The 72,089-nt window shown below is 40.1% G+C and overlaps 2 protein-coding genes and 1 non-coding gene across 3 annotated transcripts; 1 reads left to right on the forward strand and 2 right to left on the reverse strand.

Annotated features, from left to right (window-relative positions):
• Positions 1-233: 233 nt before the first annotated feature.
• On the reverse strand, positions 234-635 carry LOC145045426 (uncharacterized). Its single transcript, XM_078993754.1, has one exon. The coding sequence runs from the start codon at positions 633-635 to the stop codon at positions 234-236; it is 402 nt and encodes a 133-aa protein (XP_078849880.1).
• A 29,655-nt stretch (positions 636-30,290) lies between these two features.
• Positions 30,291-32,082, forward strand: LOC144997946 (putative serine/threonine-protein kinase PBL28). Its single transcript, XM_078957803.1, has 2 exons — positions 30,291-31,385; positions 31,471-32,082. Exons 1-2 carry the CDS (start codon positions 30,477-30,479, stop codon positions 31,993-31,995), a joined length of 1,434 nt encoding a protein of 477 aa, XP_078813929.1. The 5' UTR covers positions 30,291-30,476; the 3' UTR covers positions 31,996-32,082.
• A 10,809-nt stretch (positions 32,083-42,891) lies between these two features.
• Positions 42,892-42,998, reverse strand: LOC144999128 (small nucleolar RNA R71). The gene has a single exon (XR_013660649.1). It is a non-coding gene; the product is annotated as a small nucleolar RNA R71 (small nucleolar RNA).
• Between the last annotated feature and the right edge of the window lie 29,091 nt (positions 42,999-72,089).

The raw sequence follows: 72,089 nt of genomic DNA on the forward strand, positions 1-72,089 counted from the left end.
GTCCAAATGGACTTAAACCGGGATTTATAATGTTTCCAACCTTTACTTCACTATTAACAGTGTTTTTATAGAGTATTTGATGAAACTTTGGTTGTTATTAAATAAGCATCATACATGCTTTCGCATTTTTGGTTCACAAATGTTATCATTGTCATTCTTACAAAGCATAGAATTTCTAGTTGTGACATCATCCCCCCATTAGAGGGAATTTCGTCCCGAAATTCTTTTTGAAGCTAGATTTGAGAAGAAGAGAATAAGTAAGGGTACTCCTTTTTCATCTGGTCTTTGCATTCCCATGTAAATTTCGGTCCACGCCTAGCGTTCCATCGAACCTTTACAATCAGAATGGGACTTTGTTTCGTAAGCTTCACTTCTTTGTCCATGATTTCAACTGGTTCCTCAATGAATATGAGATTCTCGTTGATTTCGATTTCTTCTAAGGGAATGACGATGGTTTCGTCGGATAAGCACTTCTTCAAATTGGAATGATGGAACACAGGGTGTACACTGCTGAGCACGGCAGGTAGCCGCAGTATATTAGCCACTGCTCCCAATTCGAGATCATGGGTGGTATAATTCACCTCAGGTGTCTTTATTTGTCGGGATACATAAGCTATCACCTTCCCACGCTGCATGAGTACACAACCTAAACCTTGAGTTGAAGCATTGCAGTAAACTACGAAGTCCACTATTCCCTCTAGTAGTGATAGTACTGGTGCACTGCAGAGTGCTTGCTTCAGAGTTCAGAATGCAGCTTTTTGCTTATCTGTCCATTCAAAGGGTACACCCTTTTGTGTAAGCATGGTAAGTGGCTTGGCTGATTTGGAGAAGTTCTGGATGAACCTCCTGTAGTATCCTGCGAGACCTAAAAATTGACAAATCTCTGTGGGTTTCATTGGAATCGCCCATCCTTCAATGACTTTGACCTTAGAAGGATCCACATGTATCCCTTCTTGACTAACAACAAGACCCAAAAAGTTCACGCTACGGAGCCAAAACTCACAGTTAGAGAGTTTTATGTATAACTTTTTGGTTTGTAGGGTTTCCAAGATTTGCCGGAGATATTGGCCATGGTCCTCTTCGCTTTGAGAATAGACTAGGATATAGTCGATGAAAACAATAACAAAATTGTCGAGGAATGGTCGGCAGATTCGATTCATCAGGTCCATGAATGCAACAGGGGCATTTGTTAGACCGAAGGACATTACAACAAATTTGTAATGTTCGTAACGAGTTTGGAAAGTGGCTTTGGGGATATCCTCTTCCTGGACCTTGAGTTGGTGGTATCCGGATCACAGATCTATCTTAGAGAAATAACTTGCTCCTTGGAGTTTGTCAAATAGATCGTCAATTCGAGGAAGTGGATAACGATTTTTGATGGCGAGCTTATTTAATTCCCTGTAGTCAATACACATCGTAAAGGAACCGTCATTTTTCTTGACAAAGAGAACCGGAGCATCCCAATGTGAGAAGCTGGTCGGATAAATCCTTTGTTCAAAAGCTCACTGAGTTGGTTGGACAGTTCTTGTATCTCTGCAGGAGCCAGCCTATAGGGTGATTTGGCGATGGGTGTATCTCATGGCACAAGGTCAATTCGGAACTTGACTTGTCTTTCTGGGGGTATCCCCGAAAGATCTTCGGGAAAGACATCCGGAAAATCGCAAGCCATGTCTTTCTTTCGTAGATACTTATGTGCCTTAATGCTCGAGATAAGACGAAGGTTCGCACTGGATTTGTCTCCGTATATAATTAGGGTTTTGCAATTTGGGAGGTGTAGGTGAACGGCCTTCTCGTGACACATAATTTCAGCATGGTGGGGGCTTAACCGGTCCATGCCGATAATCACATCAAAACTCTTAATATTGACAATCATCAAGTTTATTTGGAAGACGTGATGATTTAAGGTTAGGGTACATCCTACGTAGATTTCCCCAGTTGATTCTGTTTTCCCATTAGCCATTCCCACCGTAAAGGTTTCATTAAGCTTCTAGGGTTGTTGTTTTAGCAAGTGCTTGAATTCATTACTCACAAAGCTTCGTTCTGCCCCGATATTAAATAGGATGCATGCATATGTGTGGTTTAGGAGAAATGTACCAGTGACAACAGCAGGATCCTGAACCGCTTCTCCTTGACCCATGGTCATCACTCTCCCTGCTTATCCATTCCCAGGGTTGTTGACGTTGGGGCAGCTTCAATGGAAATGCCCAGTCTTTCCACATCATTAACAGGTGCGGCTTGCACCAGCGTTGTTGCTGCTGTTGTGGTGTTGATGTTGTAGTTGCGGTTATTGTTGTTATTGTTTCCCTGCTGCTAGTTCTGGGGAGGATAGGTCCTACAGTATTTTGCCGTGTGACCCTTTCGATCGCAACTTGTAAAATGCATCTTTCTACATATTCCATGATGATGTAAACTACATTTTTCGCATTTTGGAAGACTTCCATCATATGTTCTCCCTAGTGTTGGTGTAGTCATTGTCATGGAATCATTGACAGCAATAACATGTTGTTTCTTCGAGGATCCTTGAGTTGGTTGTCCCTTTTTCTTACTCGTAGACTTTCGCTTCCTGCTCTTGGGCTTGGGGTTTGGAGTGCCTAGATAGGATTTCACTTGTTGGTTTACGTGGTTGTTACTTCGATTGTAGTTGTCGATGTTATTTCCACCTTTGCTGGTGTTGTTTGCATTAAGTTGTGTCATAGCAGCGATCACGACAACAGTTACAACAGCTTGGAATGTAGCATAGTCTATCTTCAGGATTGGTGTCTCACGGGTGGGCTTATTATTTATGCGGGATGACATCTTCTGCTGCATGATGATAAGCAGGATCAGAAGTGTGACAACCCAAGTTGTTCCATTACATTACCCCGTTACTGTTAACAGAATTTTTCCACTGTATACAAGTTCCGTTAATTAGAGGTCGCCGATTAAATAAATATTTCAAATATATATGTCGTTAAGTCGTGATAAAAGGAAATAAAAACACATAACTTACATAGTCCATTATTCAGAAAAAGTTAGTTTTTATTATCACGACCACTAAATCGGGTGCGACCAAAAGCCCCGTCAAACGACAGTATCGGGTAGAATATCACTGAGCTCCAACTCCCAGCCATATATATATAGGGGAGTAAACTCCATTTGGAGACTTTTCCACCCTCTCTCTCTATACTCTCTCTCTAGGCTCATTTTCGACTCTAAAACCGCGATTTCCGACTCCTAAACGTAAGACTATCAACCCTAACTTGTTCTATGCGTACAATATTGTCTTTTGAGCCTAAAACTCACAAGATTGAGACATGAAAAAGGAGTTTACGGCCTAAGTGCCTCCTTAGGCTGTAAACCCCCAAAGTGGTGGCCTAGTGCTGTGTAAAAAGAACTTTCTCCGTAGCCATATCGGCAAATAAAGATTCTTCCAAACCTAAACATAATACGAATAATCAAACCTAATGCGATCCGTCGGTCGTCCCTCTTACCTCAAACCTTCCGAAGTACCCAAGAGGAGGGTACCGCGCGCTGTTAACTAACCCTCCTTGGACAGATAGAAAACCGAAGCGAAGGACACTGCAGGCATTTTAGAAGACGATAACCACCCGAAGCATACCTAGTAAATTCTATAGGAAGACCCTTCCTCCTATCCCATGGAACGGGAGCTAGAGTCAAGAGAACTCTACGGATTGAGCTACTATAATGACCACAAATCCGAAGTTGTTGTCATTCTGCTCGAACCAACCTAGTAGCTAACACCCTCGGTTAATAAAGAAACCTGAGTCGTAAGAGTCGAGGACATTGACTACGACCATCTAGTCACGCTTGATTCCCCGAATTAAGCATCGCGGCGAATATCCCGGAAATCCGAGAGCTATGATAAAGTAAACTCTAAGAGGAGTGGATGAAAAGATTAAAATTCCGAGTTATGGGAACCTATAATCACTAGATTTGACCTAGACCGAGAAAACTCAGAAACTTCGGAAGAGTAGTGGCAGTAGGAGCTCGCACTACTCAGGCACTTCGTCCATCCTGTTATAGACAAGTAGTGCCTATCATCCTCCGCCCTCTCGCATGGAGGAAATCATCATCGCATTGTAGACGATAGACAACATTCTTCGAAGTGAACACTAGAATACCGAGAACCACAGGATAGCCTACGCAGTTAAGAATACTCGATCAAAGTGTGAACGTAGTTGCGTTAAGCCTCATGACCCAGATCCCGAAGAGATTATAGACTCGACACCAGCCTTGGTGTTAGTCAAGGGGTTATGCAGGAGCATGTGCTTTCCGCCCTAGAATAAATCAAAGTCTCACAAGATTCATTAGGCTATCAGGTGTTCCACGAACACTATCTAGCCCAGAAATAGTAGAACCACCTCCCGAGATAGTCCAACACTTGTCCGGTGAAACCCTATCTCCCCGACCCTAAGGGTTTCCGTACCTCAAGATTTGTTGCGCAGGTTCATTGTACACGAGCTTGAGATAGACACTCTACAGCAGACAGATAACCGTAGATACGCAACCCATCTGATGACCTAGAAAGTCTCTATCAGCCAGTTGACAGGAAACACGAAACCAAGGACAACCTGAGATTCCTAAGAACCAACCTGAAGGACTACACACCCAGTATGAGTGAGAACGTTAGGAACTTCGGAATGGCGATCACACCAGTGATGATCTTTCCATAGAAGTACACTATGTTCGAAGTACTGAAAAGCTCTACCCTTCTCAGAGCTTAGGACCATCCGAGAATCCCCACAGAGATTTGGTCCAACCCTTGTCAGACCACTACTACTTTCGGATATTCCACAAGCTTCACACCCGATCGATCCACTCCTTAGACTTGATATGTGTTCACCCGAAATCACTCTTCGTATCCCACTCACCCCTGTAGAAACCATTAAGAACCCTAACCTCGTAGATACACCAGTCGGAACCCACTAACTACATGAGACGGAATCCGCATCCCGTACGTGAAGATCTGTTGGAATGACAAACACAGGCCAGAGTTCACTAGGGGACGCGAGGACAAACCGTATGGGAAGTACTCTCTTACCTCTACTTGGCCATTCATACCTACTTCCTTACCTAGATCTGAATTTCGGGACGAAATTCCCTCTAACGGGGGGATGATGTGACAACCCAAGTTGTTCCATTACATTACCCCGTTACAGTTAACAAAATTTTTCCACTGTATACAAGTTCCATTAATTATAGGTCGCCAATTAAATAAATATTTCAAATATATATTTCGTTAAGTCGTGATAAAAGGAAATAAAAACACATAACACACATAGTCCATTATTCGGAGAAAGTTAGTTTTTATTATCACGACCACTAAATCGGGTGCGACCAAAAGCCCCGTTAAACGACAGTATCGGGTAGAATATCACTGAGCTCCAACTCCCAGCCATATATATAGGGGAGTAAACTCCATTTGGAGACTTTTCCACCCTCTCTCTCTCTCTATACTCTCTCTCTAGGCTCATTTTCGACTACAAAACCGCAATTTCCGACTCCTAAACGTAAGACTATCAACCCTAACTTGTTCTATGCGTACATTATTGTCTTTTTAGCCTAAAAATCACAAGATTGAGACATGAAAAAGGAGTTTACGGCCTAAGTGCCTCCTTAGGCCGTAAACCCCCAAATGGTGGCCAAAATGACTAAAAAATGTCCCTAAAAGCTTAGAAACTAAATGGGGATTTAGCTTAGGAGTGTTTAAACATCAAATCACAAGATTCTAGGGCATAAAAGATAGTTTACGGCCCAAGCACAAGCTTAGGCCGTCAACACCTCTAAACTTTGTCTAAATGTCCCATAAACTCTCCCAAACCACCCTTAGGCTTCATACATAATTTAGGGACTTAGTATTTGGGGTTTTGATCACTTAAACACATCAAAATGAAGGGGAAAAAGGATTTTACGGCCCAGGTATGTACCAAGGCCGTAAACTCCCCAAAACATGCCCAAATGTTGGTTTTTGCCCCCTAAATGGCCATAGACTATTTCTATAAAATGCTAGGAAGGTATTAAGGGCTTAAAATCAAAGAATGATGGGTGTATGAGAGTTCACGGCCAAGCCATAGAGCTTACGGCCGTAAACTCGCAAGGATTGGTCTTTTGGACCATAAACTCTAAAGGAGTGCCCTTTTGGAACCCCAAACACCCCCTATACCCTTGAATAATTACTAGAAGTGAGTTAAGGTCTTGAAACTTCACAAAACTCAAGGAATGAGAGTTTACGACCATAAACTCCCTTAGGAGTGGTCCCTAGGCCGTAAACTCCCCTAAAATGCCCTTAGAGGCCTTAAACCCACTCATGCCTTTTTGGAAAAAGTACTTAGAAAAATCCCATGAACAAGCTTGAAGCCTTAAACACCCTAGAACCCTTCACCATGAGTTTATGGCCGTAAACTCATGGTGAGTAGTCCCTGGGCCATAAACATCATATTAAGGGCTTACTCTTGGAGAGTAAACTCCATTCCTAAGCCACACACACCTTTAGACGCTACCCGGGACACCCAAACACTTATCCAAAGTGTTTTCCGCTTCTTTGAGCGCGTATATTTGTTTAATTAGTATTAAAATATACTAATTGTATGTGAACATATGTTATCATATGTTAAATAGGTCATTGTGTGTGTTCGAGTCCTTGCGTGACACCGAACGCCCAAGCAGCACCTTCGTCGGACCTACTTACACCAGGTAAGTTCATACCCCTGAATGAACCTTTTAAATGTTTTTACATGTTTTATAGGGGGAATACAAGTTAAACATGCTAGTTATCATATCAATCACATGTGATTGATAACCCGCATGCACGAGATTTTACCACTCTGTACACTGTTTTACCGAGTAGGATACTATAATGGTTTTCAGAAAGGTTTTCAATTGTTTCAAAACTCTTACTTGTACTGTTGTGTCTAAAATTATTTCAAATTGGTTTACAAAGGTTCCCGAGATTTGTACAGGTTTTCAAACTTATTTTACCAAAGAATACCAAATGTGATTTTCTTAAGTATAAAGGTTTTTCAAGGTTTTTCGTCAAATTTCTCTTTCACATCGTATACTTATACTTGTTAGTTACCGCTGCTTCGCTTTCACTTATTGTAAACTCCTACTTGATATCGCTTTCAATTCCTGATACGCTTATACCTGTTACTGTCTCTATTTTGCTTATACTTGTAGTCACTTATACTTGTTAGACGTTCTACTTCATCAATTGTCGATTCCACTTCGTGATACACTTATACTTCACGATTCGATTATTCCACACTATTCCCTCACACTGTATGATTCAGTTATTCGCTCATACTGTATGATTCAGTTATTCCACATTATTCACTCACACTTTACGATTCAGTTATTCCACACTATTCACTTACACTGTATGATTCCGTATTTCCACACTATTTGCTCACACTGTACGTTATACATCATGATTCGGTTATTCCACACTCAATCGTAGTTAGATGTATGTCTGTACTTGTATAGGTGCATATAAATAATGATTGAAGGACTTAGGAAGGTTTGTTCGCGCTATTTCCTTTTCTTCATTGAGATGTGGTCTGGTGGGATCAGATGGCCATCCAAAGGTCGTTTGATTCATTAGTTGTATGTTATGTATACGAGCATAGACATATAGGTTTACTCTAGTCAGTTCAGTTAAGAGTCTTTACCTCTTGTTCAACACTTACATTAGAAACACGCTATCCACTATTTGGAAGTCTCTACCCACTATTTGGGATGCATCTTTAGGACACGGCCTTCTCCGTTGTCTAGTTGGTAACCAGAGTCTCCTGTAGGGAGAGCGGACATTGTGTGTATAGATCTATATGGGATTGACACCCCCACACCCTGACTGCTAGCTACAGTCCACAGCCCACCAAGCCAAGGGGTGACAAATGTCATATTTTAAAGACGCTTGTAGGGCGTCAGGTACTCTAGTTTCTGTTAGTATGGTTACGAGTATCCCAGGTTTCCTTATAATTCATGGCCTTAAGGTAACGGTATTCGCCAGCAATTTACAATGTATGCTGGTAATTCATTTTCAAAGTCACACTGTTTTGACCTTACAAGACGTATCTTTCATTCGATACTGTCTGGGGTCTGTCTTCTCTGTTTTCGACCGTACAAGACGTATCTTTCATTTGATACTGTCTGGGGTCTGTATTCTCTGTTTTGACCTTACAAGACGTATCTTTCATTTGATATTATTTGGGGTCTGTATTCACTATTTTAGACCTTACCAGTTGTACCTTTCATTTGGTGCTTTCTGGGGTCTGTGTCTCCACTGGTTAGACTGAACCAGGCATGTCGTTTGTTCGATACTTTCCTGGAGTCTATGATTCCTTTGCCTTAGTCAGCAGTCCTCACTGCTGAGGCATATGTTTTTCCCTGACGTCTCTTGCTTTCTTTAATCAAATTTAGTATTTTGATAATGATAGCAATTAAGGGAAAAACTACTTTTTACCACATAACACTGACCAGTCTTGGTAGAAGGCTGCTTTATTAAATAAAATATAGGATTTTCTGGAAAGAACTCTAATACACAGAAAACACTTAAACTACTACTTATTAAAGTTATTTGATTGAGACATCACTAAATACTTATGAACTCACCAGCATTTGTAAAAATTCTGATACTCGCTTTTCAAATAACTTGTATTCTCAGGTTAGCATTAGACAGGTACACCCCCGGAGCTGTTGATGAAGACGGCTTAGTACCTTGTTGTACTTATTATATTTGTTTGTATACTTTGTTGTATTGTAACGTAACCATGTAAAACTATTACTATTAATGCAATGTTTTGTTGTACTTTAATTACTATAATGCATGTGTTGTGATACTTGACATGACGTCATCCACCCCAGAACATTTCCGCCGTTCCGGTTTTGGGGTGTGAAAGATTGGTATCAGAGCATTGTTTATAGTGAGCTAAGTATATCAATTCATAAAAGATATACAACCTATAAACACAAAGGGATAAAACACTCTGACCAAGAATTATACTTTAAAATATAACCATATTTTACCAAAGTATAATAACAACCAGAATCTAAACACTCAAACACAAGTATCACAAGAAGAACAAGAATAAAAGTCTTTGGATGTTGAGCATTACCGTCAAACCTGGGCAGTTATGTAATCGTAAGCTGGGATAAATGTAACCTTATCAACTACATTTATCCGAGATGCGATGAACATGTGCTTGGGAGTGATAGTGGTGTACAACAGGTCTGAAACTTACCAACTAGGAATGCTAGAGCCAAACATAAAGTTAAAATACTATAGGAGTATTTTGGAACAATAATAGATCCACACTAATCCCAGAATGAAAGTCAAAAGATAAGAAACAAACAAGAATTAAAATACCATAGGGGTATTTTAGGAACCATTAACAACCTTGCGTGAATAACTAAAAAGATCCTTATTGATAAACCTACAACTAGAGAGGGTGTACTCCCAAAGTTATATATAATAAGGATCCCATAGGCTAAGAATGTGTGGTTTCGCTCTACTTCCTTTTCCTTGTTTGGATGTGGATTCTGAGTAGTATCACATATTCGAAGGCCTATCGGATCTAAGTTATATATGATTTGTATACCCTGTGTAATCGTAGCAGGACTCGATATGGATCATACAGTGAAATGTTAATAATCTCTTAGGATTCTTTAGACATTTCAATTCTCGCACGAACCCTGTAGACAACCCTATCCACTTTAGTGCTTGACAGAAGAGTTGATGCAGACCCAGAAGAGGTTCATTGAGAAGATTTCCTATTCGGAAATAAATGAACTGCGTTGAGACTATTGAATTCACCAAGTGCTTATATCTTTTAGGGACATCGGTGAGAAACTCGCCTAAACTTCGGAGATTCCCAGTCATCCATCATGAAGTGATGACACCCAGAGTTGGAATCAGAAGGAAGGCGGAGTAGAAATTCAATATGTCCATACGAGAAGAGAAGCCTAGGAAACTACCCGAAGGAAACCAACGCCGATTCCAGTCAAAGATACGAGGAAGACCGAGGGAGCCAGTACATGGAACCCAAGAAGTGTCTTTTCCTCGTGTTCGTCACGCTAATACACCCATAAAATAATAAAGCTTAGTGACTTAGTGGTTACACTACTCACGCTATGTGTTAGGTAAAATCGTCGTTTCCCATTGCCAGATACACGATTAGGGCAGATCCCCGCATCTCTATTGAGAGAATTTAGTCATTTGCCCTTGTGAGCCTTTCTTTCCGCAGTTTCGTTCCGAACCGTTCTCAAATCTCTCCAGGCCGGAGAGTGAAACCTTTCCCAATATAAAGGTAACTTAGTAGGAGCGACTCGCATCTTGTGGCCTTTTTCTGATACTCATACACCCTCTTCGATTACCAGGACTACATCATAGGGATGTAGGTCGACACTCAGATAATCAGTACCCTAGGCACGGGAAAAATTTATGCCTAATACGTTCAGGACAGAAATGTCCAGGGTAACCATCATCTCTCATTACCTTGTATTCCTTTCTGTATAGGAAAACCATGCCACCGAAGAAGCGTAACCAATCCACAAGCAAGAAACCCGCTCTCTTATTCGATGAAGCTACACTCCAAGCTGCAGTCTCAGCAGCTGTAGCAGCTGTCATGGCTCACCTGAATGCTAACACTGCCAATGTTAGCAAGGGCCCTGTCGGGATTTCCAATCCTGGCGATGGACAGCAGCAACCAACACTTTCATACCCAGTCACCCAAGAACCTTCACTGAACCCACTAAAGAGAGAACTCAAGATTGAGGAGGGAAGTACCTCGACTCAAGGACCTTCTAAAAGGGCAACGAGCTGAGGCAGTCTATACCCCTGTTAATCCTTCCCTCCCGACTCCAAGAAGACCGTACCTAAGAGACCTTCCCCACTGCAACAAGTACAGCTATCATCATCATGGTGTCTGCCGGGAGATCTATTGTGCTAGGTGCCACATGTTGGGGCATACTGCTCGTGTCTGCAGAACCCCGGTTGAGTTCATTACATCAACCACCAATGTGACGACAAATCCCGTTTGTCACCTATGTGGTGAAATGGGACATTTCAAGAAGGACTGCCCAGCTGAAGGAAACAACAAGGACACAGGAGGAGCCTGACTCTACTGCTTAGGAAGAAGTGTCAAGGAACTCGTTAGATTTTGGTACGTTTCTCGATCTCGGGTAACTAAACGAAAAACAATAAAAGACTAACTCAAATGTAAATTCTTCTCCAATAAGGCGAAAGTTGCAACACTGTTATAAAATTTAAAAATTCATTAGGTAAAACTATAATGGCTAAACATATACGTTATAGCCATGTATATTTAAGATGGACAGACCTAGAGTGAGCGAATGCCGTCTCATTTCCTGTTCCTCGTTTGGTTGTCGATTTAGGGCGGGGTCGCTCAGTCAACAGTCCTCCCCACCTTAAATATACATGACTAGTATATGTGAGGCGATTATAGAAATGCCTCATGAGAATCCATTCATGAAAAGGTACTCTATTCGGAAACACTTAGAACTCTCTATAGTTCCACGTCGACTCTATCAGTCCAGGTATCCGCGGTAGTGATACATAGGACGAAACCTGAGATGCCTAGAGCTTGTTTGCTTGTTCGGTGCATGACTCTACCGACCCTCAAATTATATCATGTCGGAGTGTGCCAACTTCGACGACTCTATCGATCATGGTTTGACTTCATTCCACCATGTGTTCATCCCTAGTGATGTGTAAAAAGAACTTTCTCCATAGCCATATCGGCAAATAAAGATTCTTCCGAACCTAAACATAATACGAATAATCAAACCTAATGCGATCCGTCGGTCGTCCCTCTTACCTCAAACATTCCGAAGTACCCAAGAGGAGGGTACCGCGCGCTGTTAACTAACCCTCCTTGGACAGATAGAAAACCGAAGCGAAGGACACTGCAGGCATTTCAGAAGACGATAACCACCCGAAGCATACCTAGTAAATTCTATAGAAAGACCCTTCGTCCTATCCCATGGAACGGGAGCTAGAGTCAAGAGAACTCTACGGATTGAGCTACTATAATGACCACAAATCCGAAGTTGTTGTCATTCCGCTCGAGCCAACCTAGTAGCTAACACCCTCAGTTGATAAAGAAACCTGAGTCGTAAGAGTCGAGGACATTGACTACGACCATCTAGTCACGCTTGATTCCCCGAATTAAGCATCGCGGCGAATATCCCGGAAATCCGATAGCTATGATAAAGTAAACTCTAAGAGGAGTGGATGAAAAGATTAAAATTCCGAGTTATGGGAACCTATAATCACTAGATTTGACCTAGACCGAGAAAACTCAGAAACTTCGGAAGAGTAGTGGCAGTAGGAGCTCGCACTACTCAGGCACTTCGTCCATCCTGTTATAGACAAGTAGTGCCTATCATCCTCCGCTCTCTCGCATGGAGGAAATCATCGTCGCCTTGTAGACGATAGATAACATTCTTCGAAGTGAACACTAGAATACCGAGAACCACAGGATAGCCTACACAGCTAAGAATACTCGATCAAAGTGTGAACGTAGTTGCGTTAAGCCTCATGACCTAGATCCCGAAGAGATTATAGACTCGACACCAGCCTTGGTGTTAGTCAAGGGGTTATGCAGGAGCATGCGCTTTCTGCCCTAGAATAAACCAAAGTCTGACAAGATTCATTTGACTATCAGGTGTTCCACGAATACTATCTCGCCCAGAAATAGTAGAACCACCTCCTGAGATAGTCCAACACTTGTCCGGTGAAACCCTATCTCCCCGACCCTAAGGGTTTCCGTACCTCAAGATTTGTTGCGCAGGTTCATTGTACACGAGCTTGAGATAGACACTCTACAGCAGACAGATAACCGTAGATACGCAACCCATCTGATGACCTAGAAAGTCTCTATCATCCAGTTGACAGGAAACACGAAACCAAGGACAACCTGAGATTCCTAAGAACCAACCTGAAGGACTACACACCCAGCATGAGTGAGAACGTTAGGAACTTCGGAATGGCGATCACACCAGTGATGATCTTTCCATAGAAGTACACTATGTTCGAAGTACTGAAAAGCTCTACCCTTCTCAGAGCTTAGGACCATCCGAGAATCCCCACAGAGATTTGGTCCACCCCTTGTCAGACCGCTACTACTTTCGGATATTCCACAAGCTTCACACCCGATCGATCCACTCCTTAGACTTGATATGTGTTCACCCGAAATCACTCTTCGTATCCCACTCACCCCTGTAGAAACCATTAAGAACCCTAACCTCGTAGATACACCAGTCGGAACCCACTAACTACACGAGACGGAATCCGCATCCCGTACGTGAAGATCTGTTGGAATGACAAACACAGGCCAGAGTTCACTAGGGGACGCGAGGACAAACCGTATGGGAAGTACTCTCTTACCTCTACTTGGCCATTCATACCTACTTCCTTACCTAGATCTGAATTTCGGGACGAAATTCCCTCTAACGGGGGGATGATGTGACAACCCAAGTTGTTCCATTACATTACCCCGTTACAGTTAACAAAATTTTTCCACTGTATACAAGTTCCATTAATTATCGGTCGCCAATTAAATAAATATTTCAAATATATATTTCGTTAATTCGTGATAAAAGGAAATAAAAACACATAACACACATAGTCCATTATTCGGAAAAAGTTAGTTTTTATTATCACGACTTAGTTTTTATTATCATGACCACTAAATCAGGTGCGACCAAAAGCCCCGTTAAACGACAATATCGGGTAGAATATCACTGAGCTCCAACTCCCAGCCATATATATAGGGGAGTAAACTCCATTTGGAGACTTTTCCACCCTCTCTCTCTATACTCTCTCTCTAGGCTCATTTTCGACTCCAAAACCGCAATTTCCGACTCCTAAACATAAGACTATCAACCCTAACTTGTTCTATGCGTACATTATTGTCTTTTTAGCCTAAAAATCACAAGATTGAGACATGAAAAAGGAGTTTACGGCCTAAGTGCCTCCTTAGGCCGTAAACCCCCAAATGGTGGCCAAAATGACTAAAAAATGTCCCTAAAAGCTTAGAAACTAAATGGGGATTTAGCTTAGGAGTGTTTAAACATCAAATCACAAGATTCTAGGGCATAAAAGATAGTTTACGGCCCAAGCACAAGCTTAGGCCGTCAACACCTCTAAACTTTGTCTAAATGTCCCATAAACTCTCCCAAACCACCCTTAGGCTTCATACATAATTTAGGGACTTAGTATTTGGGGTTTTGATCACTTAAACACATCAAAATGAAGGGGAAAAAGGATTTTACGGCCCAGGTATGTACCAAGGCCGTAAACTCCCCAAAACATGCCCAAATGTTGGTTTTTGCCCCCTAAATGGCCATAGACTATTTCTATAAAATGCTAGGAAGGTATTAAGGGCTTAAAATCAAAGAATGATGGGTGTATGAGAGTTCACGGCCAAGCCATAGAGCTTACGGCCGTAAACTCGCAAGGATTGGTCTTTTGGACCATAAACTCTAAAGGAGTGCCCTTTTGGAACCCCAAACACCCCCTATACCCTTGAATAATTACTAGAAGTGAGTTAAGGGCTTGAAACTTCACAAAACTCAAGGAATGAGAGTTTACGGCCGTAAACTCCCTTAGGAGTGGTCCCTAGGCCGTAAACTCCCCTAAAATGCCCTTAGAGGCCTTAAACCCACTCATGCCTTTTTGGAAAAGTACTTAGAAAAATCCCATGAACAAGCTTGAAGCCTTAAACACCCTAGAACTCTTCACCATGAGTTTACGGCCGTAAACTCATGGTGAGTAGTCCCTGGGCCGTAAACATCATATTAAGGGCTTACTCTTGGAGAGTAAACTCCATTCCTAAGACACACACACCTTTAGACGCTACCCGGGACACCCAAACACTTATCCAAAGTGTTTTCCGCTCCTTTGAGCGCGTATATTTGTTTAATTAGTATTAAAATATACTAATTCTATGTGAACATATGTTAAATAGGTCATTGTGTGTGTTCGAGTCCTTGCGTGACACCGAACACCCAAGCAGCACCTTCGTCGGACCTACTTACACCAGGTGAGTTCATACCCAATAAGAACCTTTTAAATGTTTTTACATGTTTTATAGGGGGAATACAAGTTAAACATGCCAGTTATCATATCAATCACATGTGATTGATAACCCGCATGCACGAGATTTTACCACTCTGTACACTGTTTTACCGAGTAGGATACTATAATGGTTTTCAGAAAGGTTTTCAATTGTTTCAAAACTCTTACTTGTACTGTTGTATCTTAAATTATTTCAAATTGGTTTATAAAGGTTCCCGAGATTTGTACAGGTTTTCAAACTTATTTTACCAAAGAATACCAAATGTGATTTTCTTAAGTATAAAGGTTTTTCAAGGTTTTTCGTCAAATTTCTCTTTCACATCGTATACTTATACTTGTTAGTTACCGCTGCTTCGCTTTCACTTATTGTAAACTCCTACTTGATATCACTTTCCATTCTTGATACGTTTATATCTGTTATTGTCTCTATTTCTCTTATACTTGTAGTCACTTATACTTGTTAGACGTTCTACTTCATCAATTGTCGATTCCACTTCGTGATACACTTATACTTGGTGCACTTATACTTCACGATTCGATTATTCCACACTATTCCCTCACACTGTATGATTCAGTTATTCGCTCATACTGTATGATTCAGTTATTCCACACTATTCGCTCTCACTTTACGATTCAGTTATTCCACACTATTCGCTCACAGTGTATGATTCCGTATTTCCACACTATTCGCTCACCCTGTACGTTATACATCACGATTCGGTTATTCCACACTCAATCGTACTTAGATGTATGTCTGTACTTGTATAGGTGCATATAAATAATGATTGAAGGACTTAGGAAGGTTTCTCCGCCCTATTTCCTTTTCTTCGTTGAGATGTGGTCTGGTGGGATCGGATGGCCGTCCGAAGGTCGTTTGATTCATTAGTTGTATGTTATGTATACGAGCATAGACATATTGGTTTACTCTAGTCAGTTCAGTTAAGAGTCTCTACCTCTAGTTCAGAACTTACATTAGAAACACACTATCCACTATTTGGAAGTCTCTACCCACAATTTGGGATGCATCTTCAGGACACGGCCTTCTCCGTTGTCTAGTTGGTAACCAGAGTCTCCTGTAGGGAGAGCGGACATTGCGTGTATAGATCTATACGGGATTGACACCCCCGCACCCTGACTGCTAGCTACAGTCCACGGCCCACCAAGCCAAGGGGTGACAAATGTCATATTTTAAAGACGCTTGTAGGGCGTAAGGTACTCTAGTGTCGGTTAGTATGGTTACGAGTATCCCAGGTTGCCTTATAATTCATGGCCTTAAGGTAACGGTATTCGCCAGCAGTTTACATTGTATGCTGGTAATTCATTTTCAGAGTCACACTGTTTTGACCTTATAAGACGTATCTTTCATTCGATACTGTCTGGGGTCTGTCTTCTCTGTTTTTGACCGTACAAGACGTATCTTTCATTTGATACTGTCTGGGGTCTGTATTCTCTGTTTTGACCTTACAAGATGTATCTTTCATTTGATACTGTTTGGGGTCTGTATTCACTATTTTAGACCTTACCAGTTGTACCTTTCATTTGGTGCTTTCTGGGGTCTGTGTCTCCACTGGTTAGACTGAACCAGGCATGTCGTTTGTTCGATACTTTCCTGGAGTCTATGATTCCTTTGCCTTAGTCAGCAGTCCTCACTGCTGAGGCATATGTTTTTCCCTGATGTCTCTTGCTTTCTTTAATAATCAATTTCAGTATTTTGATAATGATAGCTATTAAGGGAAAACTACTTTTTACCACATAACACTGACCAGTCTTGGTAGAAGGCTGCTTTATTAAAGAAAATATAGGATTTTCTGGAAAGAACTCTAATACATAGAAAACACTTAAACTACTACTTATTAAAGTTATTTGATTGAAACGTCACTAAATACTTATGAACTCACCAGCATTTGTAAAAATGCTGATACTCTCTTTTCAAATAACTTGTATTCTCAGGTTAGCATTAGACAGGTACACCCCCGGAGCTGTTGATGAAGACGGCTTAGTACCTTGCTGTACTTATTATATTTGTTTGTATACTTTGTTGTATTGTAATGTAACCATGTAAAACTATTACTATTAATGCAATGTTTTGTTGTACTTTAATTACTATAATGCATGTGTTGTGATACTTGACATGACATCATCCACCCGAGAACGTTTCCACCGTTCCGGTTTTGGGGTGTGACAATAAGTAATGGTGGTCATTTTCGGTTGTACTCTATAAGCTTCGTGTTTTCGTTGTAGGATTCACAATGTTTCGCTCTACATCCCTATGATGTATTTATGATCGTAGGTAATTCGTAAATCTTTCACGAATATTAATTCCCATTATGGCCCAAAGTATTAAAATGAATGAAAGTTGTAACATCCCAAAATTTCGACCCAAAAATTTTTGTTTAATAATTAATGAAAACATCATGTCAATATCATAAAACAAAACCCATACGTCAATAACGCAAAATCATAGCAAAGTATCATGAGAAAAGTTTATCAAGACTGTATCAAATCACATCTATGAAGTACCTGAAACCAAAACTGAAACTATAAGCACAAAGCTTAGTGAGCTCCCCAAACTACCACATACCATACAATAACATATAACACATACTGGGCCTTGCCCACTGCATCGGACCGAAGTCCGGAAACTGCATCTGACCGAAGTCTGGAACTAACCAGGGCCTTTCCCTCTGCATCATATCGAAGTCCGGAACTAACTGCATCGGATCGAAGTCCGGAACTGAATGGGACCTTGTCCCCTGCATCGGATCGAAGTTCGGAACTAACTGCATCAGACCGAAGTCCGAAAACTAACTGAGCATAACATAGCATAGCATAAACATATCAAATAGCATGAACACATAAACTGCATACTGCATCGGGTCGTAGCCCGGAACGCATAACACATAAACACTATCTGAGCCACGAAGACATCAAACAAGCTAACTATTGCATCGGACTGAGATCCAGAAACTACTACTAATTAAACGGGTCGGCATTGTGGCCTTATACCCGTTTCTACTGGAAGGAAACTCACCTCGTGATGCTGACTGCTGAATTCCCGAATGAGAAATCCCTGACTGCTGCTTCGGCTGCTTCCCAGCTATAATGGGAAATAAAATACTAAATCAGAATAGGGATTCCTCCATGGGTAAAATGACCATTTTACCCCTACTATGGTGTGGGATACATGGTCCAAATCCTTAATTCCTTCTAAGTCCATCTATGGCCCCACCATAGGCCCACTAATGGCCCAATTTGCTATATTGGGCCTAGAACCCTTTTATTGGGTCCTACTCAAGCCCAATACTAATCCTTGGTCCTTAGCAACTGAATTCTGATGGGCCATAAAGGCACAAGGAACCTAAACTTGAAACCTAGCCGACATCGAGGCCCAACACTCGAAGCCCAAACTGGTAGTGTACGCGGGGTGTACACCAAGGTACGTTGAGCGTACCTGCTGTTGTCTTGTATGTGGCGCGTACTTCCTTGTACGCCCAACGTATAACTCTGTTAAGCCAACATCTCATTAATTGCTTAATAATCCGATCCAGAAGGTACAAATCCAGATCCTAAGCTTATTCCATGACTTAAGCTATAAAGTTGCTTACTTGATGGCTTACAAGTCTCATAAAGGCTCAAAATTCCACAAATAACATTCTACTTCCATAAAACTAACTAGATCTCATGCATGGTTCCATATAAGCCACTAAGATCGAAACTTTACTACTATAGGGACTCTTGAGCTTCAAGGATAGCAAACCCAAGCTCCAAAAATGAAGTTGCAATATAAAAGGTCCTTCATTTGGACCTAAAAGGTCCAAACTTCCAAAAACTCCTAGATGTAAACTTACAAGAGGAAAGTTGGAAGCTTTATACCTCTTTTAAATGCCAAATGAAGGAATAATCCCAGATCTATGAGCTCAAGGTGCTCAAGTTCTTCTTCTTCCACTTCTCTTCTTCTCCTTCTTCACAAAAATAAGCTCAAAGATCAAACACACACAAACAAGGAGCAAAAAGGGACGAACTAGGGTTTCTCTGGAGTGAATGATAAGTGAGGAGGCCAAATGGGAGGCTATAATGGGGTTTAAATATGCCTCAACCCCTAAAATTAGGGTTTACCACCTAGTTGCATACGTTGGGCATACCATAAGGTACGTTGCACGTACGCTCAGCCTCCCCGCACTTCATTTAATCAATACGCCCAGCGTACAAGGGGGTTACACCCCGCGTACGACTTATGGGCTGCTTACACTTCGACCCAAAAAGAGGTCCACTCTCAATAACAATTCAATTATAGCCCAATAAATAAACTGAAGAATTAAATAAATTTATACCTCGGAAACGATTGTTACAAAAGTGGGTCCAATTAGAGCCAATTTAAGAGTTATAAGCCCAAAATAGTCAAAATTGGAAGCATATTGGCCCATTAGGCCCAATAAGGAAATCCTTTCCCAAATGGACTTAAACCGGGATTTATAATGTTTCCAATCTTTACTTGACTATTAGCAGTGTTTGTAGAGAGTATTTGATGAAACTTTGGTGTTATTGAATAAGCATCATACATGTTTTCACATTTTTGGTTCACAAATGTTATCATTGTTGTTGTTACAAAGCATAGAATTTCTAGTTGTGACAATATGGTATGATGCGATTGACAATGATGGAGAAATACTAATTTGCAGCCATATAGTTAATTTAAAATTTAAAACACAAAATTTACTGCTTAATACACAAAATCACATGTAGAGGTGGCTCTTGTTATGAGGAAAAGGCCAACTGTGAAGCCCACTGGAAAACCTGGTGATGTGAACAACATGAAGCTGGGTCAAATCGACTCCACTAATCTTATTGTCATGTTTACAAGTGACGAAGGTGAAAAGTTCTTGTTCGCTCTTGTTGATAAGCATTTGATCTCTACAGCCTACTTGGAGCATATTCTTGATATTATTCACCACTGTAAGCATAACAGAGAGTCAGATAAGAAGAATTTCACAGACATGATTCGGTGGTATATCACTTTCCATCAAACTATGTTGGCCATTATACCAAACGTATTCAAGACTATGAAGAAATTTTCAGTTGCTCAACCGAACTGACCTCTCGGCTCCATTGACGCAAAGGGGGAGATTGTTGGGTATTTAGTGTTGCGTCATGGGCTCATTTTTGTATATCCGGATTGGGCCTGTCCATCCATGATTATAGATTAGGGTTATGTTATTTATAGTGCATGCATGTATGCCTTAGATACGATGATCATTATTATTATCATTATTACTTTATAGCCCTAAACACCTCTACAGTCGAAGTTCTTAATCGAGCTCTTCTGAGGTGTTAAATATTAATCATTCGACACCAGTTAAACCATTCCTATGTTCTTTATTGTGTTATCTATTATGTTTTCATTTATTATTCTGCTTGAATCTATCGATCTTTAAGGAATATCATTCCAACAGATGGATTTTTGAGTTCACAAATATGAGTTGGAAACTCGAGATGAACATAACCTGGAGGTTGAGACATAAAAACTTCTTCATGGAGAGTACCTTGCAAAAACGCATTTTTGATGTCTAGTTGTCTCAATGGCCAATTATGTGACAGAGCAATAGAAAGTATGGTATGAATGGTCATTGGTTTTGTGACTAGGCTGAAGGTATCAAAGTAATCCTGTTGTATTGTTGAAGAAAACCTTTTGCAACAAGGCGGGCTTTGTATTTGTCAATGCTACCATCAAGTTTGCGTTTGACCCAGAAGACCCATTTGCAACCAATAGGAGTATGGAAGGTGGGTGGTACAAGTTCCTATGTTTGGTTTCCTAAAAGGGCATTAAGTTCCATGTCCATGGCATTGCGCCATTTTGGATCCTTGAGAGCTTGGGTATGTGTGGACGGTTCAAGAGTGGAAGGAATTAGGTGAAGAGTGGTGGAATTAATGAGAAGATGATTAAAGTATTTGGGCTTTTGTTGCAATGGTGATGTGGCAGAAAAGGACTGGTTTGATGATGACTGGAGGTTGAGGGAGGGGGTGACGAAGGTGATTGAGGTGATGAGAGAAAAGATTAGGTAGGAGTGGAGGAAGGCTCATCAGTGAAGGATAAGTGTGAGTCCTCATTACTGGATGTGAGAGTCCTTGTAGGTATGATAGGTAAAGGTAGGGGTTGGACAGCGAGTTAGTGTCTGGTGGTGGTGGATCAGTAGGTGCTGGTTGCGAGGTAGTGGAAGTGGTAAGGAAATCATCTGTGGTAGGCAGAGATGAGATTGTAAGGGAAGTAGAGTATAAGGTAATGTGTTTTCAATGAACTCAACATGTCTTGAATGGTAAAGTTTATGAGATGTGAAATCATAAAATCTATAGGAAGATTTAGAGGGAGAATAGCCAAGGAAGATGCATTTGGTGGAGCGGGGTTGAAGTTTGGTGGATGCATATGGGTGTAGCCAAGGGTAGCATAGGCAACCAAAGGGTTTAAGCTTGTGGTAACTTGGGGCATGGTTGTATAGTTTTTGGTAATGTGATTTGAAATCAAGGATAGAGGTAGGTAAACGATTTATAAGGTGAACTGCAGTTTGGAAGGCATGTGACCTAAAAGTTAAAGGTAATTTTGCATGGTGTAGTAAAGAGAGACCGGTTTCAACAATGTGTCTGTGAGATCTTTCAACTATTCTGTTTTGTTCAGGAGTGTGAGGTGGAGTGGTGAAGTGAGAGATGCCTTGATTTTGTAGATACATTGTAAGTGCAATGTACTCACCACCATTATCTGTAAATAAAGATATTATAGGTGTTTGATGATATTTTTCTACGAAAGTTTTGAATTGAGGAAAGAGAGTAGAGACATCTGACTTTCGTTTCATGGGATAGAGCCATGTAAATCGGGAGTAATAATCAACAAAGATAACATAGTAACTGTATCCATCATTAGATTGTTGAAAAGGTCCCCAAACATCCGAATATATAAGTTGGAGAGGTTTGGAAATAGAGAAAGAGTTGACACCAAATGGTAGTCTATGACTTTTATTAATTGAACAAGCATCACAATAAAAAGATAATTTGGACATGTTTTTGAGAATCCAAATTAAGACTTCTAAGAAGTTGCTTGAAAACTTTGACAGGTGGATGCCCAAACTTGTGATGCCAGGAGAGAAGTGAATCTGTGGAAGTGGTAATAGAGTGGATTTGAGGAAGTCTTTGAAAGGAGTTGATAGTTGCATAGTAGATGTCATTAATGTTCACTACCCGCATTAGGCACGCCCCCGTACTCAGATCCTTAACCAAGAAATAAGAGGGGAAATTTTCAACAGAAACTCTGTTAGATTTACATAACTTGGCAACTGAAACAAGATTGTTGCGTAATTTCGGAATGTAAAGAACATCATGTAAGTTTCGTGAATGAGAAGAAGTAGGAATAGAAGAGTGACTAGTGTGAGAAATAGGAAGACCTTTACCATTTCCTAGGATTATATCATCGGGGCCACTGTATTCTGATAGAGTATGAAATGATACAGGGGTGCAAGTAACATGGTGAGAAGCACCACTATCAAACATCCATGGTGGTGTTGATGAAGTTGGTCTGGCAGATGAAGTATTCACTGACGGTGAAGCAAATGATTGCGTAGAGATGGTGATGTGATTTTCTTTTAGAAAACGAGCAAGTTTCCTACATTCTTTGGTGTCATGGCTAAAGATTTGACAAAACTGACAGCAAATATGAGTGTCACATGAATTGAAGTTATTTCCATTCGCTGGACCTTGAAATCGTGACTGTGTGGGTCCAGAATTCTGAAATCGGTTGGAGTGACGATTATCATTGGTGGGTGGCTTAGAATTGTGTCGAGATTTACTCCTTTGGGTATTGTTGACTTTAGCTATAAGTGGTGCAGATGAACTATCCTTGAGTGTTCTTTCATGGTCAACAAGTTTATCAAATAGATCAGGGAAAGTAATTGTTGTATCACGAACTTTAAGAGCTGCTGCAATGTGTACATAATCTTCACCAAGTTGACTCAAGATGTGAACAACAAGATCTTCTTCATTCACGAGGCTCTGAGCAAGAGCCAATTCACGTGCGATGTTTTTCATCTCATGGAGAAATTCTGCTATAAGGCAAGTTCCATTAGGGTTATTAGCTAGATCAGATTTGAGGGAGATAATTCTGGATCGAGAGATGCTAGCATAGCTGTCAGTCAAACACTTAAAGGCTTGATAAGAGGACTCAACAGAGGAGATGATGGGTTGGATTGTATCGGAGCAGCTGCCTAGTAGAGCGCCAAGTATGATCTGATCTTGGTGGAACCATGGGTGATACGCTGGATTAGGTTTCGTGGGTCAGTGGTTAGAACCTTTGACGACACCTCACCTAATCCATCGACATAATCGTCTAAGCCAAGACCGATTAGGGTTTCCATGACTTTTTTCGCCATACAAAGAAATTGGTGGCAGTGAGCTTGATAGGAAAATGAGTGTGTGTGGTGACTTCAATAATTGTCGACATGTTGATTATGATAGAGAGGTATTTGGATCGAAATAGAACTCAGAGGAGTTATGAATGCTCTGATACCATGTAAAGATATAAAGTATGATTGAAAGGATATCTCAATTTAATGAATACGTGCCTTTAAATAGGCTAAATACACAGTTAGATGAAGCCTCGTATACAGGAAAAATAATAGGATCTACACTATAAATACAACAGAGATACTTGACTAAGTATTTACATGTGATTGTAATCACTTAAGGTGACCCAATGGATCCGGGTGATCCATTCTCCTTGATAAAAACATCATAAATGGTCCCTGTGGTTTCTCCAGATCCTAAGTTTAGTCCCCTTGGTTTAAAAATATCATAGATGGTCCTTGTGCGTTCCAAACTTTTGACGATTGGTCCTTATTGCTAACTTTGTTAAGTTTTTTCCGTTAATTGAAAAGAATTTTCATCATTTCACTATCATAGGGACTATTTACGATGTTTTCACTTATTTAAAAAAAAATAAAAAATAATATGTAAAAGTTTTTGTTTTTCCTCTAACTTAGGGTTCTTCGTGTTTCTCTGTTAACATTTTGTGGTTTAAGTAGAAGTAGAAGAAAATAATTTAGATATTCTCCTCTTTCTTCTTCATTTCATATTGTTTCTAGGTTTTCGTTTCACTAATGATGGAGTGAAATCGTTGATTTGAAAAATGGGGATTTCGAGTTCAAAAGCAAATACATATGAAGCTTTGCGATTATGCAAAGAGAGAAAGAAGTTCATCAAACAAGCTATTGATTCAAGGTACAATTTAGACATATCACATGTTATTTATGTTGAATCCCTTTAAAACATAGGAATCGCCCTTCATAAATTCCCAGAAAGAGAAGTAATCTTAAACTCATCTTCAACCACATATGCCAAGAAACCCACACCGTACTCTCCATCACAGATTGACTACAATGGTGCCGCCGGTGGCAGTAGCGACCAATCAGGTTCTCCATCTCCATCTCCGCTGCCAGATGTGAGCTTAAATTACATGAAATCAAGTGGGGATGGTGTTGTAACGGTTAATGTAAACCCATCGAAGATTAGTAATTGCAATAAGATTTTGTAGACAATGTTGAAAATCCATCATTCACGAATAGGTTTTTGTTTTCCTAGCTTTAGAAAACACAAAATAGATTTTTGTTTTCCTTATCAAGGTTGATAACCATTTTAAGTTTCTCTTCTCACAGATCGTCAATCTGAACAAGTTTCTGTTTGGTGGTTTTACATGTACGGTATGTATTTGATAAAATGCATGAGTGAAATCTTGAAACAAGAATGATGTTTAAATCCATGGTTTGGTTAATTGTCGAAATGTTTCATTTCAAATGATGACATGGTTATGGATGAATATGATATTATGAACCTCAAGTTGAAAAATTGATGGATTTAAGCTATTTGATTTGCATTCAAGAACCATATTTAGATGATACTACTGATGATTTTTCACTTCATGAAAGCTTACTCTTTGAATGTGATGAACTTAGCTAGAAATGTTGTGGAGATGGATTTCCCAAAGTTTAAGCATATCAATCTGTTTCATTTTTAGCATCGTTCTAAACTCAAACGATGGATGAGATTTGGCGTTGTTGTTCTGTAGAAGAAACAGTGCGGATAAGAAGAAAAATGTAAAGTAAGAAGTAGAGTTTGCCACGGAAGAGATTTAGATTTTCCAGCCACCGTTGGTGGTGGTCAATTTGGGTTGAATTGAAAGTGGAAGAGATGAAGATTGAAGAATAGGTATTTGAAATTGTTTCAATGGACTTGAGGTACATTGTGAGTTGGAGTAAGTTGGTTTGTGTCAGTGTCTACTCATATTTCAATATGTATCCACCAAAATAAAGAAACGGTGAGAATAAAAAGAAAAAAGGAAAGTAAGAAGTGGATTTCATTATAGGTTTTAAGGATTTTGGGAGGATGGATATAGAAGATGAAGATGGTGATTCTACACTTTCAGTGTGTGTGTGTGTGTGTGTGTGTGTGAGAGAGAGAGAGAGAGAGAGAGAGAGAAATCGAGATAGAGAGGGGGGAGGGAGGGAGGGTGTGACATCCCCATTTTCACGGCCAGAAAATACCGATTTTGTTTATGCTTTATAAAAATCAGAGTCCCTCTTTTAATAAAAATGTTGCGAAATTTGTTCCCAGTAAAACATGATAAATATGTTATCAAAGCGTTTCTGAAGAAAATTATTTTTATTCACTTTAAAACTTTTAGGATGTCATCGTGAATACATAAACATAAGCATAAACAGAACTTACATTCATTATCAATAATGATTTATATCTCCTTAATCTCTCAGTGTAATGTGACTTCATATCAACACTTGTGATATAAATAAACTGAGTGGATCAGGTTGAGAAACCAGGTGAGTACATAGGGTTTTCAACCCACAATAATATAATTATTATGTTTAAACATCAAACAATCAACCTAATTACCCATCCCCATTATCTTCTTTACTCTTAAGGATCTACCCTAAGAATCGACTATTCCTCGTTCATTTATTCCTAAGGATCATTCTAAGGAATCGACACGAAGTCCATCGTTTCCATGGTTTATACAATAGGAATTAAGTCTGCATAGTCGCCGAGGATTAGGCACCAAGTCTGCAAGGTCACCAGGGTTTAGGCATGAAGTCTGCATGATCGCCAAGGTTTAGCCACTAAGCCTGCATAGTCACCAGGGTTTAGGCATCAAGTCTGCATGATCACCAAGGTTTAGAGTACACCGGGTGAACACATCGTTCACAACACCTACAGGTTGCGAACCTCCTAGTGTTCCACTAGACTGTCTAGAATAGTCCATGGTTGTCATCCATACTCTGCTAGATGACGGGGCCAACATTTGAGAACAAGGCTTCTCACATCATCCACCTCTCACCCTTACCTCATGGTCTATATCACATCTTAACTCATCATCCAACTCATATTTCATCTACCCATGTTTTACCCAATATATTATGTAGATATAAATACATATACAGTTTAAATCATATAAAACTTGTATAAAATCGTTCATCCAACATAGATAGCAATTATACAGATAATATGCACACATAGTACGTAGTTAATATAAAATACTTCATATCTATGTGTAAGATGAAAGGGACCATGTACTCACTTATAAAGGTGGCGATTCTGAACTCAGACAACGCTTCGCTTCTTAAAAATAATTTCCTTCGACAAAACCTAGTATTATTACCACTAGATTTTAGTCTAATATTTACTGTGACTAATTATTAGTCTTATCATTATTATTAGTATATAAGCGTTTAAACAATATTTTCCGACCACTATGTAAAGACAGGGGCCATACATAAAACACCGGAGGGCAGGACCATTTTGGCATATAGCACTTCTGAAATCCAACAACCCTATGCGACCCTTTAAATCAGATTCTCCGTACCGCGAGTAGTTAAAAAGATATTATAACGACGTTTATATAAGTCATAATAATAGCCCAAATATTTATTATAAGTTCATAATAACAATACTAATTTTAAATATAAGCTATATTAAAATATGGTAAACATAAATTACATACAAGGGGATTATAGCTAGGAGTCGGGCTCTGCAGTGGCAAAACTTTGTCGTTGAATCTTTCTAGGAAAGATTCCTACAGCTCTTCAGCGCTCACCTTACTATACTAAAACTACAGAAAGAGAAGTTGAATCACGAGGGACCGAAATGCTCGTGGGATAAGAAGAGAAATACTCTTAAATCAAGAGAATGGTGCAAGAAATATGAGAGCCCAAGGCTCTTATTTATAGTAATTGAATTTACAAAAACTACCCTCCATCATTACTTAATGACCTTATAATTATATAAACAACTAAACACACCTTCATAATACTATTTTAAATAGATTTAACGATATTTGTACTAAACTAATGTCGAAAGTACTCAACACTAGTCTTATAATAACCGCATCGTCGATACCTTTCTAATGATATACACATATACATATATATATATATATATATATATATATATATATATATATATATATATATATATATATATATATATATATATATATATATGTGTGTGTGTGTGTGTGTGTGTGTGCGCGTGTATGTATATATGATTTATACTTTATTTTAATACATAAATATGTTATTACAATTTGTAACTCGTTCATACGAACTTCATTTTTGATGTTCTTTATATCCACACATTGGTATTTACGAGTACTACAACTTTCATTTATACGCCGTCGGCTAATTCTCATTCTATCTCAGATTTACAAAACTATATCAAATTTATCGCGCTCGAAGAGTAGGGACCAAGTTCTGTACATATCTTTAGCATACAAGCTCTACTCTCGATATTATTTATATCTACACGTAGGTAAAAACAAGATCTAAAACTTTCATTTAGACTCTGTCGGCTAATTCTTGACCGATCTTAAATTTAACAGTAGGAGGAGATTATACTGTTAAATATCCGCGTAAAATTCATAACTTCTACATACGAATCCGTTTTCGCCTGTCTTTTTACCATTGAATTCTTATTAATGAGATATTCAACTCTCATTTAGGTCGTGTAGGCCAAAAACCGCTCGAACTAAAATTCGAGTTTCGTGTCGTTCAGTGCTATGCCAAATGTTAGAAAATTCATAACTTCCTCGTACAAAGTCAGATTTGGGCGTTCTTTTTATGGACGCTCTCAATTTAACATATTATATGACTTTTGTTTAGATCACTAAGGCTAAAAAGCCCTCCATCGTAAATTCACTATTTAGTCTCCCGGTGTCGTGTCGGTTTTACCGTAAAACTTCGACGGACCATAACTTCTTCGTTATAACTTGCATTTCAGCGTTCTTTATATGTACGGAACCCTCGAGACGTATTCTACAACTTGGTTAAGATTATTTATTCTAAATAAGCTTTTGTCGAAAAGTTGTTTTCGACCCATATTATCTCTAAATTGACTAGCCCGAATCTATGAGCGTTACGGAGGGAGGGAGACCCCTTTGCATATATATATATATATATATATATATATATATATATATATATATATATATATATATATATATATATGTATATATATATATATATATTTAAAATAAGTAAAAACATCTTAAATGGTCAAGTGTTAATAAAATGATGAAAACGTCTTTTAGTTAATGGACAAAACTTAATGGAATTAGCAATAAAGACAAATCGTCAAAAGTTTGGAAAGTGTAAGGATCATCTATGATGTTTTTAAACCACACAGACTAAACTTCAGATATGGAGAAACCACAGGGACCATTTGTGATGTTTTTTTCTTTATTTGTGATGTTTTTTTCTTTATTTATCATTGTTTATGTAGTTTAAAAATCTATTAATATTTTTTAATTTGTATTTGATATATTATTTAATGTTGTTTCTTTTGATGTTCTGTTCGTTTAAATTATACAATGATTTTTTTTCATGTTTTTTAATAAACAAATTAAATTATATACTGATCGTTATCCGAGTTCTTGTTTTAATTTGTTTATTCGAAAAAAAAACATCAAAAAAAACATTATTTAATTTAAACGAACAAAACGTTAACAAACACCATTAAATAATATATTCAAATAAAACGTTAAAAATATTAATAGATTTTTAAACCTCAAAACACATATAAATAAATAAAGCAATAAATAATAATAATAATAATAATAATAATAATAATATTATGATTTCATATAATTTAGATAACAAATTTTAAAAAATAAAGATAATTTTATAAATAATCTATATTAATTCTATTTAAAAAAAGATTATATATATATATATATATATATATATATATATATATATATATATATATATATATATATATATATATAGTAATAATAATAATAAATTGTAAAAACAAAATGGAAAAAGAAACAAAAGGGTAATTTGGTCTTTTTATATGGAGCAAGGACCTGTCGTGCAATATTCACAAACCATAGAGATGTAACCTATGAAAATTTAAACTTAGGGTGGACGGTATCCTAGCGGTTTTAGCAATGGAGGGGTTGAGCGGGGGTTGACCAGGGAGGATGAGAGAGATCGGCAGGAAGAGAGCAAGAAAGAAAGAGAAGGGTTTGCGGGTTCAAGAAACCTCTGGAGGTTGGAAGCAAAGAAGGACAATGGGGAAGCCGGGTTGAGAGGGATCCAACTTCAGCGGGTTCAGCAAGATCACGACTCCCTCCACCTTTGGTTTGGCGGTTTCAGCAACTTCAGTAGGTTAGACAGGGAACGATTCCGTCCACCCTTAGAGAATAAAAGTGAAAATTCAACCAAACCATAGGGACCATTTCTATAATTTACTATTTTTAAAAGTACTCAAATTAATTTTTCCGGGCTGTTCTTAGCACCTATTTGTGTGTGATAATTAAATTTACAAAATCTTAATTTTTGCAACTTGTGTAATGTATTTAGATTTCACATTAATCATTTGCAAGTAGGCTTCGGATTAATCAATTTGCGTTTAAAAAAAAATTTAGATATAACGAAAACAATTAAATTATTGAATTATCACAATTTTAATGCCATTTTATTGAATATGATAGTGGGAAAGAGCCACTCACATGTTAGTTTTATAATAATTTTGCAAGCTGGCATTAATTTATAAATGAACCATCAATAATGTAAGAGATAAGAGAGAGAGAGTTTGAGATGACAAAGACTTCAAAGTTTTATATATTGCTAGGCAGTGCAAGTTAGTTGGCAATTAATTATTTTGGAAATGGAACCATGAGTTATGTAAGGATAGAGAGTTGACTAACACCTTAGGTTTTTTATATCGCTATTTGTTAGGTCCCAATAGACGCAATATCTTATCTTTCAAACAGATCTACTTCAATTCTTTGCAAAACCTTACTTTCCGTTCGTATTTTTGATCAAGCATCAAAACTATGGCGTTTCTAAAACAGTTTGAACATCTTAGAATACCACTAGCTGATCTAATAGCAGCAACCAACAGTTTTTCAAAAGAAAACTGGATTGGGGGAGGAGGATTTGGACAAGTGTACCAGGGAATACTCGCTTCGAAGGGGAATACGACAGTGGCTATAAAAGTTTTAGATCGTTCATTTGGTCAAGGAGATGGTGAGTTTTGGAAGGAGGTCATGATGCTTTCAGAGTACAAGCATGAAAACATCATCTCCCTCCTAGGTTTTTGTGATGAGAAAAGCCAAAAGATCCTTGTATACAAATATGCATCTAGGAAAAGTCTTGACGAACATATCGAAAACAAAGAGTTAACATGGGCTCGACGCCTTAAAATATGCATAGATGCGGCTCGTGGACTTGCATACCTTCATAATCCTGCGGGGACCCAACAAAGACTATTACACCGCGATATTAAAAGTTCTAACATCTTACTAGATGAAAATTGGAATGCCATAATAGCAGATTTTGGTTTATCCAAATTTGGTCCTGCTAATCAGAAAAACACATTTCTTTTCACCAATAATACCGTAGGCACGGTTGGGTATGTTGATCCACAATATATGGAGGATGGAGTTCTAACAAAGGAGTCGGACGTTTATTCTTTTGGTGTGGTGTTGTTTGAAGTTTTGTGTGGAAGGTTGTGTATTGTCAATCAGGATGGGCGTCAATCATCTCTTACTAGATTGGTACGAGTGCATATCAAAGGTAACAAGCTACATGAAATTGTTTGGTGCAACATAAAGGATGACATACATCCCGATTCTTTAAAAGTTTTTGCAAAAATTGCTTATCAATGTTTGAAGAGAAACCATGAGGGACGACCACGAATGGAGGCTATCGTGCAAGAACTTGAAAAATCCCTTAAATTTCAAGTAAGATGCATCATTTATCTTTTTTAAGTAATCATCTCATTCTATATCTACTTTTCATTGTAATGTTTTACCTACTCTTGTGTAGGAGGCTTTTGATCAGGCTAAGGAAGAAAACTCAAAACAAAAAAACACCCTTTTGGATTTCAAGGAAATCTGTCCCCCGGGAGGAAGCAATTTGGTAATTCTGTACACAACAAGCGTCAAAGGGATTCGAAAGACTTCTAAAGATTGCTTGAGGGTTCACTCTTTACTAAAAAGTTTAAAGTTTTTATACCAAGAAAGAGATATAGCGATGCACTCGGATTTCAGAGATGAACTATTGCAAATGTTGGGCAAATCAGCAGCAGTGCCAAGCCTGTTTATAAAGGGTAGGTATATCGGTGGAGCAGAGGAAGTTTTCCGGTTGCATGAGCAGGGAAAATTCCGGTCACTCCTTGCTGAAATACCACTAAACAAATCTGAAGGGCCATGCAAAAGGTGTGCTGGAGTGCGGTCTGTAGTGTGTGTTAAGTGTAGTGGTAGCCATCTTATGAAACTTGCCGATGGGAAAAGAACGACGTGTACGGAATGTAACAAGAATGGGCTAATAAAATGCCCCAATTGCTTCTAAAGTAGATATATTTTTATGTCGTTTACCTTGTGTCTTGGAGTCCCATTTGTTGTATGTTGTTTGATATATTCTCATTTATATTTCAAATTCAAGACTCCACATATCATATAGTAATCTAGTCTGATTTTTATAGAGCATCCGCCTCAAGACATGTTAGTGTCCTAGATTAAATAGACATAGCTCATGTACTTCATATAATAGTACAATCTCTTTTCCTTAAAAGCCTCTTTTTGAAACAAAATTGAGAACTCTACCTATTATATAACTATTTTAGCTAACAAAATGCATTTTTGATGATTTCTATTAATAACTTGAAACTAATTGCAAAAATGTATCAAAGTTTTGATACAATATTAATTTTATGCTGTTTTTTGAGGTTCTTTGAATTTGTTGGTTATGAACCGAACGGCTGACAAAATGACAATAACTTTAGATATGATTAGCATATAGTTTTTTAATCATTTTCCATATTATATAATACAATGAACCATGCTTGTTACACTCTACTCTTCACTAACAAATCACCACAAATAAAGCTATTTCGTTGTTTTGTCCATGGATACTTAAAACGTACATATGTATTCTCTCCAATAACATGGATAGGATTTTATCGATTTAATGGCATTTTATTATTGTTGTAAAAACAATCATGTATTATCTTGACTTATGGATATGCGGTTGGACATGTGGGTATGAAATATATTTTTTTCTTATCAATGAAAGACAGTAAGAGCTTTTATTTTATTTTTTGGTTTTCGGCCTTTAGTTTTTGGAATCTCCAACAACATCTATGGTGCGTTTGGTTATGAAGAATTTTCCAAGAAAAATTAAAATTTTGAAAATACATTTGGTTCGTTAAATTTCCAAAGTTTTCTAAGAATATGAAAATTTTCAGTTTTCAAATTGCATGTAAATAATTAAAAAACTGATTTTTATAGTTTTCTAAAGTTTTCACATTTCAAAGATGAAAAATAAAAACTCCACGATTTCCAACCAAATGTGCTTTCTAAAATTCTAATTGAAAACTGAAAATGAAGACCCAACTCTATTTTTTGTAAATATTTTCTTAAATATAAGCAGTTTTTCATAGGGAAAATGTCACTGTAGCCCCACGAACTTACATGTTTTGGTTTAAAAGATCACTTATATTATTTATTTGGCTTTATAAGGGCATGAATTAACATTTAACCGGCTAATTTAGGATTTTGACCCAATTCAACCGGTTTCATTGCCTACTCATCATCCAACTAAGCTAGCGAGTCAACTCACACGACTCGGTTTGCACATCAATGACTCACCCACCAAGTTGGCTTGCTTGGGCCCTAAGGGTTTAGTGGTCTCCTACTATATAACTGAAGGGTTTGCTGGACAAAACCCTAAAATTTTGTTACCACTTCTGGCCAAACACTAGCCGACAACCGATAATAGAATACTCGCCTTTCACTGTCTTCCATGGAGCCTACCCCACCACCATCACCAGATACTATAAACTCCAATAACTCAATAAGCTCAACAGACGGGCTTAACTTGAACGATTTGCACACGAACTTCTATGATTGTGGTGAAAAGATAGCTAAGCAAAAAGGTGAGGTGGAACGCATGAAGAATGAGATGGGTCGCGATTACCTTCATTCCAAGGTTGATGTCCTCAACATGCAGCAAAGGTTCGAGAAGGTTGAGAAGCAGATTAAAGCGATTGCACTGTTGGTTGTGGGTCTTGTCGCCGTGATGCTCCTCCTAATGATTTTCATCATTCACTTGATAATCAGCAAGTGAATCTCATAGAAGTGGTTTGTAGTGGTATGATACTATAGTGGTCGTAATCTTCTGTTATGTTTAATGGTTTTTATTGTCATATATGTTATTAGGATTATGTGTGTTCGTTTGTCTTAGTGGTAATCTAATTTGTGTAGGTAGTGGTACTCAAGTGGTGGTTGTAAAGGTAATTTGTGGATGTATTTTGAAGTCATGCTTACCTGTAACAAGCGTTTTGATATGATCTTTATGAAATGTAAAGAGATTGAATGGGTTTTGTTGTTGATTAAGGGTAACGATTTGGACATTTGGTTGCCTTACTTAATGATAATTAATTGTGTTTGGTGCACCAAGTATGACAGATGTGCTTGAGGTCAAACAAAAGGGGTATTTTCATCAAGGGGTATTTTTGTCATTTCTTCTTTATTAGTACTTTACTACCTTACTCCGTAGTAGCTTTCTTTTTCCCTGTGATTGTTTGCATTCTGAAGTAAAGAGCTCTCGGAATTAACGAAGCGAAAATGGTGAAATGCTCATGTGGATGTGTCGCCATAATAAGAATGTCTTCCACTCCTTCCAACCCTAGAAGACCCTTCTATGCTTGTCCCACTAAGGTTTGTGTTAGTTTGTTTATTAGGCACCTGTAGCCAGTAGCCCTAATTTATTTGTTTGTTTCATTCTCAAGTTCTTACTCGAAAATTGATTTTGTTAAGGACCTCGTAATGGTTTTATTTGTTGGGTAGATGAAGCAGACACTAAGAATATGAGTGTTGAAGCAGTTATGATTGCAGGTTTGGCTAGGTCAAAAAAGAAGCTTGAAGAAAAGATTTGGAAGCTCAAGATGTCTTTACTTCTAAGTTGGATTGTTTTCTTTAGCATAATTGTTTACAAGTTGTAATACTTAGCAGTTGTTTATTTGCTTTTTATGGAAATTATTAGGGGTATTATATTACCCATGTAATGACATTGTACTTTAATCATAAAACAATAGGTTTAGTTATATGGGATCCCAAGTTAGATTCGTAGTGTATTTGTTGATAATGACTTCGAACCATATTCAACTAGAATAAATGGGGACCATATTCAACTAGAATAAAGGTGAACCATATTCAACAATAATAAATAGGACCATACGCATGACTAATGTCAATAATGGACCCCAAAACCATACATCCATAAGAATAACACACAATCATAAGCACATTGAAACCATTAACATTACTTCGCATACAAAACACCAACCATACAAACATAACACCAATCATAACCACATTGAATACATAACATCAAGCTAAAACACTTAATCAGAAACATTCTCTTGGATCCTAAATAAGAACTACATAACACCAAACATCCACACTTGATCTGAAACTGACATAGAAATTTAATACCTATTCAAGTTTCATTGGCTTGTCAATAGTGTTTCCTTACCCATTTTTACCCTCAAGCCATGTAGCAAGTTTTTCTTGATTATTCTTTCAGACTTCTTTCTTTTCTTGATAATTACCTTCTTACCCCTACCTCCTTTCTCATCTTTACCAACCATTGCCTTCTTACCACTGCTTCCTTCCCCAACATTACCATTAATGCCATTATTACCCTTACTTCCTTGTTCATCTATAACATGCTCATCTTTACCATCCTTTGCCTTCTTACCACTGCTTCCTTCCCCAACATTACTATCTGCTCTCTTCTTTTTCTTTATCTTGAGTTTTGTTGGCTTTTCAGCTTGAGAGCATGTAACCTTGTTATGTCCTTTTTGCTTGCATACACTACACATAATTTTTTTCCCAACCTTTGACACAGTATATCTAACATCCCTTTCATTTGCATCCTTTCTTCTATTAACTTTTGGTATACCTGACATTTTTCTCTTCAATGGTGGCAAAGGTGCAATGAATTTTGTAGGTGGCCACATGTTCCTACCATTCATCCCACGCATTGGAACTTGTAGGTGTTCTTATAAATTAGTCAATAGTACATTGGATCCACATAATTACCAACATCACTGCTAAGGTATGAGATTGTTGCAACTGAATGCACACATCCATACCCATTTAGTTGCCACACTCTACATGAACAAGTCTTCTTATCTATATCCACAACATAAGACTCTGCCAAATTTCTTGTTTCAAACTGGTTTAAACCAGTAGGTAAAACCTACCAATACCTGTTTCAATTGTATATAAGTTAGGGTCTAAAGTGTAACTACTCAATTCAAATTCAAAGATAAAGGAAATACCTTTGAGCTCTTTTCAACTGATTCAATAGGACTGTAATGGCTGGACATGGTTTATAATCAGGCCATGAACAACCTTTGATGCTCAGATTGAATTGCCTCTCCATAACATACAACCTAATTTCTTCTAACATTATGATTATTGGTTTTTTTCTTGCATCTCTAATGACATTCTTAAAGATTTCAGATAATCCATTTTCAACTGCATCACACATACTCCCCTCCTGAAAGAAAGCTCTACACCATGATTTTGGGTTCTTTTCCATAAGGTAATCAAATGTTGTAGGATTAAGTAGTTGTATTTCCTTCATGGATGCATTGAATAAAGGTTCAGTTGATGCTTTGCATGCCTTCCAAAACATCCTCTCATAATGCACACCACTGAATCTTTTCTTAAAGTTGGCAACAATATGCCTTGCACACTGTTTGTGTTCAGCTGTAGGCAATACTTCCTTCACAGCCTCCAATAGCCCCTACACAATTTCAATTCATCTGTTAAGAAAAAAGAAGTTCATCAACAAAAAAATATGAAGTTGTATAGTAAGTGATATACCTTATGTTGATCTGACATCATGGTTATATCAAAACCATTTTCCATTTCTATATCATCTTTAAGATTCTCCAAAAACCATTTCCAATTTTCTTTGTTTTCCACACACACAACTGCCCATGCTATTGGGAAATATGATTGTTAGCATCTCTTCCTATGGTACATATCAACTCTCCACTACATAATCCTTTAAGAAACAACCATCCAGGTTTATCACTCTTCTACAACTGCCTTTCCAGCCTTGTTTCAGCCCCTCAAAACATATATAAAACTTACTAAAATATGTCTTCCCATCAAGCATATTGTTGACATCCATTTTGACAGTTGATCCTGGATTGGATCTTCTTATCTCTTCACCATATGACCAAATCTTGGCATAATGCTCAACTAGTGTGCCTTCAATTAGTTCAATTGCATATTTCTTTGCTCTTCTAAATTGTCCCATACTCACATCAATCCCAAATTTTTGTTTTACTTCTTTCTTTAGTAGCCTAACACTCATTTTTTGTTTTTGTAAGAATTGTGTTGTGAAATGGCTACCAATCCATGCATAGTTTACAATAGACCCCATTTTAAAATTTCTTGCACAATTATGCTCATCTAAAAGAGACTTAATCTGGAAAGATTTTTCTTCACTCATCCATGAAGCCCACAATCTAAACTTGCATTGCCCTGAACAACATTTAACTAAAAGCCTCCTACTATCATTTTTTGTAGCATAATTAACACCCTTTAGCAACAGCATAATTACACAACATATGTTTTAACTGTTTAGGACTTTCAAATCTCATTCCTAACACAGGTTTTTGCTTTTTCCAATGAAAATTTTCATTAAAATCTGTTACCTCCTCATGAATTGGGTCGTGTTCATCCATCTGATCATATGGATCCTCATGAGGTAGACTGTCTGGAGTTGGCTGCTCCTTGGGGCAAAGCTTGTTTAAAAATACATCATTCAAGGTCTTGTTCATTGGAATGCAATCTCCATCTTCAATGTTATCATCCAAATTACCTTGCACTTGCACTTCATCTAGTTCAATGCCTCCTTCTGTCTCAACATGCAAATCTTCTATTACGTCACCTACATCAAAATACTTGTCGTCGGAGGTGCATACTTCAGCCATCTCATCAACAATCCATTGATGAACATTAACACCAATATGATCCATGTACATAGAAATTACACAACCAGAATCATACCCTACTTCGATCAACTTCTGGTAGTCTTTCTCAGTTGCTATTATCTTCAATCCTTCAGGGAACTCAATATCGGGCATGCAATAGTACACATCAACGCATGTCTCGTTTGTGAATCTTTGAATAAACAATAGAAATTTGTTTTTATCCATTCCAGCAAAATCCACATCCTCAAACCTTTGCTCCACTCCATCTAAGTAACTAATCACTGGATACCTCGTAAACAAACCAGCAAAATGAAGATCTATCTTCATGTAGACGACCATAACAAGAATCCAAGACACTTTTTTTCGATGAAAAATAGAAGAAAATAGAAGAAAGGGGTAGATGAAACCGACTAAAGAACATAATTTCTTGCAGAGGAAGGGTTGGTCTCATTTATGGATAGAGTTATACGTGGCATGTGATTTGGACATATGAGTTGGCTTTTTGTAATGACATGTCGAAGACAAGCTGCTGATTGGGATTGGGGTCACCGGGTGACCCCTTCACTTTTTAGAAAATGGTCTTATTAGCCGGTTTAATGTTAATCCATGCTCTTATAAAGCCAAAAAATAACATAAGGGACCTTTTAAACCAAAACATGTATGTTTGTGGGGCTACAGTGACATTATCCCTTTTTCATAACCAAACGTACCCTTAATGTTTGGTGTTAGTGATCATATATGGCTTTCGATTGATTGAAGAATAGTGAACGATGATTGTAGAAGAAATTTTCAATACAAATTTAAAAGAAGGTGCAATAAATATATAGATAGCTAATTAGAAGTACATTCATAATCTATAATAATTTACAAAAAGTAACTCCGGATATACTAAATTACATAAACAATCTAACCTCATACAGGTAGGTGAGCGAAAATCAAACCTCATTTAAAAATAGCGAAAACACAGCATAAATCGAAAGCGATAAACCGAAATCGAGACAAAAACCAACGGTGCGATTTTTAATTTAAGAAAAACCGTAAAATTCTTCAAATAACCAAACAACACAAAATTTAACAATATTAAATAATTATATATAATATTTATTATTCAGTTAATTATAATTTAGTTAAATTTGATTCGATTGTTTGAAATCTACTCTAATAAATAAACATATTTTTTTGCCATGTCATACTTTAATTCATTTTGCCAGATGTCATTATATGATTATTTTAAATTAGTTTTTATCCAAATATTATTTCTTAGTTTTTTTATTTCATTAAATTTCATATAACATTTAAATGTAATAATAAATACATATCAATTTATTAATTGATTTTTTTAATTTAAAAATTTATAAATTAAAACATCATTCTTTTGTTTTTTATCTAAATTATTTATTTAAATTAAAAAAACATTTTAATTTTAATAATTCAATATTTTTTTTTTCATAAAAATTTAAACTTCTTAAATGTTTTGAATTTCATATTTAATTTTTCTATTAAATAAACTCTTGTAACATTGAGTTATACCTAATAAAACATATTAAAAGTGGATTGGCTAATACCAAATGTTTTGATTGTTAATATGCATATTTATGACATTTTATAGGAAAAGTTAGAAAGAAGAGAAATTTAAGAACATCGTTAAGAACATAATAAAATATTATTATTATTATTATTATTATTAAGAAAAAGAAAATAATGAATTTCATGGCTAGTATGGATGCGTATTGTGAACTCAGTTATAATTTTATACTGGATGTGAATTATATCATAGCTAAACAAAAAACAAGGGAAAACAAAGGACTAAGAAAGAAAAAAAATGTTTGTTTTATGTTTGTATTTGTATTTTTTTATTTTTTTATTTTTTTGGTGGGAAATCGCTAGCAAGAAGCAAAGAAGGGGAATCTCCATTTATAAATAGGCTCAGAAGTCAAGTTTAAATAAATGGGTTTTTGTAAATCTGGTTTAAATCAGATATAAATCTTGTTTTTTAAGTCAATTTTAGGTTTCCTTCTTGGTTGAGCTCTTCTTATATGGTTTGAATTTAATTGATTTGGACCTAGTTTTACCATTTTTTAAGCGAGTTTGTTCGGGGTTTAAGTTTTATAGTAGAGATTGTAGAAGTCATTTTTGTAGAGAGTTATTGGTGGACCGCTGATTTGGAAAAAGTTGCACAAAACCAATGTGGTTAAAAACCATTACCACGCAACCACATGAAATCGATAAGCATAAAATAACCGCATAATCTTAGTATGCACCATTAGGTATCTAAAATTTAATAATAACACATACAAAAAAAAAAAAAAAAAAAAAAAAAAAAAAAAAAAAAACTGTAGTGTGTAAAATGTGATCCAATTTGTGTTTAGAAACAAAGAGTTGAAAACAAATAGGTGGCTATGCTTGACGGTAGATTTCAGAATGCATTTAAGTGCAAAAGAACCGTAAAAAATAAATTTTTTAGACTTTATTTGTTTGAAATTGATAGAAATTGCACACTTAAATATTTGTTTGCAAATGGTGTTGAAATGGATATGGGGAAAATGTTTGGTTCATGACATGATCTCAACTCATTCGTTTGGGTTAACTATCTTCAGATCATGATTAATGGCCATGGTCTGTTGATGTTTTGGGGACTCCAAAGTGAGGTCTACAAGAAAACATCTAAAGCATGTCACGATTAAGAGATTTGAACCGACTAGATGAAATACTTGTGTTCTTAAAAAGGTGAATATGATGGCTTGAAGAATGAAAGAATGATTATTGACCGAGTTGCTATGAAAAATAATTTATTCAATATGGGTATTGATTTCGAGTGTATTATATGTCTAATTTGTCTTATTCATTTAGAGAATATGGATTCTACCATGTAACAATGTGAGGTTGCATCTTCTCTTTGGCATTATGTTAGTCGCTGGCAGGATATTAAGCTTCCATTTGTATCGTTTGTTAAAAGTAACTCTCATGGGTGGATACGGTCAAGATGTTAGTCCCTAACATGAGTTCTTGTTTGGAACGATTTCTTTCCTATTTAGGTGTTGTTTTGTGATATTGTCATATTTATTCATATATTTTGTGCATTATCTTAATATTTTTAGCTACAATATACTCAATTAAGGGAAAAAAAGGTGTTTAATATGTTTAAATTATGTTTTGTAACAGCGAAGACATGCTCGAGATTAAAAGGAAGCAAAATGTGGAGCTAGAAGCAGGACAAATTGGATTAAGTCAACCAAAGTCAAATTACAATTAACTATGATGTCCCACGTCGTGGACATTTGCTTTCCACGCCATGGCGAGAAGAAGATTTGCGATCCAGTTACTACTTTGGAGAATATGCGTTTTTAATGGGTGTCACGGCGTAGGAAGTAATTTTCAGAAACTATATATTGATCGATTATGCCTTCAACCCTCACTTATGCGTTTGAAGACTAGAGACATCCCTTAGAGGCTTTAGAGACCATAATTCGAATGAGAACTTGGTTTTGAAGAGACCTAAAGGCAACATTACTTCTAATCACTTAATTGCTTTATTTTAATCATGTTTTGCAAGTTAATGTTGTTTCTATCTGTTCATTTCCAATAGTTATGGACTAAAAAGCCCTAACTTTCATTTAGAGCAGATGATCTCACTTTCTATGTGTTGATTTATTGTATTTGGATTATGGTTTAAGTTGCTTATTCATTATGATAGCTTGATAACGAACCTTTTATGTTAATGATAACTTCTTTTCTATTTATTGATGAGTTTTACTGAGACTAGATGATCTATCTAACTTAGTATATTTGTATGTTATGATTTTGTGATTAACAAGGTTATAGGACTAGTGTTTTAACCAAAAACCTAGGGTTAAATAGAGAAGTTGATAAATTAATGTGGAAGTTAATATGTGATGAATATTCATGCATTGCATTGATATTTATAACCATTTATATCAATCATAATTTCCATGGCCAGTATTTCATAACTCAAAGTTAATACTAGTCCACTTATTCGTTTTTCCACTTGATCATTGAATGAATAAACTTTCTAAACTAAAGGATTAGTCTTTTGATCATAATTCTAATCAATCTTGGGTTGAGTAAGCAATAATACTTTAATCCATTGTATTATCCATGAAATCAACCATAGAAGTTAGTGAATCGCATCTAAACGGAAGTCTCTTTAAAATCTTGTATTAAAAACCGTTTTTTGTTTCTTTTTAACTTTAAATTGCTTTTTAGTTGCAAAACTAGAAAACCCCCTCTCTTTAGATAACTTATATGTTAATGATAGTTGTCCCCTGTGTTACCTGACTTACCTGAACTATTATGTTATTCATCTAGGTATACTGTCTATTGCGTGTTAGCTAGTCTAAATTGGTTTGGTTTAAAAATATATAACCAGTATATAAATTGTGTATCAAGTTTTTAGCGCCGTTGTTGGGGAATGACTTTATGATAGTTTATTTATTTTGCTATTTGTTATTGTTCCTTTGTATGGAATTTATTTCATACAATCTTAATTTTTTGTTATGTTTTTAAGTTCTATGTGTATCAAGTTTCCATGGGCACTGTTATGTTAGTTTTTAGTTTATTTGTTCTTATTTCTTTTACACGTTGGTTTTCTATTTTATTGCAATTAGTTTATAACCTGAGCATCTTCATCTAGTACAGTACCTGGATTGAAGGGCTACGAGTCAGTTTTCCACAAAAACAACAAAGAAAAGAGCGAAGAAAAAGACAAGTCAAAGAACGTTGTGATAACTTCTTTCGAAAAGAACCCAGACAAACATGAGAGCGGATACAAAACTGAAACATAATTAAAAGGAGGAAGTCAACAAGGAAGTGAAATCGAAAATGAGATGGCCGACATAGCAGAAATAACCATGGAGGAAAACAAGAACCGAATGTGTAACACCTACGGGCTTGGTCTTGTACCACATGAAATTCAAAAGCCCCCAATTTCAAATTCAAGGGGCACATTCTTGCTATGCTCAAGGATATCCCATTCTACAGGACGAATCATGAGGATGCCTACAAGCATACTGATGAGGTATTAGACATTACAAACTACTTTTATGTTCCTAATGTTCCAAATGAATTTGATGTTGCTTCGAATGCTTCCAGTAACTTTCAAAGGAGTAGCAAAAGACTGGATTTAAGCCACTTCCACCTGGAGCCATACAGACATAGGCCAACCTTCGAAAAAAATCATTAAGCAGTTAAGCCCACCTTCAAAGGTTTCAAGGTTGAAGAAGAACATTGCTAATTTTTAACAAAACGGTAGAGAATCTTTGTATGAAGCGTGGGAGAGATACAAGGGAATGCTAAGAAATTTCCCTCAATAAGACCTTAACACACAACAAGAAGTGTCAATTTTCTATGATGGGGTAACTGTGACCATGAGGCATCTCCTTCATTCTCAAGGACCCATAACGAAAAAGAATCCAACTGCAATCAAGGATTTAACAGAAGAGTTTGTCAAACATTCAACGAAATATCACAACCCTCGGTAGGATACAGCTAGAGGAAATACGATTAGCAATGTAGCGTCGGAAGACTTGGCATCGATAATTGTGAAGTTAGATACTATGGACCAGCGAATCATTCACGAAGATGGGTCAATCCATGCACACAGTTCAAGTGGGGTTTGATTGTTGTGGCAGCCTACACTTGACTAAGGATTATGACCTCTACGAGAATGGAAATACGATGACTCAAGCTTGTCTTCAAGTGGGGATACATATGACGAAGAATGGAGTAAGCCCAAGAAGCAATGGAATCCATCTGACGAATACATGAAAGAAAAAGAAGAAAAATAAAGGCAAAAAAGACGTGTGTTCTATCAAAAAGAGCAACTCAAGAATGAAAAAAAAGTAAATTTGAGCCCATGCTTGCGTGGTTTGTAACCGCTTTTGAAAAGAGACATGATGCCAAGGATGCTATACTCAGAAATCAGCAAGCCTCGATGCACACATCAAACAACAAATTGGGCAATTCTTGAGGCTATTTAACGACTGTCTATTGGGCACACTTCCAAGAAACATGAACCAAAATCCAAAAGCACATATCAAGGCCGTGACAACAAGGAGTGATAAGATTATTACGCCTTTGATTCCCCTATCTAACAATAAATCGGATGGTATGCAGACATCGACAAAAAAACAAGAAAATAGGTGCTTTACAGTGTTACATGATTATGAAATATGGAAAATACATGCAAAAGTCTCTTTAACTTAATAGAGAAACGGACACAATATGCATATATAGAACAACTTGGAGGTGTTTTACAGCCCAATTATCCAAATAAAATGTGTAAGCTTACGAGGTCCATCTATGGACTCAAACAAGAATCCCGTAGCTAGAAGATGATATTCCAAATATGATATTTAGGACTCGGTATGGCCATTATGATTTCCTAGTTATGCCTTTCGGATTGATAAAGACCCCAATGATGTTCATGGATCTCATGAATCAGGTATGCAAACCTTATCTAGACAAATTCATAATCGTATTTATCGATAACATATTCATATACTCACGAACCAATGAGGAAATCTTGGAACTGTGACGATGGAAAAGTTGTAGGCCAAATTCTATAAATTTGAGTTTTGGATTAGAGAAGTACACTTTCTAGGGCATGTGGTTAGCACCAAAAGGTTCTATGTTGACCCTTCTATAACTTAAGTAATCAAGAATTAAGAAGCGTTGAAACACCAACAAAAGTATGCCATTTCTTAGGTCTTATTGGCTACTATTGGAGATTTATTGAAAAAAATCTCCAAGCTAACCAAACCCCTCACAACATTGACACAAAAACAGACAAAGTTTGACTATGAAGACAAACAAGGGGTTGTTTTCTAGAAACTAAAGAAAATGTTGTGTAGTGCACTAATCCCATCCCTTCCAAAAGTAACAAAAGACTTTGTCTTATACTTCGACACGTCACATCAAGGTTTAGGATGCATATTGATGAAAAGGGACAAGATTATTTCTTACATGTCCTGAAAACTCAATGTTCATGAGAAAACATTCACTACGCATGATTTTGAGCTGGGAGCAGTAGTGTTCACTTTAAAGATTTGGAGACATTACCTGTATAGTATTAAGTGTACCATTTTCACTGATCACAAGAGTCTCCGGTACCTCTTCGGCCAAAAAGAACTCAACATGAGGCAACGAAAGAATGGTTGAACTACTAAATGATTATGAATGTGCCATTCGTTATCATTCTGGGAAGGAAAATGTTGTGGCAGATGTCTTCAGCCAAAAAGAACGCATCAAACCATGTCTAGTATGGGGTCTAACAATGACTATCCATTCAAACCTTACCGCTCATATTTGAGAATCTCAACTCGAGGCTCTAAAAGAATAGACCATCGTAGGTGAAGGTTTGCAGGGTATGGATAAATAATTCAAGCTTATGGATGAAGGAACGAGGTATTTTATGATCCAAACTTATATACCAAAGTTCAATTAGATTAGGAGCTTAGTCTTGGACAAAGCTCATAGATCGAGATATTCCGTTCATCTGAGCTCCTACAAAGTGCATTTGGATTTTAAGATATTATATTGGTGGCCAAACATGAAAGATGCGATTACCACTTAGGTGGGAAAAAGCCTAACATGTTCTAAAGTCAAGGATGAATATCATAAGCACTTAACAACTGGAAATACCTAAGTAGAAGTGGGAACATATATCAATAGACTTCATCACAAAACTACCTAATACATGAAAATGTTTCAACACTATTTGGGTAGTGGTCAATTGCTTAACCAATTCTACCCACATCCCACCAATCAACAAAATAGATAAGATGGAGAAGCTAACATGGACTTATCTAAAAGATATTGTCAAACTACATGGGGTACCTATATCTATCATCTCTGACAGGGATAGTAGATTTACCTTATGCTTCTGGAAATCACTACAAAAATATACGGGAACCCGACTAGATATGAGCACAACATATGATGGTCAAAGTGAAAGAACCATTCAAAAACTCGAAGATATGCTCTACTCTTTTTTTATTGAATTTGCGAACGCATGGGATACTCATTTAACTTTGATTGTGTTTTCCTTGAATAATAGTTATCACACTAGTATTATAGTTGATATGTGCATATTTAATCATTTATTTTGTATAATATCTTAATTTGGCTATTTTGTCTCGATTTATGAACAAAAGGTACTTAATTATGTTAAAATTATATATTCATCTTTAAAGACATGCTCAAGTGAAAAAGGAAGAACTAGCAATTGGAAGCTTGGGAATTAAATTTTGAAGAAATAAGGCTTAAAAGAGGAAGAACTTGGCGAGTTGGCCATCAACTCGACGAGTAGGAAGGAAGATTCACGAACCAACAATGTCTTACCATACACACGATTTAAGTAGAGAACTTGTCGAGTCGGTCTATGGACTCGACAAGTCGGTGCGTAATTATGAAAATTCTTATATATCGGTCATTCCCAAAACCTAAACACTGTTTGACGACTTTTGGATACCTTTGGCTACTCATTGGCGATTAGAAGCATTCTGGAAGCTCTGGATTTTGAGAATTCGACTTAGACATCAAGTTTTTGGCGTCGTTGTCGGGGAATGACTTTAATAGTTATTTTAATTGCTAGTGTTATCGATCCTTTGTGTAAGATTTATCTTGCACAATGTTACTATTTTCGTTAATTTGTTATTAAGTTTATGTTACTAGCTTTTCTGTTTTTCAAATTTTTGTTTTTAGTTTTCTATGTTAGCCTTGAACTCGTCAAGTCCAGTCGAAGCAACTCGATGAGTCGATGCATTTTTCAGTTTCATTTTTCCTAATTTGTTTTGTTCGTCTTACGTGTGTTTTCTGTTTTTCTTTCAGGTATTTTATGACCCGTGGATCAAATACACTTTTGATCCCACCACTTGAAGACCCATAATCAGCTTTTAAGAAGAACAAGGATAAAACCGTAGGAGAATCTACAACCCCAAAAAAGTCACCTTTTAAGAATCTTAAATTGGTTTTTGGCAAGAAAAAGGGAAAGCAAGTGGGAGAATCCAGCACATCCTTGAAGGACGAAGACCCAAGGAAGGAGGATACCGTGTACGAAATGGAATTTGAAGAAGGAAGTGAGTACGAAAGTGAACCCGATAACACCATGGGTGACATTGCAGACATACCCATGGGTGAGTACAAGAGAAGGATGTGTGATGATATTAGGCCGGGACTCGTGCAACCCACGATTCCATCAACTGCCAACTTTGAATTGAAAGGTCATATACTCGCCCAAGTCAAGGACATCCTATTCTGCGAGAAAGATCACGGAGACGCATACAAGCATATTGACGAGGTGAACAACATAGCTGACTACTTCAATATCCCTAATGTGCCTCGTGAGACTGTTCTGCTTCATATGCTACCGATCACATTTAAGGGCGCCACAAAAGATTGGTTGAAATCACTCCCTCCAGGATCCATCACCACATGGGCTAAAATGTGTGAAGAATTTATTGATCAATTTTGCCCTCCCTCAAAAATAGCAAAGTTGAAGAAAGCCATTGCAAATTTCGAGCAACAAGCAGGCGAGTCACTCTATGAGGCGTGAGAAAGATACAAAGGCTTGTTGAGGAACTACCCCCACAATGATTTAAACATTCACCAAGAAGTCTCCATTTTCTATGACAAAGTGAACGTGACAACTAGGCAGCTCCTTGACTCCCAAGGATCACTCACGAAGAAAGCACCCATGGTTATAAAGGCGCTAATTGAAGAATTCTTTAAGCATTCTAGAGAATATCATAACCCAAGGAATGACTTGAATCGAGGGATGATTAACTTAGTATCCGATAACATGGAAACAGTGGTGGCTAAATTGGAGAGTTTGGACCGAAGAATGACACAGATGGATCAATCCATCCGCACCATCCAAATGGGATTTGAAAATTGTAGCGGGCCTCACCTTACTAAAGATTATGATCTAGACTAGCATGGGAACCGAAAAGTGCAAGTTTGTTACTCTAGTGGTGATAGATATGATGAGGATTAGAGAAAATGAAAAAAGAGTGGATACCATACGATGAGTACAAGAAGGCAAAGGAGGATAAATATAGGATGAAGACAAGAGGTTTATATCAAAAGGAGGAGCCAATGCAAGAGAAGAAAATGGACTTTGAAGCCGCGTCCGATAAAAGACATAACGAAATCGATGTTGCAATAAGAGAACAACAAGCAATGATGAAAGAGCAACAAGCATTAATGAGAAATCAGCAAGCCTGTGTCGTAAACATTGAAAAACAGTTAGGCCAACTTGCACTACAAATCAACGAAAGAGCACCGATTGGGCTTCCAAGTAATACCGAGAAAAATCCGAGAGGCTCCCAAATCAACATAGTGGCGACTAGGAGTGGAAAGATAATTACTCCTCTTACCCTAATCCAGAATGAAGATCCTAAAGATGTGCAAAAGGAAGAAAAAGAAAACCTGGAATCGCAAGAAGTCGATGTGACTCAACGAGTCGAAGAGAAGAACTCGATGAGTCCACGGTCTGAACAGAAAAATAATACTCCTTTAAAATCATATCAACCTCCATTGTCATTTCCAGGCCAAGCTAGATAAGATAAGCAGAATGAAGAACATCAAAAGTTCCTGGAGCACATAAAAGCCCTTCAAATTAACATTCCCTTCATCGAGGCGGTTGCACAAATGCCTAAGTATGCCAAGTTCTTATATGAGCTTCTTACAAATAGATAGAAGATGTAAGAGGGGTCAAAGGTGGTTCTTAATGAAAATTGTTCAGCTGCAATGTTGAACAAATTGCCAAAGAAAATGGATAACTCAAGTAGTTTGACATTGCCATGTCAATTCGGGAACTTAGCTACTAGTTATGCATTGGCTGATTCAGGGCAAGCGTAAACCTTATACCATATTCATTCTTTAAGAAGTTTGAACTTCCGGAGCCGAGACCGATTCGAATGGCAATCCATCTAGCAAACAAAAAGGTGACATTTCCAAGGGGGATGTGCAAGGACTTATTGGTGAAAGCGGATAAATTCGTATTTCCCGCAGATTTCATAGTAATAGATATGGAAGAAGATCATCAAGTGCTAATCATTCTTGGACGACCTTTCCTAAACACCGCAAGCGACATAGTGGACATAAAGGAATCCAAACTTACCCTTTGAGTGGGAGAAGAGAAAGTTACATTTGGAGTCGATCAAGACATGAAGCATTCAAAGTATAGTGATGGCAAGGCCTTCTCGATGGACATTTTAGAAGAATTAATGGAGTAATGGAAAGAAGAAAAGTCAAGCGAATCGACCATTGCCTTTGAAGACAATTTTGATGCTGAAAAAGACCTAAAGGAGATATAAAGATTGCTCAAAGAAGCTAAATATGAAGAAATAACCAGAAGCTCTGAAAAGTCAACTTGACGAGTTGAAGAGGCCAACTCTACAAGTTGGGGCGAAAAAGCGCGATGAGATGGGAAATTTGGCCTGTAATGGACGAGTCCCCACTCTGGACTCGACGTGTTCAATGTACAAAACATGAATTTAGAGCTGAAAACTTTGCTTGAACATGTAGAATATGCATTTCTGGAAGAGGGTAAACAAAAACCTGTGATTATAGCTTTTGACCTCACCAAATCTGAAAAAGAAGAGCTAATCCAAGTCTTGAAGAAGAGAAAGAATGCCATTTTGTGGAAAATCACCGATATTAAAGTCATAAGTCCTTCTTATTGCTCTCACAAGATCAACCTTGAACAAAGGCGCAAAGCCGGTGGTACAACATCAAAGGTGTCTAAACCCAAAAATCTAAGAAGTGGTCAAGAAGGTGGTTGTCAAGTTCTTAGATGTCGGGATCATATATTCGATTTCCGATAGTACATGGGTTAGTCCCGTGCAAGTAGTGACAAAGAAAAGAGGGATGACGGTTGTAACAACGTGAATTTTCAAAATAATTTTTTCATTTTTCAAACAATATAAACCATCATATAATACTCACAAATCTCGTGTTTAGCAAATGTCATCATAATAAAAGTACACCCCAAGATCATAAAATAAATCTTCCGTCAGTGTGTACAGATCATGCCAGCGCCTTCCCACGGTCTTCACTGGTACCTGAAACACATAACACAACAATGCTAAGCATAAATGCTTAGTCAGTTCCCCAAAATACCACCTACACACGTACGCCCTTCCAGGCCATGACCTTCCGGTCCGTGTGTCTCAGGGGACTTCTGTCCCGACCTGGTAAACCTTCCGGTCCTACCTGCGTCGACCTTCCGGTCCACATCACAATGCCTTTCGGCCCATAACATAATGCCATCCGGCCCCTAACATAATGCCTTCCGGCCCATATCAAGCATAGCATACATAGCACATACAAAATGGGTAACTAATCACATACAATGCATATATCATATAGCATATCCGACCTTCCGATCACACATAGGTACCCTTCCAGGTACAGTATAGTGAGAAGACTCACCTCTGATATCTCGGTAAATCACTGACCCGGTAGGAATACGATCTAGCCTCCGCCTAAACACATAAAACAAGTACTCCCATAAATATAACTATACTCCCACCTTTACTCAGAAGGGTAAAAGACCATTTACCCCTCTTCTGGCTCAAAAGGCCTTATTGCTGACCAAACCTAAAAGTCAACCAAAGTCAACGGTCAAACTTTGACTCGACTCGGCGAGTGCACTTGGGCAACTCGGCGAGTCCACCTGTGTCCACTTAACTCCTTAGTCCCATTTGACACATCGAGTCCCTCCCTTTACTCGATGAGTCCCCCAGGTAAGAATCATGGGGATACCCTGATTCAACTCGCCGAGTCCCAAGAACAACTCGATGAGTACATGCCATGCACAGGTTCTATTGACCTCCTGAGGTCAGATCCATTCCTCAAATCCATAGATCTGACCTTCCCAAGCAATATAAGCACGTAAAGCTCGAATCTTGATGCTTATAAGTATACATAATGGCATCAAATGGTGATTTAGTCCCAAAAATGGTAACCTAAGTCCAATCACCCCACAAGGACTCATAAAGCTTAATGGAATGAAGTCTCTAGACCTCTTTGAGTCCAGATCCAAAGCATAGACTCGATAAGGGACCAATTTCTCCACATAAACATCCTCACAAGAGGTTAGAAAACCCTAATCTCTAAGTTCAATACCAAAACTGAAGAAGGTCCGAAGGAATACCTCAAGTTGAAGTCTTTGGACTCTGAAACCACTTGAATCAGACCTCCTTCAGCCCCCTCTTGCTCTTGATCACCTTTTTTTTGCCAAACCAAGGATAGAAAGATCAATTATGGCTTCTCCTTCCTCTCAAACGATATAGATCACTAAGGGAGCTCTCAAGGGACTGGTAGCCGCAAATGGAAGGCTAAGAGTGCCCTTAAATAGGCTCCAACCCCATAGGATTAGGGTTTCATTAAACAGCGTGTACTCGCCGAGTCCAATGCGAACCCGGATGAACAACCACGATCCTACTCGGAAAGTTACGAATCAACTCGCCGAGTTCCTTCACACAAATAAAAAAAATAAGTATTAAATAATATACCCGGGATTCTGGATGTTACAATTCTCCCCCACTAGAATCAGACTTCGCCCTCGAAGTCTCGCTCTGCAAACAACTCAGGATGCTGCTCACGTATCTCGCGCTCCGGCTCCCAGGTCAGCTCTGATCCCTTCCGATGCTACCACTGCACTTGCACCAAAGGCACTTCCTTGTTCCTCAGAACCTTGACCTTCTGATGCCTAATTGTCACCGGTCTCTCATCATAGTTTAGGCCTGCATCCACCTGAATATCCTCTAATGGCACCACTACCGACTCGTCGGCTATACACTTCCTCAACTGCGACACATGAAAAGTGTCGTGAATTTGACCCAACTTTGCAAGTAGATCCAAACGGTAGGCTACCCTGCCTACCCTTGCGATTACTCTGAAAGGTCCAATATATCGAGGCCCCAATTTGCCCCTCTTCCTGAATTGGATCACTCCTTTCCAAGGAGAGACCTTTAAGAGTACGAAGTCACCAACCTGAAATTCGAGTTCGGATCGATGCCTGTCTGCATAACTCTTCTGACGACTTTGAGCGCTCAACAACCTCTGCCTGACCTGTTGTATCTGCTCATTCGTCTGAAGTACGATCTCAATACTACCCATTACACGTTGCCCCACCTCTCCCCATCAAATGGGGGTCCGACACCTCCTCCCATACAACAGCTCAAAGGGTGGCATACCAATGCTCGAATGATGGTTGTTGTTGTACGAAAACTCTTCCAAGGGTAGATGTGTGTCCCAACTCCCTCGAAAATCCAAAACACATGCCTGAAGCATATCCTTGAGTGTCTGAATCATCCGCTCACTCTGCCCGTCCATCTGTGGGTGGTATGCGGTACTAAAATGCAACCTCGTACCCAAATCCTCGTGAAACTTCTTCCAAAATCTGGAAGTAAATCGCACGTCTCGGTCTGAAACAATCGATATCGGAACCCCATGCCACGATACCACCTTCCTCACATACAACTCTGCCAGCCTCTCAGCAGAAGAGCTCTCATTGATAGCAAGAAAATGAGCGCTCTTCGTCAACCTATCCACAATTACCCAAATTGTATCGACTCCCCTTGCAGTCCTTGGCAATTTGGTGATAAAATCCATGGTAATTTGTTCCCACTTCCACTCGGGGATCTCCAGCGGCTGCAGCTTACCATGCGGACGCTGGTGCTCGGCCTTAACCTGGTGACAAGTTAGGCAACTCTCAACGAACCATGCAACATCCCTTTTCATACAGGGCCACCAATACTCCTTCCTGAGGTCCAGATACATCTTAGTGGCCCCGGGATGGATTGAGAACTTTGATCGATGTGCCTCTTCCATCAAAGTGGTACGCGTCCCGCCCAAATATGGTACCCAAATCCGACCCTGAAATGTCATAAGTCCCCGGCTATTGGTAACGAACTTCGATACCTGCCCAAAAACTCGCTCCCTCTTTCGGTTTTCTGGTCTCACAGCCTCAGCCTAGGCCCCTCGAATGGTGTCCAATACCGGAGTCATCACTGTCAACCTCATACAAACGTCTCGAATCAGGGCGTTCTCCGTCTTGCGGCTCAAAGCATGAGCTATGACATTAGCCTTGCCCGGGTGGTACAGGATCTCACAATTATAATCCTTCACCACATCCAACCATCTCCTCTGGCGCATATTCAGGTTGGGCTGATCCATCAAGTACTTCAGCTCTTGTGGTCCATGTCTATGGTACACCGAACCCCATACAGATAGTGACGCCAGATCTTGAGGGCAAACACCACAACCCCCAACTCCAGATCATGGGTGGGATATCTCGACTCATGAGGCTTCAGCTGCCTCGATGTATACGCTATCATGTGTCCCCTTTGCATAAGCACTGCCCCTAACATAGATATTGATGTATCACAGTATACCATAAAATCCTCCATCCCTTCCGGGAGTGCAAGCACCGGGGCTTTGCACAACTTCTGGCGAAGTGTCTCAAATGAGGACTATTGTTCCTGACCCCATGAAAATACAGCACCCTTCCAGGTCATCTTGGTAAGTGGCACGACGATCTTGGATAAATCCCTAATAAACCTCCGATAATAGCCAACCAATCCCAGAAAGCTCCTGGTCTCAGTGGATGATCTCCACTCCTCCCATCTCATCACCACCTCGATCTTGGCCAGATCGACCAATATCCCTTTCTGGTTAACAAGATGCCCTAGAAACTGGACCTCTCCTAACTAGAAATCACACTTGGAGAATTTGGCATATAGCCTCTCCGATCTCAGAACTCCAAGGATCTCCCTCAAATGCTCCTTGTGCTGCTCCCTAGACCTCGAATATACCAAAATATCATCAATGAATACGATCACCGAACGATCCAGCATCGGCCTGCACACCCTGTTGATGAGATCCATGAACGCGGCTGGGGCATTGGTGAGCCCAAAAGGCATCACCACAAACTCGTAATGTCCATAACGAGTTCTGAATGCAGTCTTCTGGATATCTTCATCCCGAACCCTCATATGATGATAACCCGACCTCAAGTCTATCTTGGAGAACCAAGAGGCCCCCTGCAACTGATCGAACAGATCATCGATCCTCGGTAACGGGTTCTTGATCGTCAACTTGTTCAACTCCCGGTAATCAATACACATCCGGTGTGAACCATCCTTCTTCTTGACTAAAAGGATCGGCGCTCCCCAAGGTGAGCTACTCGGTCGAATAAACCCCTTCCCCAATAGCTCCTGAAGTTTTGAGGATAACTCCTGCATCTCTGGCGGCGCGAGGCGATAAGGCGCTTTGGCGACAGGTGCTGCTCCCAGAACCAAATCAATACGGAACTCCACTTGTCTTTCCGGAGGCACGCCCGACAGTTCCTCGGGGAAAACATCCGGAAACTCGCACACTATTGGGACCTCGTCAATCGAACTTGGCCTCCCCGCGACCTCTCGTGTGTCCATCACATAAGCTATGAATCCACTACAACCTTGCTGTAAAATTTGTCTCGCCCTGGCAGCCGAGCAAAACGCTGACCCACACCAGGTCCCTTCGCCATACACAGTAAGCACTCCCCCACTAGGGTCTCGCATGGTCACCAACTATCTCTCGCAGTCAATAACCGCTCCAAACTTACTCAAACAGTCCATGCCCACGATGACACAGACATCTCCCATCGCGATAGGAACTAGATCAATTGGGAACTTGACGCCAAAAATCTCGAGCACACATCCTCAAATCACCTCGGTGGCATACACCACTTTCTCATCACCTATGGAAACCCTCAGAGGTCGACTCATCACCTCCCGACTAATACTGATGTGCTGACTAAAAGCCAAAGATACAAAATACCGACTCGCACCCGAGTCAAATAATACCAAGGCAGGTACAGAATTCACAAGAAAAGTACCTACGCATATCATAATATAAGCACAATATCTCAACATGGGAGTAAATACATGAAAGAATACATACCAGCCACGAGGCGCTGTGCGGACCTCCTCCGCAGTCAACTGAAAAGCTCTCCCTCGATCCTTCAGAGCCTCGGCCTTTTCCGGTCGAATCTCGGTAACCCTAGCAGCAGGCGCAGATCCCTGTGCTGATCCCTGGTGTAGCAGCGGACACTCGGTCTTCCGATGGCTGGTCTGGTTGCAATGGAAGCAAACCATAAATCCCTTGGGGCAATCCCTGGCGATATGCCCCTCCTTGCCACATTTGTAGCAAGCGCCCGATCGACAGGCCCCCTCATGTCCCTTGCTGCACTTCCCGTAAGTGCGGCCCTTCTGGCCTCCTGTCCTCAAATCGATGGACTTGGTCCACTTGGCTGAGGGCTGAGACTGAGTCGGCTGCCGATCCATCCTCTGAGACTCGGCCACCTCCCTGGCCTGAGTCTCCAACTTAATCTCCCTCTTCCAGGCATTTTCCTGGAGCTCAGCAAATGTCCGGTATGTCGATTTCGACACGAACTCCCGAATCTCCCTCCTCAGAATACCCAAATACCGGCTCATCCGTGCTTGCTCAGTAGACACCTGCTTAGGGCAGAACATCGCCCTCTCATGAAACTTCCGGGTGACCATAGTAACCGAATCATTACCCTACTTGAGGGTCAAGAACTCCTGAATCAGTCGTTCCCTCTCCACCGGGGGAACATACTCGTCTCCGAACATGGTGGTGAACCTCTCCCAGGTCACTGCTGAAATCTCTGCAAGAGTGAAGTTTGCTGTCACAAACGTCCACCAATCCTTTGCTCCTAGGCAGAGCTGGTTCAAAGCGAACCGTACCCTCAGATGCTCCGGACATGAACACGTATAGAAGCATCCCTCAATGTCAGCAATCCATCTCATCGCAGCGATTGGATCCTGCGTCCCATCAAAATCGGGTGGTTTCGTGTTGCTGAACTCCCGGAACAACAATGAGTCACCTCCCTGAGGTCTGGCAGCAGCCACATCTGCTGTAGCTACAGCGGTTGTGGCCTCAGTAACCGCGGCGTACCACTCATTAAAAGTCTCCAACAGTGTGGTCTTGATAGACCCAAACATATCTGGAATCTCGGCGCTGATTGCCACAGCCACCTCATCGTGGATCATCTGACGAAGCTCCTCGTCACTCACACCGCTCGTCCCAGGATTGTGGTGTGTCTCAACCATGATGCCTCTCTAAAATACAACATTAAAATATCAGAGACTCGATCGAGCATACTTGCACTCGATAACGCAACCCTATGCGGCCTCCAATACCCAAAGGATTCTTACTTGGGCTGCCCACGAATCCAATGTCTTCCGTAGTACGGGCCCTATAGTACTGATTACACCGCATCAACGTTCACCCCAATTCCTCCTCCTTGGATCTCGGAACGCAAGTACTCTATTCTCGCTATGCATTGGCTACCTACTCGCTCTCAAGACATCTCATAGAAGTAGGATTCTCCTAGACTAAGGCATCACAAATCAGGCCACTCTAGTCCTAATATGAATACCTAGTCTACTCTAGCATGCATAACATATCATAGCATATCTCATAACACATATTGTAAGGCTATCTTGGGGATTTTACCGTTCGGGTGCTGGCTGACCGTACACACTTCTCCTTCTTTAATTATCTCAAAACCTCTTGTAAAATTTAATGCTTTTATTATTGGAAATTTTTTCTCAAATCCTCGATTTGAGTTCAGTTACGCCTGAAGGTGCATCGAAATCCATCAAACCAAGGCTCTGATACCAATTTGTAACCCGAAGGTGCACCCGAATCCATCAAACCAAGGCTCTGATACCAACGTGAATTTTCAAAAAAAAAAATTCATTTTTCAAACAATATAAACCATCATATAATATTCTCAAATCTCTTGTTTAGCAAATGGCATCATAATAAAAGTACACCCCAAGATCATAAAATAAATCTTCCGTCAGTGTGTACAGATCACGCCGGCGCCTTACCACGGTCCTCGCTAGTACCTGAAACACATAACACAACAACGGTAAGCATAAATGCTTAGTGAGTTCCCCAAAATACCACCTACACACGTACACCCTTCCAGGCCATGACCTTCCGATCCACATCACAATGCCTTCCGGCCCATAACATAATGTCATCTGGCCCATAACATAATGCCTTCCGGCCCATATCAAGCATAGCATACATAGCACATACAAAACGGGTAACTAATCACATACAATGCATATATCATATAGCATATCCAACCTTCCGGTCACACATAGGTACCCTTCCAGGTACAGTATAGTGAGAAGACTCACCTTTGATATCTCGGTAAATCACCGACTCGGTAGGAATACGATCTAGCCTCCGCCTAAACACATAAAACAAGTACTCCCATAAATATAACTATACTCCCACCTTTCCTCAGAAGGGTAAAAGACCATTTTATCCCTCTTCTGGCCCAAAAGGCCTTATTGCTAACCAAACCCTAAAAGTCAACCAAAGTCAACGGTCAAACTTTGACCCGACTCGGCGAGTGCACTTGGGCAACTCAGCGAGTCCACTTGTGTCCATTTAACTCCTTAGTCCCCTTTACTCGACGAATCCCCAGGCAAGAATCACGGGGTTACCCTGACTCAACTGGCTGAGTCCCAAGAACAACTCACCGAGTACATGCCACACACAAGTTCTAATGACCTCCTGAGGTCATATGCGTTCCTCAAATCTATAGATCTGACCTTCCCAAGCAATATAATCACGTAAAGCTCGAATCTTGATGCTTATAAATATACATAATGGCATCAAATGGTGATTTAGTCCCAAAAATGGCAACCTAAGTCTAATCACCCCACAAGGACTCATAAAGCTTAATGGATTGAAGTCTTTGGACCTTTTTGAGTTCAGATCCAAAGCATAGACTTGATAAGGGACCAATTGCTCCACATAAACATCCTCACAAGAGGTTAGAAAACCCTAATCTTTAAGTTCAATACCAAAACTGAAGAAGGTCCGAATGAATACCTCAAGTTGAAGCCTCTGGACTCTGAAACCACTTGAATCACACCTCCTTCAGCCTCGTCTTGCTCTTGATCACCTTCTTTTTTCTAAACCAAGGATAAAAAAATCAATAATGGCTTCTCCTTCCTCCCAAACGATATAGATCACTAAGGGTGCTCTCAAGGGACTGGTAGCCACAATGGGAGGCTAAGAGTACCCTTAAATAGGCTCCAACCCCGGAGGATTAGGGTTTCATTAAACATCATGGACTCGCCGAGTCAACTGATGGACTTGCCGAGTCCAATGCGAACCCGGATGATCAACCACGACCCTACTCGGCGAGTCTATGCATCAACTCATCGAGTTCCTTCACATAATCCAAAATAAATATTTAAATAATATCCTAGGATTCCAGATGTTACAACTGTCGCGGCGAACTAGAAGAACGAGCTCATACCTACATGAACGGTAACTGGTTGGCGAGTGTGCTTTGATTACCAAAAGCTAAACAATGTCACTTGAAAAGACCACTTCCCTTTTCCTTTTATTGGTCAAATGCTTGAGCAATTATATGGCCATAGCTATTATTGTTTCTTAGATGGATTTTCAGGTTATTTCCAGATCCCTATTTACTCAATTGATCAAGAGAAGACTACCTTCAGTTGTCCAAGTGGAACATTTGCTTATCGATGCTTGCCTTTTGGGTTATGCAATGCGTCGGCGACCTTTCTATTGGATTAGTGTCTAAGGCTATAACTATATTTGGTAAGTACTTGACCCGATTGTGCATGGTCCTTTTGGGTTGCCTTCACCATAGCAACTTGAAAATGTGATTTATATAGATAGAAGAGATATTATTATTATTAAAGTATTATAAGAATAATATGTTAAAGTAATAATAATATTATTTGATTGATATAAGTCATAAATTAATTAGGAATTAATTTGGTGACTTAAAGAGATTAATTGAATAAACGGGCATAAATTGTCAAATGTGTGATGGTTGTGTTTTGGGCTGTGAATCCTTATAGATAATAAGGGGGACGATTTGTAAGATAAGGATATCTTAAAATTGTCCAAGGTTATCATCTAGAAGGATCTTTGGATTGCTTTGAGGCTAAGTTATCCAATTAGGGTTTGGGGTGAAACCCTAGGAGCTCATAGTATAAATAGATCCCTTGGGTGAGGGAAATCGGCCACTCTATGATTGACGAAACCCTAGGGCCGATTTCTCACCTCTCTCCCTCTCTCAAGTCATCCTCTTGCTAGTAGGTGTTTGTAAGCCATTAGAGGAGTGACAATTGTGACTCTAAGCTCCAAGAACAAGAAGTTTCAAGCAAGCAACTCAGGTATTCTTCTGGATCTGATTTCATATGTTATGAATTGTTTGTTTACACCAGATCTATGAATGAAAGTCTTGGATACATTGCATGTTCAATTAAAGTAACCTAGATCCAAGCATTATGGTTTGCATGTGCACATAGGAAAGTTCTTATGGCTCAAACCCATCAGTGGTATCAGAGCCTTGATTGGTTTCTATTGAATTGATGCATTGGTTGATTGTTTTTTGCTTGAAAATTCTTTTTTTGGGGATCTGACTGGTGAAATCGGCGGGTTCCATAGTGGACTCGGCGAGTAGCACCAACTCGGCGAGTACATTGTGGTACTCGGTGAGTTCAAGGGTCAGATAAAGCTTATCTTGGGATTTCTTATTGTTTTACTTGAGAAAACTTGCCTTAACTATTTTGGGTCATCAATATCCGAATTTTATGATATATATGAGTATATTCTTGACAAAACAAAAAGATAATTACCATTTGAATGAATAATAATTTCCTTATATGATAATGATTGATTATTTGGATAAAATTGGATAATTATCTTGCAAGTAATATTAAATAAATCAAATATAGATAATTATGAGATTAATTGCTTGATTTAAATTATGTGTTATTTGATCCCTTTAGTTTTGAAAAGTTCAAAATTTTTCCTCAACTTTTAAAATTTGAATTTTGTGATTAAAAGTTTAATTTTGAAGAATTTAAATTTCAACCCCTAGAGTTTTACAAGTTTAAAATTCAACCTTATACTATTATATTATTACAAGCTTAATATATATATATATATATATATATATATGTGTGTGTGTGTGTGTGTGTGTAACATCCCGAAATCGCAAGAGTAGAGTTGAAGGGCTAAAAGTGTAAGTTTTAGAGGGTGACTCGGCGAGTCCGTGGATGACTCGGTGAGTCAGGTCGCGGCTGGGTCGCGTGTCTAGTGGCCTACTCGGCGAGTCCCAAAGATGGACTCGGCGAGTAGGTGCTGTATGAAGAAAACCCTAAATTCCGGGGTTGAGCCCTATATAAAGAGCATTATACTCCTCCACAGCCTCCCTTATTTCCCCCTTGAGTTCCAGAAACCCTATATACGTGGAGAGATCATTTGTGGAGCAAATTAGAGCTTGGAGAGGTGTTGTTTGAAGAGATCTTGAAGGAGAAGTGGCTTGGATCAAAGGGCTTTGCTTGGATTCGAGTTTGGCTGCTATTGAGGCATCTTTTGGAGGTAATATCTTCGTCCTTAGGCTGTGCATTCTTAGTTTCATCATTTTGGGGTTTGTGGGGAGTATGTCTTGGAATGTTTTGGAGTTTGGAGGATTGATCTGAGGTTGCTACCTCAGATCTGGAATATTGAAGGCCTGGAGTGCATTAAAGTTCCTGTGTTTGAGTGCTTAGTGAAGCCACCATGTCCCAAACCTTGGTTTTAAGGTGCATATGGCTTAGATCTCGTTAGATTCACGTAAAGTTTGCCACTTTACGTGATGGATGGATTGTAGGAGGTTGGACCTATGTTTGGGATCAATTGCATGGCCTGAGATGCTTCTGTATGGATTCAGACCGGTGGAACTCGGCGAGTCACATGGGTGGACTCGACGAGTTGCTTGCAGATGGCCTTGAACTCGACGAGTTGGAAGAACAACTCGGCGAGTAGGTTGAAGATGGCCTTGGACTCGACGAGTCCATTTGGACTCGGCGAGTCTTGTCAAGGAATTCCCAATATTTCTGGTTGAGTCGATGAATCGGTGAGTCAAGGGATGACTCGGTGAGTTGGGTGCGAGTGGACTCAGAGTTGTTGGACTCGGCGAGTCTTGGGGTGACTCGGCGAGTTGGGTCGCTAATTGAAGGAAGTTCTGAGCATAAGGACTCGGCGAGTCATCGGGTTGACTCGGCGAGTAGGGTCTGTTAGGGGTTGACTTTGACTCGTCCAAGGTTGACCAGTTGTCTCCCAGGGGTATTTTGGTAATTAAGGGTATTTATTGAGTTGTATGTTTTGATGTTCAGTGAAGGAGTTCGTGCCGGAGTTCGGAGCAGCGGGATCTTATCATTTCAGCCGACAGTTTCGAGGTGAGTTATCCTCACTATATCAACAGGGTCTAAGGCACCAAGGCCGACCCTTGTTATATTGAGATTCGGTTATGGTTATTATGTTATCGTCTGATGTGTCTGCATCCTGGTAGCTAGGATGGTACATGCTAGGAGGCCTTGTTAAGGTCAGTTTTCCCGATATACAGAGTGATGCTATGCTAGTGACCGGTTAGGTCGGTAGCCCGGTTAGGGTAATGATATGCTATGTGATCTGCTTGTTCGGTTTGTTGACTATGACTGTTATATGAATGTATGTTTTGTGCACATGGTTGTTTGGACTGGAGATGGGTTGAGGCGGGTCCTGCTTTGTGCTGTAGGCCAAGATACCCAGGGCGGACCGGTTGTTCCGAAGGCCCAGCGAGCGGTCCGGATAGGCTGTAGGCCCCACGAGGGCGGACCAGACGTGCCGAGGCTCGGAGAGTGGGCCAGGCCGACTGAAGGCCCGATGCGGGCGGACCAGTCACACTGTAGACTCAGAGAGTGGACCAGGCCGACTGAAGGCCCGATGCGGGCGGACCAGTCACACTGTAGACTCAGAGAGTGGACCAGGTGGGTTGAAGGCCCGATGCGGGCGGACCAACCCCACTGTAGACTCGAAGGACATGACTAGACGCGGAGGATGGACCCGATGGACTGAAGGCCCGATACGGCGGACCAGTCACACGGTAGACCCGATATGCATGGTTGTTCTATGTTCTATTATGTTATGTATGTTATATGTTTTGGACCGGAAGGTCGTAGCCTGGAAGGGCGTATGCGCGGTTGGTATTTTGGGGGTATCTCACTAAGCTTTCGGGCTTACAGTTGTGGTTTAATGTTTTTCAGGTTCTTCAGGAGACTGTGGCAAGGCGAAGGCGCGATCGTACCGCTCCTCATGATTTTGTAGCAATGTGATTCTGGGAATACTCTAATGACTTGTATTGAAAACCTTTTTGTAAACATTGTAACGAAAATCAGGTTGTTCTGAAAATTTTAAATTGGTTGTATTTTTCGGATGTTACAAGTTGGTATCAGAGCCTTGGTTTGAGTGAATTGGAGGAACACTTGTGTGACTCCAGTCTCAAATCGAGGAGAGTTTTCAAAAAAAAAAAAAAAGAAGAAGAGAATTTAAAAATGGTTTTCAAAATAAGTAAAGGAGGACGCGGAGGTACGATCAGCCGGAGCCAGTAAGTAACCCCAAAATACCATACATGACAATTGTTTTATTGAGCTTTAATAGAACAGCATGCTAGAGTTAGGCTAGGGATCTTCAGGATTTATTGATGAGTTGCCTGATTTATGATGCCTGCTAGCCTAGGGTTCCTTGTGAGAGATTTCTAGTGTTCCTCTAGTTGTGAGGATAGAGCGTTGTTATGTGTGTCGCTAGGGTGTTGTGGGAGTACTTCATACAAATATGGGTTGGTGTGGAAGGTAGTATGGGCCCGTACTACTGAAAGCACGGACTCATACGCGTATCAGGGAAACCATGACCTCTAGGGTTGGGATGAGAGCCGGTTCCCAGGATAGTGGAATATGTCTGAGATTTGGTGTTTTATTTTCAGTATGGAGATTTCAGGGCACGCTGGGAGTGGATCCGGGTCAGGATCAGGAGTCGGAGAGGGAGTTTCGGGTGGGTCTGTACAACCCGAGGTTGTCAGCCTGATGAGTACGCATGAGTTGGATGCGAGGATTCGTGAGATCTTGCATGATGAGGTTGCTGCATTGTTTCGGGCTGAGCTACCAGAGTTGTTTGGGTCGATCAAGACCGCCATGGTGGAGTATTTTGATGAGCGCTATGCGGCTCTCACGGAGACGGCTACCGCGGCGGCTACCGCAGCAGTAGCAGCGGCAGGGGGAGGAGCCAGTAGAGGTTTTCAGTATCGGGACTTCGATAATACGAAGCCTCCCACTTTTGATGGAGTTCAGGATCCGATCGTTGCTATGAGATGGTTATCAGATGTGGAGGGATGTTTCTTCACGTGTTCATGCCCTGCTGATCAGAGGGTGAGGTGTGCTTTGAACCTGTTGAGGCTCGGAGCAAAGGATTGGTGGAGATTGACCACGGGGTCGTACTCGGATGTGCAGAGGGCTGCGATTTCTTGGGATCGGTTCAGAGAGATGTTCAGCACTCGTTATGTTCCGCAGGTTGAGAGGGAGAGGTTGGCTCAGGAGTTCTTGGAGCTGAAACAGGATTCGGAATCGGTGACGGAAATCACCAGGATGTTTACTGAGAGGGCGATGTTTTGCCCTGAGTTCGCTTCGGAGCAGGCTCAGATGTCCCGATATCTGAGTATGCTAAAGAGAGACATCAGACAGTTTGTGTATGCGCAGAGGTGCGAGACTTTGCTGGAATTGCAGGAGGCCGCCAGGCGGCGTGAGTTAGAGATTGAGTTACAAATGCGTGAGCTGAGGCAAGCTCCGGTTCAGTCGCAGCCGGCGACGAAACGGTCTAAGACCGTTGATTCCAGGATGGGAGATCAGGGTAGCCACGTCTGTGGAAAGTGTGGAAGGGGTCACGCCGGGGTTTGTCGGTCCGGTGGAGCGTGCCGCAAGTGCGGAAAGGAGGGACACTATGCGAGGGATTGTCGGCAGTCAGTGCCGGTTCGGGATTTGAGGATATGCTATCATTGTCATCAGGTTGGACATTTGAAGGTCAACTGTCCACGGCTTGCTTCAGGGCCGGTGCAGGCTCCAGCACCGGCTACGTTGAGGATCACAGGTGGAGATCAGGGTGGAGCTGAGCCCCCAAGGGCTTAGGGTCGTGTTTTTCAGCTTGCTGCTGCGGGTATGTTTCTTTCTGATGTTTTAATTATTTATGTTGTTGTGGAGTATTGTTATCTGTTGGTTTCGTTGCATTGCGTTTCGGGTTTTCGCGTGGTATCCGTTGTTCCTTGAGGGTTTGGCGAGTTGTGATCGAGATTTCGTTTTAGTATCTTTTGTTCCCTGAAGGATCGTTATGGTTATGGATTTGTACTTCGAGATATCGTTGATTATCCTTGTGAGGATTGGTGGCAGATGCGGCGTTGGTTTGAAGGCCAGTTAGATTCTGTAGTCTGAGGAATTGATAGTTGAGGATTGGGTTCCTTTCGAGCAGGTTGTGCAGCATGGGAACATGATTGTATGAAAGTTGTTGGTGTTGGTGAAAAACATTTTTGAGTGCATGTGTCGATTCCTGCAAGGTTGCTTGGGGAGATCGGTGATGGCGACCGGTGACTAACTGTCAGTGTCTTAAGTGGGGGAGAATTGGAAATTCTCCGGATGATCGTTGGGCCTGAGAGGTTGTTTAACTGCTTGGGAAATTCAGCGGTATTTCTATTAGTCGAGAGCAGGCTCGTATGAGTGAGTAACAGGCGTGCGGGGCGGAATACAGACCTAGAGCAGTTGATTGAGGAAGGCATGGGAGCAGGATAGGTTCGAGCATGTATAGTGGACATAGAGTTCGGAACCCCTAGGGGGCTAGAACGGTTTGTGCGGGAGGATTTCCCGGAGGGATGGTTCGGAGTGATGAATGCTAGTTGAGCGGTCCGGATAGACTGTAAGCCGGTAGGCGTACCAGTCAGACCGAAGGCTCGGAGGACGGTCCAGTCTGATTGGCTGAAGGTTCTGAGAGTGGTCCAGATTGACTGAAGGCCTGGGGAGGCGGTCCAGTCATGCTGAAGACTCTGTGAGTGTTGTTGGATCGGATTAAGGTTATGGGTTGCGTATGTTGCAGTGTGATTACATTGGGAGGTCTGGCCCCGGGTAGCAATCTTGAGCAGTGAAGGTAGTGCTTGGGCTTGAGAGTCCCTGTGATGAAAGTCAGAGTAGTGGTGATGCATAGATGTTGGGTACACCTTAAAGAGGTAAGGTAGCGTGGGATGAGCACCATGGTGCCTGTCATGGTGACTGGGCGGACGAGTGGTTTCCTTGATAAGGAAAGAGGGAGGAATGGAATCCCAAAAGGGAGTGCGAATTCACGGAAGTGAAAGAGGCAGTGTAGAGTTATGATTGGAGTGGTCCGTCGATGGTCCTTGAGTAGTGTGTTGCGTCGGTGGAATAAAAGCTCATTCGTCTTGATATGTTGCTTTGGGCGCGGAGGGAATGCCGCGACGTAGAGCCAGGGAGAGGGATTCGGAAGGGATACAGAGAAAGAGTCTTGGACTCTCAGTGTGATTCTGATCAGGGTTTTGGCTATGTTTAGCGGTTCATCCTGGAAGGATGTTCGAGGATATCATCAGTGTATCGGTTTTTTTTTTTCCAAACCTGAGGGTGCTAGAGCTAGATCAGCATGTGTGTGATTGCGAGAGGAGAACTCGGGGGGAGTTGCTCCGAAATGGAAGATTGGGTCTTTCGGTCGTCATGGGATGGATAGAGTGGAATTCGGATCGGGGATCCGATGGTTCGAGGCATTATAGCCATATGAGTCAAGTGAAGGATGAGAATTGGAGCAGTAAAGCATCATGGGTAATTCTCGGTTGTTGAGTGTGGTTATCGGAGGGTACAGTTGGTGCCCGGGTTGAGTAGGTGGTGGGGACACTGTATGGGAGGAGAAAGTGAGCTTCTGGTTCTATGTTTGTACCTTGAGGGACTTGGTTCGGTCAAGGTCAAGTGGTGCGTCGTGGGAAGTAATTTGAAGATGAGATGCTGAAGGCTTCGAGGACGAAGCCTAATTTAAGTGGGGGAGAATTGTAACATCCCAGAATCGCAAGAGTAGAGTTGAAGGGCTAAAAGTGTAAGTTTTAGAGGGTGACTCGGCGAGTCCGTGGATGACTCGGCGAGTCAGGTCGCGGCTGGGTCACGTGTCTAGTGGCCTACTCGGCGAGTCCCAAAGATGGACTCGGCGAGTAGGTGTTGTATGAAGAAAACCCTAAATTTCGGGGTTGAGCCCTATATAAAGAGCATTATACTCCTCCACAGCCTCCCTTATTTCCCCCTTGAGTTCCAGAAACCCTATATACGTGGAGAGATCATTTGTGGAGCAAATTAGAGCTTGGAGAGGTGTTGTTTGAAGAGATCTTGAAGGAGAAGTGGCTTGGATCAAAGGGCTTTGCTTGGATTCGAGTTTGGCTGCTATTGAGGCATCTTTTGGAGGTAATATCTTCGTCCTTAGGCTGGGCATTCTTAGTTTCATCATTTTGGGGTTTGTGGGGAGTATGTCTTGGAATGTTTTGGAGTTTGGAGGATTGATCTGAGGTTGCTACCTCAGATCTGGAATATTGAAGACCTGGAGTGCATTAAAGTTCCTGTGTTTGAGTGCTTAGTGAAGCCACCATGTCCCAAACCTTGGTTTTAAGGTGAATATGGCTTAGATCTCGTTAGATTCACGTAAAGTTTGCCACTTTACGTGATGGATGGATTGTAGGAGGTTGGACCTATGTTTGGGATCAATTGCATGGCCTGAGATGCTTCTGTATGGATTCAGACCGGTGAACTCGGCGAGTCACATGGGTGGACTCGACGAGTTGCTTGCAGATGGCCTTGAACTCGACGAGTTGGAAGAACAACTCGGCGAGTAGGTTGAAGATGGCCTTGGACTCGACGAGTCCATTTGGACTCGGCGAGTCTTGTCAAGGAATTCCCAATATTTCTGGTTGAGTCGATGAATCGGTGAGTCAAGGGATGACTCGGTGAGTTGGGTGCGAGTGGACTCAGAGTTGTTGGACTCGGCGAGTCTTGGGGTGACTCGGCGAGTTGGGTCGCTAATTGAAGGAAGTTCTGAGCATAAGGACTCGGCGAGTCATCGGGTTGACTCGGCGAGTAGGGTCTGTTAGGGGTTGACTTTGACTCGTCCAAGGTTGACCAGTTGTCTCCCAGGGGTATTTTGGTAATTAAGGGTATTTATTGAGTTGTATGTTTTGATGTTCAGTGAAGGAGTTCGTGCCGGAGTTCGGAGCAGCGGGATCTTATCTTTTCAGCCGACAGTTTCGAGGTGAGTTATCCTCACTATATCAACAGGGTCTAAGGCACCAAGGCCGGCCCTTGTTGTATTGAGATTCGGTTATGGTTATTATGTTATCGTCTGATGTGTCTGCATCCTGGTAGCTAGGATGGTACATGCTAGGAGGCCTTGTTAAGGTCAGTTTTCCCGATATACAGAGTGATGCTATGCTAGTGACCGGTTAGGTCGGTAGCCCGGTTAGGGTAATGATATGCTATGTGATCTGCTTGTTCGGTTTGTTGACTATGACTGGTATATGAATGTATGTTTTGTGCACATGGTTGTTTGGACTGGAGATGGGTTGAGGCGGGTCCTGCTTTGTGCTGTAGGCCAAGATACCCAGGGCGGACCGGTTGTTCCGAAGGCCCAGCGAGCGGTCCGGATAGGCTGTAGGCCCCACGAGGGTGGACCAGACGTGCCGAGGCTCGGAGAGTGGGCCAGGCCGACTGAAGGCCCGATGCGGGCGGACCAGTCACACTGTAGACTCAGAGAGTGGACCAGGCCGACTGAAGGCCCGATGCGGGCGGACCAGTCACACTGTAGACTCAGAGAGTGGACCAGGTGGGTTGAAGGCCCGATGCGGGCGGACCAACCCCACTGTAGACTCGAAGGACATGACTAGACCCGGAGGATGGACCCGATGGACTGAAGGCCCGATACGGCGGACCAGTCACACGGTAGACCCGATATGCATGGTTGTTCTATGTTCTATTATGTTATGTATGTTATATGTTTTGGACCGGAAGGTCGTAGCCTGGAAGGGCGTATGCGTGGTTGGTATTTTGGGGGTATCTCACTAAGCTTTCGGGCTTACAGTTGTGGTTTAATGTTTTTCAGGTTCTTCAGGAGACTGTGGCAAGGCGAAGGCGCGATCGTACCGCTCCTCATGATTTTGTAGCAATGTGATTCTGGGAATACTCTAATGACTTGTATTGAAAACCTTTTTGTAAACATTGTAACGAAAATCAGGTTGTTCTGAAAAATTTAAATTGGTTGTATTTTTCGGATGTTACAGTGTGTGTGTGTGTAATTAAAATGCTAGTTTTACCGTTAGTAGGCCTCATTCATGAAGCCACTCTATAAGGTAGGTATAAGGTTGCTGCCTATAAAATGGCGCTTGATGGGTGTACACTCACACCCACCGCTTGCTTGACTGGTGGAGGGTCATTAGCCGAACGGGTAGGATAGGTCAACTCTATCCTCATTAAAAGTATAATGTTAAAATATAAAGTAACTACATGTTTTTCAAATTCTTAATCCTAGTTACTTTAGGCAAAAGTGAATTGATGCAATCCCATGAAATTACACTTTGCACCCTTGCTAAGAAGTTAGTGGAGCGTGTGTGGTTTACCGGCACACTTATTGGTTCTAAGCAAAGGCGGAAAAGGGTGATTAATTGTTTATCATAGTTCGATGGAGCGTGTGTGGTTTACTGGCACATCGAATAGCTGATTGTAATAATGAAGGCACCGTGTAGATTTGCATGGTTATTCACACCCACTTTGTGATCCTCGGCATCCCAGTCACAAACGAGAGGGGCATATCGAGATTTAAAGATGCCATTGAAAAGTTCAATGAATCTCCAAGAAAATCTAGGAATTGTCAATACATTTAAAACTTAAGGATATGTTTTTCATGGTGAAGAATTAGTGAATCGTCATTCACTTACATCCAAATTATTTGCATGTTGTATTACGGCTTTCCTTTTCTAATATGTAAATAATGTTGTTGGGTCCTAGCCCTAATTTTTCATTTTGGGTGTTTAATTAGGGATTCAATTCTAATCAAACTTTGTCCTTTCTACTTGTAGATGTCGAACGTGAACAACACTGTTGCTAACTCATTCACGCTAATGAGTCTTTGTCAAAAAGTGACTTTCGATGGATCGAACTTTAGCAAATGGATAAGATACATTCGCACGATTGCACGCTACGAGGACAAAGAGTATGTCCTCGACGAAAAGCTCGAGAAGGTCAACCCAGAAATCGCTACTCCCGATGAAACGGTTGTCTTTGAGACCCACGAACGTGATGCAACGAAAGTCCATTGCATCATGATAGCCACAATGAACCATGAATTCTAAAGGTCCTATGAGGACATGTATCCCTATGAAATGAATCAAGACTTAATGGAGAGGTACCACAAAAGCGCGAGTCAAGAGCGCTATGATATCATAACGAATATGATCACCGCTAAGATAGGAAGTGGAGATTCGTTAACCGTGTAGTTGCAAAAGATGCAAAGATATGTTGATCGTCTTCACAAGTTAAATGTTAACTTTGGGGAGGATTTGGCCATTGACATTGTTCTTCACTCCTTGCCCTCATGCTAAAACCAATTTAGGATGACCTACCATATGAACAAGGAAGAGGTCACCCTAAGCAAACTCCAAGGACTCCTAAGGACTGCTGAGAGCAACCTCAAGGAGAAGTTTGTTGCACCAACTCCCGCACCACCCGCTGCTCCTGTTTTGGCTATTGGGCAAAGAAAGGGGAAGAAGAGGAAGGCTCCATCAAAGAGTCACCACAATGGAAAGTCCCAAAATGGTTCCTCTTCTAGTGGGACCAAGGATGGCCCTGCTAAGCCCAACTCTAACCCAAAGGAGGCAGAGTGCCACCATTGCCACAAAATAGGGCATTGGAAGAAACGTTGCCTGGAATATCTGCAAGCCATCAAGGATGGGAAGATCAAGCCGTCTTTCGCAAGTATTTACACAATTAAATCTAATGATTCATCTCATGCTATTTCTTGGGTTCTTGATACATGATGTGGTTACCATATTTGTTCTGATTTGCAGGGACTAAGAAGAAATAGGGATGTGGAGCATGGAAGAATAAATCTAATCATGGGAAACAAAAGATCGTCGCCTGTCACCAAGATTGGAGTGTATTCTCTAGTGCTTAATAATGGATTAGGTTTAGATTTAAATAATTATTGCTACTCGCCAAATATGGCAAGAATCATCATTTCGTTTCATGGTTTGTTTAGAAAAGGATTTAGATATTAGTTTAATAATGAGAATGGTTCTATTTATGCTTATCTAAATGGTGTTTTATACTTTGAAGCAATGCCTTGTAATGGAATTTATGAAACTGTTATGGTTATAGATAACCTAGGAAATGATGTGTTGTGTATGGATTCTTCCAATAGTATGCATAAAGCATGTTTGTGGCATTGTCGTCTTGGACATGTCAACAAGAAGCGCATAGCCCAACTCCAAAAGGATGGAGTGCTGGAGTCATTCGACCTTAGGGAAGATGACACGTGCAAATCTAGTTTACTTGGAAAGATGACCAAGTCACCCTTCACTGGTACTTGTGAAAGGGTGAGGATTTATTGGATCTCATACATACCGATGTATGTGGGACCTTTAGATCCACCACAAAGGATGCGAACCGCTTCTATGTGACTTTCACCGATGATTATAGTAGATATGGGTATATTTACTTAATCAAGCACAAGTCAGAAACGTTTGAAAAGTTCAAAGAGTTCAAAAATGAAGTGGAGAACCAATTGGGCAGGAAAATCAAGATGCTTCGATCCGATCGAGGAGGAGAGTACCTAAGTCTTGAATTCCACGACTATCTAAAGGAATGCGGAATAGTTTCGCAATTGACGCCACCTAGGACACCGCAGTTGAATGGTGTGGCAGAAAGGCGTAATCGAACCTTGTTAGACATGGTATGTTCTATGATGAGTCGTGCTTCACTACCTATCTCATTCTAGGGGTATGCCTTAGATATTGCCGCCCATATCCTTAACCGAGTCCTACAAAGAAGGTTGCCAAAATACCTCACGAAATGTGGACAGGGAAAGCTCCCTCGTTGGCACATATCAAGGTTTGGGTTTGTGAGGTTTTCGTAAGAAGAAAGACTCACGACAAGCTCGAACCTCGTAGTGAGCGATGTATTTTCATCGGCTACCCGCAGAGATCCTTTGGATATCTCTTCTATAGACCGAGTGACAATGTTGTCTTCGTTGCGAGGAGATGGGTTTTCCGAGAGGGAGAACTCATAAGCCAAGGAGACAGTGGGAGGCAAATCGATCTTGATGAGATTCAAGAGTCGAGTGATGAAGGAACCTCGACCGCTAGCGCTCAACCCGAGGAGGAAACTCCGGTTGAACCGATTGAACAATCCTTACCTCTTAGACGTTCCGAAAGAGTTAGAGTTCAACCCCAGTTGTATGGTTTTCATATTACTACCGAAGGGGATACGTATATTAGTGACAATACACTAGTAATTCTAGATCAACCTAATAGCTATAAGGAAGCCATGGCAGGCCCAGAGTCTGCTAAATGGAAAGAGGCGATGGACAGCGAGATTCAGTCCATGTATGACAACCAAGTTTGGAAATTGGTTGACAATGTACCCGGAGGTAAGACGGTTGGGTGCAAATGGATCTTTAAGAAGAAGACCGGAAAGGATGGGAATGTGCACACGTATAAGGCACGATTGGTGGAGAAGGGCATTACTCAAACTCTCGGAGTTGACTATGATGAGACCTTCTCACAAGTTGCCAAAATAAAATCTATTAGGGTGATGCTAGCCATTGCTGCATTTCATGATTATGAGATATGGCAAATGGATGTTAAGACAGCTTTCCTTAATGGGAAGTTGGCTGAGGATGTTTACATGGCTCAGCCAGAAGGTTTTATCGATACGAAACATCCCAATAGAGTGTGCAAGCTTGAGAAGTCCATTTATGGACTTAAGCAAGCATCTCGCAGATGGAATATTTGCTTCGATGAGAAAGTCAAAGAGTTTGGATTTGTACGAAGTGAAGATGAATCATGTGTATATGTCAAAGCTAGTGGGAGTATAGTTAGCTTCCTCTTTTTGTATGTCGATGACATACTACTCATGGGAAACGACATTCCGACTCTACAGGAAGTTAAGTCTGGCTCGGGAAGTGCTTCGCTATGAAGGACCTCGGAGAGGCTTCCTATATTTTGGGAATAAGGATAGTGAGAGAACGAAGTAAGAGACTAATAGGACTTAGTCAAAATACTTACTTAGATAAGGTACTAAAACGTTTTAGTATGGAAAACTCGAAGAAGGGAGACCTACCGATACAAAATAATGCCAAGTTGAGTAAGGTGGTGTTTGTTTTTTCTCCACATATCTGTGTGGGCTCTTTTGTCTGCGCGGCGCAGACTACGAGCAGATTTAAAGGTTTGCAG

This window comes from Lactuca saligna, chromosome 5 (genome assembly GCF_052625555.1).
Source record: "Lactuca saligna cultivar CGN05327 chromosome 5, ASM5262555v1, whole genome shotgun sequence".
NCBI lineage: Eukaryota > Viridiplantae > Streptophyta > Magnoliopsida > Asterales > Asteraceae > Lactuca > Lactuca saligna.

Coding starts and splice junctions, on each gene's coding strand:
- LOC144997946 (XM_078957803.1), top strand. CDS start 30,477: ATGGCGTTTCTAAAACAGTTTGAACATCTTAGAATACCACTAGCTGAT. Junction 31,386..31,470: donor AAAAATCCCTTAAATTTCAA/GTAAGATGCATC, acceptor ACTCTTGTGTAG/GAGGCTTTTGATCAGGCTAA.
- LOC145045426 (XM_078993754.1), bottom strand. CDS start 635: ATGCAGCGTGGGAAGGTGATAGCTTATGTATCCCGACAAATAAAGACA.